Here is a 72089-nt window from a genome sequence, read left to right as displayed (position 1 = left end):
GATCTCCCTCGGACCTGCTCTGCTCTATTTCACTTTGCCAGCAGGGAGAGTAATGTATCGGGGCCATGTACATGTAGGCAAACATATGCATGTGTATTTAAACTTTGGGGTGCACACTCTAATGCAATAGGCTGCGCACACCTATGGGCGGTGTAGGTGGAAGCGGCGGTGGAGGAGGACCAGGGCCGGATTAAGAGCATCATGGGCTTGGTGCTGAGGATTTTGAAGGGCCTTAAGGGCCGTGCCTTGGCATGCACCCAGAGGAGGAAGGGTGCAGCCATGCATGCCTAATTCCACATGGGATGCTGTCTCTGAAGCCCATAAACACATCCATGCATCGGCAACTGTCCCTCCTTGTCCGGCCTTCGTGCTGTGTGGGGAGGTTCTGAGGGAGCTGCCTGGGGAAGCGAGCATAGAAGCCAGACTTCTGTGTTTACAAGTGACAGAAGAGCGGTAAAAGTGAATATGGCCAACCTGGGGCCTATATAAAGGTAGGGGCCTGGAGCTGCAGCTCCAATAGCCCCTACGTTAATCTGGCCTGAGGAGGACGAGGTAGCCAACACTGCTTCTTTTCACAAATTTTAAATGAGGGTACACCCCAAAAGAGTGAGAAAGAGCAAAAATGGAACAATGGCTGGGTAAGGTCGGTATCCATCGCTATTCTGCACAAGGTACGGAAAAGTCCCGTGGGATCCATGCCTGGTTCATTTTAATGAACGTGAGCTTGTCCACATTGTCTCTGGACAGGCGGCTGCGCTTGTCTGTGATAACGCCCCCAGCCGTGCTAAATACCCGTTCAGATAATACACTGGCTGCAGGGCACGCCAGCACCTCCAAGGCGTAAAGGGCAAGCTCAGGCCATGTGCCCAACTTGGAGACCCAGAAGTTGAAGGGGGCAGACCCCTCATTTAGTACGTCTAGGCGTGTGCACACATACTGCTCCACCATGTTGGTGAAATGCTGCCTCCTGCTAAGACGTTCCATATGAGCTGCTGGTGCTGCTGTTTGTTGTGGCGTGCTGACAAAGCTTTTCCACATTTCGGCCATGCTAACCCTGCCTTCTGAGGTGCTGGCGGTGCCCTGGTTGCATTGGCGACCTCTTCCTCCTCCTCCTCCTCTGCCTTGTGCTTCCACTGTGGCCCCGCTGTCAGGTGGGAACGCCAGCAGAATGGCGTCTACCAGCGTGAGCTTGTACTCGCGCATCTTGCGATCGCGCTCCAGTGAGTGAATTAAGGACGGTATGTTGTCCTTGTAATGGGGATCCAGCAGCGTGGCCACCCAGTAATCAGCACAAGTTAGAATGTGGGCAACTCGGCGGTCGTTGTGGAGACACTGCAGCATGTAATCGCTCATGTGTGCCAGGCTGCCCAGAGGCAACGAAAGGCTGTCCTCTGTGGGAGGTGTATCGTCCGTGTCCTCTGTATCCCCCCAGCCACGCACCAGTGATGGCCATGAGCTGGCCTGGGTGCCACCCTGCTGTGAACATGCTTCCATCTCCTCCTCCAGCTCCTCCTCCTCATCCTCCTCATCCTCCAGAACTGTGCCCCTGCTGGACAATTGTGTCCCTGGCGTTTGTGTGTGCAGGAACCCACCCTCGGAGCCCCTTGCGAATGACTGCCCTGAAAGCCTTGGAAATGTTACCTCTTCATCCTCCTCCTCCTCCTCATCTTGTGCCACATCCTCTTCCATCATCGCCCGAATTGATTTTTCAAGGAGGCATAGAAGTGGGATAGTTAAGCTGAGAACGGCGTCATCGGCACTGGCCATGTTGGTGGAGTACTCAAAACAGCGCAACAAGGCACACAGGTCTGGCATGGAGGCCCAGTTATTGGTGGTGAAGTGGTGCTGTTCCGCAGAGCGACTCACGCGTGCGTGCTGCAGCTGAAACTCCACTATGGCCTACTGCTGCTCGCACAGTCTTTGCAGCATGTGCAAGGTGGAGTTCCACCTTGTGGGCACGTCACATATGAGGCGGTGAGCGGGAAGGCCGAAGTTACGCTGCAGCGCTGACAGGCGAGCAGCAGCAGGGTGAGAACGCCGAAAGTGCGCACAGACGGCCCGCACTTTCTGCAGCAGCTCTGACATATCGGGGTAGTTTTTAAGGAACCTCTGCACCACCAAATTCAGCACATGCGCCAGGCAAGGGATGTGCGTCAAACCGGCTGGGCCCTGAGCTGCTATGAGATTTCTCCCGTTATCGCACACCACCAGGCCGGGCTTGAGGCTCGCTGGCAGCAACCACTCATTTGTCTGCTGTTCCATGCTCCTCCACAACTCCTGTGCGGTGTGTGGTTTGTCCCCCAAACAGGCAAGTTTTAAAACTGCCTGCTGTCGTTTACCCCTGGCCGTGCTGAAGTTGGTGGTGAAGGTGTTACGCTGTCCGGATGAGGAGGTGGTAGAGGATGAGGAAGCGGAGTAGGAGGAGTTAGGAACAGGAGGCAAACTGAAGCGCCCTGCAATCCTCGGTGGTGGAAGGACATGCGCCAAATTGCTATCCGCCTCAGGCCCATCCGCCACTGCATTTACCCAGTGTGCCGTTAGGGAGATATAACGCCCCTGACCGTGCTTACTGGTCCACGTATCGGTAGTTAGGTGGACCTTGCCAGAGATGGCGTTACGCAGTGCACACCTGATTTTTTCCCCCACTTGGTTGTGCAGGGAAGGGATGGCTTGCCTGGAAAAGTAGTGGCGGCTGGGCACGACGTACTGTGGGACAGCCACCGACATAAGGTTTTTAAAACTGTGCGTCTCCACCAGACGGAATGACAGCATTTCAAAGGCCAATAATTTTGAAATGCTGGCATTCAGGGCCAGGGATCGTGGGTGGGTAGGGGGGTACTTCCTCTTCCTCTCAAGTGTTTGGGAGATGGAAAGCTGAACGCTTCCACGGGACATTGTGGAGATGGTTGGTGACCCAGGTGGTGGTGTTGCTGATAGATCCTCTGTTTGCAGGGTGGCAGGTGCCGGTATCACTACAGATGTGGCTGGAGCGGCCGAGACTGCAGCAGAAGAGGAAGCAGGATGAGCCAGAGACGTTTCTTGGTTTTGAAGGTGTCTACTCCACTGCAGCTCGTGCTTTGCACTTAGATGCCTGATCATGCAGGTTGTGCTCAGGTTGAGAAGGTTTATGCCTCGCTTCAGGCTCTGATTGCACAGGGTGCAAACCACTCGTGTCCTGTCATCAGCACATTTTCTAAAGAACTTCCACGCTAGAGAACTTCTTTGAGCTGACTTTGGTGCGCTCGTTCCCTTGCTGCATTGGGCAGTAGCGGGCGTAGTGTCTAGGGCACGGCCGCTCCGCTTCTGCACCCTGCTCCCTCTTCTGCTGTGCTGGTGGCTCTGTGCGACCACCGCCTCTTCCTCCAAACTACTCAGGTCACCTGCATGACGTTCATTCCATGTGGGGTCGAGGACCTCATCGTCCTCCACATCATCTTCCACCCAGTCTTCACCCCTGCCCTCCTTGTCGGTCTCCACAATGCTGAACACCGCAGCAGTTGGCACCTGCGTTTCGTCATCATCGGAGACGTGCTGCGATGGTCCTTGCATGTACTCATCTTGAGAAATAAGTGGTTGGGCATCGCTGCACTCAATCTCTTCAACTTCTGGGGCAGGGCTAGGTGGATGGCCCTGGGAAACCCTGCTGACAGAGTTCTCAAAAAGAACAAGAGACTGCTGTATGGATTGGGGCTCAGACTGCTTGCCTGATTTCCAAGGGGGTGAGGTGAAAGACGGTTGGACATTGGCTGCAGGTGCCAACTCTGACCTTTCTGCAGTAGACTGGGTGGGAGACAATGTGAAGGAACTGGAGGCACTGTCAGCAACCCAATCTACTATCGCCTGTACTTCTTCAGGCCTCATCACGTCTAGAGGCGCATTATGCCCTACCAAATACTGCTGCAGGTTCTGTTGCCTACACACACTTGTGGAAGGTGTTTCACTTGTGCGTGTAGCTGGCACAGATCGACCACGTCCTCTCCTTGCAACAGGAGCTCTACCAGCAGCACCACGACCCAGGCCACGGCCCCTATTTGACGGTCTCCTCATATTTCTGTAATTTATGATCTTGCCCTAGAAAGGTGTTTATTGAATAGCGGAACAAAACAACAACAGTATCGCACGGGTGTATCTGACAGTCAAATATGCAAACTATGCCGCAATTTAATGTTTTTTACCCCAAAAGGGTGTATATTGAATAGCGGAATAGGAAAAAGGATAAAAAAACGGTGTATCTCACACGTACAAACACAGACTAGGCCCCGATTAAAATTTTTTGTACCCTAAAGGGAGGATGAGGAAGAGGAGTAGGAGGAGTTGGGAACAGGAGGCAAACTAAAGTGCCCCGGAATCCTTGGCAGTGGAAGGAGATGCGCCAAACAAATTTAAAAGGTGTATCTCACACGTACCGATACAGACTATGCCGTAATTTAATTTTCTTACACTCCAAAAGGGTGTATATTGAATAGCGGAATAGGAAAAATGTTATAATACGGTGTATCTCACACGTACAAACACAAACTAGGCCCTGATTTCAATTTTTTGTACCCTAAAGGCAGGATGAGGAAGAGGAGTAGGAGGAGTTGGGAACAGGGGGCAAACTGAAGCGCCCTGCAATCCTCGGCGGTAGAAGGAGATGCGCCAAACAAATTTAAAAAGGTGTATCTCACATGTACCGATACAGACTATCCCACAATTTAATTTTTTACACTCAAACAGGGTGTATATTGAATAGCGGAATAGGACAAATTTTACAAAACGGTGTATCTCACACGTACAAATACAATCTAGGCCTAAAGGCAGGATGAGGAGTAGGAGGAGTTCGGAACAGGCAGGAGGCAGACTGAAGCACCCTCAAATCCTCGGCAGTATGAGATGCGCCCCAAAAATTGGAAAGGTGTATCTCACACGTACCGACACAGACTATCCCGCAATTTAATTGTTTATACCCAAAGGTTTTGATTAAATAGCGGAATAGAAAATATGATCAAAAAAAGTGTATGTATCTCACACGTACAGAAGCACACTAGGCCCCAATTACTATTGTTTGTACCCCTAAAGGCAGGATGAGGAGTAGGAGGAGTTTGGAACAGGCAGCACCCTCAAATCTTCAGAAGTATGAGATGAACCCCAAAAACTTGGAAAGGTGGATCTCACACGTACCAACACAAACTATCCCGCAATTTAATTGATCCCCAAAGGTTTTTATTGAATAGCAGAATAGGAAATATGATCAAAAAAAAGTGTATGTATCTCACACATACAAAACCACACTAGGCCCCAATTACTATTATTTGTACCCCTAAAAGGCTGAATGAGGAGTAGGAGGAGTATGGAACAGGCAGCACCCTCAAATCTTCAGAAGTATGAGATGAACCCCAAAAACTTGGAAAGGTGGATCTCACAAGTACCAACACAAACTATCCCGCAATTTAATTGATCCCCAAAGGTTTTTATTGAATAGCGGAATAGGAAATATGATCAAAAAAAGTGTATGTATCTCACACGTACAGAAGCACACTAGGCCCCAATTACTATTGTTTGTACCCCTAAAAGGCTGAATGAGGAGTAGGAGGAGTATGGAACAGGCAGCACCCTCAAATCTTCAGAAGTATGAGATGAACCCCAAAAACTTGGAAAGGTGGATCTCACACGTACCAACACAGACTATCCCGCAATTTAATTGATCCCCAAAGGTTTTTATTGAATAGCGGAATAGGAAATATGATCAAAAAAAGTGTATGTATCTCACACGTACAAAACCACACTAGGCCCCAATTACTATTGTTTGTACCCCTAAAAGGCTGAATGAGGAGTAGGAGGAGTATGAAACAGGCAGCACCCTCAAATCTTCAGAAGTATGAGATGAACCCCAACAACTTGGAAAGGTGGATCTCACACGTACCAACACAGGCTATCCCGCAATTTAATTGATCCCCAAAGGTTTTTATTGAATAGCGGAATAGGAAATATGATCAAAAAAAGTGTATGTATCTCACACGTACAGAAGCACACTAGGCCCCAATTACTATTGTTTGTACCCCTAAAGGCAGGATGAGGAGTAGGAGGAGTATGGAACAGGCAGCACCCTCAAATCTTCAGAAGTATGAGATGAACCCCAAAAACTTGGAAAGGTGGATCTCACACATACCAACACAGACTATCCCGCAATTTAATTGATCCCCAAAGGTTTTTATTGAATAGCGGAATAGGAAATATGATCAAAAAAAGTGTATGTATCTCACACGTACAAAACCACACTAGGCCCCAATTACTATTGTTTGTACCCCTAAAAGGCTGAATGAGGAGTAGGAGGAGTATGGAACAGGCAGCCCCCTCTAATCTTCAGAAGTATGAGATGAACCCCAAAAACTTGGAAAGGTGGATCTCACACGTACCAACACAGACTATCCCGCAATTTAATTGATCCCCAAAGGTTTTTATTGAATAGCGGAATAGGAAATATGATCAAAAAAAGTGTATGTATCTCACACGTACAAAACCACACTAGGCCCCAATTACTATTGTTTGTACCCCTAAAAGGCTGAATGAGGAGTAGGAGGAGTATGGAACAGGCAGCACCCTCAAATCTTCAGAAGTATGAGATGAACCCCAAAAACTTGGAAAGGTGGATCTCACACGTACCAACACAGACTATCCCGCAATTTAATTGATCCCCAAAGGTTTTTATCGAATAGCGGAATAGGAAATATGATCAAAAAAAAGTGTATGTATCTCATACGTACAGAAGTACACTAGGCCCCAATTACTATTGTTTGTACCCCTAAAAGGCTGGATGAGGAGTAGGAGGAGTATGGAACAGGCAGCACCCTCAAATCTTCAGAAGTATGAGATGAACCCCAAAAATCCCAAATATCATTCAGCTCTGCTGCAGGCCACAATTTAATTTTTTTTAACCCAAGGCTGTATATTGAATAGTGGAATAGAAAAAGAGTGTATGATTTTTGAAACCACTCAATATTAGCACGTGAACTGAACACAGCAGTGTATGATCAGTCACTCAGCACAGCACAGCTGAAGGAAAAATGCTGCACACAGTGCCTGATAGAAAAATACTTTTCTCCCTCCTCCTCAGTGGGCAAAAAAGATTGTGTTCACTGCACCCCAAAAAGATTGTGTTCACTGCACCCCAAAAAGATTGTGTTCACTGCAACCCACACACAGCAAAATGGATGTGGACTACTGACACCTGCCTATCTCCTATCCCACACCACACAGCAATATCGATTGTAGTTTGTAGAACACACTGTCTGACCCTAAAAATCAGCAGACTCTGTCCCTAAAAGGATTGATAAGATCGTAGATCGGTCACTGCAAACCCCACCCCACACAGCAATATCGATTGTAGTTTGTAGAACACACTGACCCTAAAAATCAGCAGACTCTCTCCCTAAAATGCCTACAACTCGCCCTGCCTAACACACTCCGACCTGTCCCTCAATTCTATCCGGACACAAATGTTTTTTTTTTCCTGTCTGTCCCTAATCAGCAGCCAGCACCCCAAAAAGATTGTGTTCACTGTACCCCAAAAAGATTGTGTTCACTGCACCCCAAAAAGATTGTGTTCACTGCAGCCCACACACAGCAAAATGGATGTGGACCACTGACACCTGCCTATCTCCTATCCCACACCACACAGCAATATCGATTGTAGTTTGTAGAACGCATTGTCTGACCCTAAAAATCAGCAGACTCTGTCCCTAAAAGGATTGCTAAGATCGTAGATCAGTCACTGCAAACCCCACCCCACACAGCAATATCGATTGTAGTTTGTAGAACGCACTGTCTGACCCTAAAAATCAGCAGACTCTGTCCCTAAAAGGATTGCTAAGATCGTAGATCGGTCACTGCAAACCCCACCCCACACAGCAATATCGATTGTAGTTTTTAGAACACACTGACCCTAAAAATCAGCACACTCTCTCCCTAAACTAAAATGCCTACAACTCGCCCTGCCTAACACACTCCGACCTGTCCCTCAATTCTATCCGGACACAAATGTTTTTTTTTTCCTGTCTGTCCCTAATCAGCAGCCAGCACCCCAAAAAGATTGTGTTCACTGTACCCCAAAAAGATTGTGTTCACTGCACCCCAAAAAGATTGTGTTCACTGCAGCCCACACACAGCAAAATGGATGTGGACCACTGACACCTGCCTATCTCCTATCCCACACCACACAGCAATATCGATTGTAGTTTGTAGAACGCATTGTCTGACCCTAAAAATCAGCAGACTCTGTCCCTAAAAGGATTGCTAAGATCGTAGATCAGTCACTGCAAACCCCACCCCACACAGCAATATCGATTGTAGTTTGTAGAACGCACTGTCTGACCCTAAAAATCAGCAGACTCTGTCCCTAAAAGGATTGCTAAGATCGTAGATCGGTCACTGCAAACCCCACCCCACACAGCAATATCGATTGTAGTTTTTAGAACACACTGACCCTAAAAATCAGCACACTCTCTCCCTAAAATGCCTACAACTCGCCCTGCCTAACACACTCCGACCTGTCCCTCAATTCTATAGGGACACAAATGTTTTTTTTTCCTGTCTGTCCCTAATCAGCAGCCAGCACGTTGATGTGTGCTCTCTCCCTGAACTAAACAGCAGAATGACGCCGCAGCGGCGCTGCCTCGAACCTATAAAGACTTGGTCACATGCTTCAGACGGCCAATCACAGCTACTGATACATTTGTAGGCATGGCTGGGATGGCTTAGGCACACCAGTTAAGTGCTTGTTGATTGGCTGTTGAAAGCCCGCCATGAAAAGCGTGCCAAAGCATGCAAAACCCGGAAATAAAACGACCGAACACGGATTTTTACCCGAATATACAGTAAAGTTTTCGGGTCCGTGTTCGGGTAACCAAAATCCAATTATTCGGTACGAACACGAATAATACAGTCCGTGTTCGCTCAACCCTACTCGTTAACCATCAAACCAAGGAAGACCTGTCAAGTTATGAGAGCCAATATATCACCTTGTTTATTGCCTGAAGTCTGCTGAAGCAAAAACTTGCAAGAATGTTTTCATTTTCAACTCTTTTTTACTTTTTATTTCTCTGTTGCATCAATGTCTCTTTGTTTCTTTGTAATACCCTTTTTCTGTAAATATTTTATTTGGCACCATTTTTTACCTTTACATCATTAAACCATAATTTGAAAACTGTTAATATTGTTAATATTGTCTCTAAGGCTCGGATACAAATGAAAAGAATCTCCGTCTCTCGGAGAGCTCTACTGTAGTGTAAATTTCTTAATACGCCGGTCTGTGGTGACAGTGTGTGTTACAGACGTTTATTCCAAAATCATAATTGTAATTGCTAATCTTGTGAAATTTTATGACATTTCAGTAAAAGTAGTTAGTGGCAGTTTAATTGATTAATTACTTAGTTAACTGTACCCAGTGACAATCGCTCTCAGGCTGCTGGACCCTTGATTGTGGTCCCAGAAAATGGAGAATCTTTGTGCAGGGTGAGGCTGAGAGTGTCGCTGTTGCATATCTGTGACAGCATGGTATGAGATCGACCAATCATTTGTCACGAGTTGGTGAGAAGGGCAGTGGTTTGACATCGCATTCGTCATACATGTCCATCAAAAGTGTTACAGTGTTGAGGTCAAACCATTTACCAAAGATAGGAGCGCTCAGCTTTTATTAAATTACATAAAACCCAAAAGGTAAGAAAAATAAATAAATGTTGCTGTAACTGCCTAACAAGTGTTAGCTGTAGTTTAGCTTTATTTGTTAGTCAAGTTCATCTACATTTTCTTTTGCAAACACTACCTAACACTAATATCTCCCCAGACTGAAAATACTGCTGTTCAAAGGTGTCTTAGTGGAGACATCTTAAGACAGGAAATGTGTAACTGGCTACCTGGCCAGATCACAAGGTGAAAATAACGAGAAAAAAGCCTTTTCTGGGGTTAATACTGCTTTAAGAAAAAAATGATAACTTAAAAGGGACGTAACTGTACGTCGCTTCGCAGGACCACTACAGGGGAAGCCAATCAGCAGGTCTGGCGGCCGCAATTGCCACCGGGCACCTGCAATCGCTCCTCGTGGAGACAGAGCGGTGATCTGCCATTGTAAACACGGAGGCTGCTGTTCTGTCCGTTATGAATGTTCCCCTTATTTAGGAACTCTAAAGGTCTTTGTGTTCATGCAGAAAGCCCACCCCCACAGTTAGAAAGCACCCCCTAGGGACACATTTAACCCTTTGATCGCCCCTGGTGTTAATCCCTTCCCTGCCAGTGTCATTAGTACAGTAACAGTGCCTATTTGTAGCACTGATTTCTGTAGTAATGTCACTGGTCCCCCCAAAAGTGTCAAAAACGTCAGTTAGGTGTCCGATCTGTCCGCCGAAATGTTGCAGTCCCGCTAAAAATCTCTGATCTCCGCCATTAAGAGTAAAAAAAAAAATTAAAATGACACAAATCTTTCCCCTAGTTTGTAGATAACTTTTGCACAAACCAATCAATATACACGTATTGGGATTTTGTTTTATACCAAAAATATGTGGCAGAATAATAATTGGCCTAAAAGATGAAAAATATGGTTGAGTTTCTGCACCTTTTTTCTGAGAAAAAAAGCCCTGCCTATACTGTATAACTTTATTTTGATCTGTTATCTGCATCACTTTTAAATGTTTGAATATGGAAGGTCTGAATCTGATTGGGGGTTGTAATAAACTTCTTGGTAATGTATTTTTACAGCAGGCATTCTGTGTGTAAGGATCAACAAGGAGGGTGTTTCGGGCATGTTTTAAGATCATCAAATTATAGACAACATGATGTGCGGTGAACTGGTTAATGTTCAATACCTGCAATACAAATAACGAGCCACATACTAAAGTAGATCAGCTCCAGCTAAGGTTTGTTGCAATGACAGCACACTGCTTACTCCCAGCCAAGCCATGCCCCAAGCATGTGTTACCCACAACAGGATATATTCATAGGGATGGATATCTGATTGAAAACTCAGCTTTTTTGCCTCTTCCTGTGTTTAGGAAATAGGAAATGGTTACAATTAAACTGCTCAGATGTACATTTTACTTGCATATAAGCATCAGAATAAGAAAAACAACTATAAAAAATTGAACATGGAGTAATTGAACAGTAAAGGCTTGAAATCAGTTTAATCCCGTTTGCTTATGATTTGTGCAATATTTTATAAAAAGTACATTTTCTGTACCCATGGTATATAATATTATATAATGATATTATATAATCCCTCATAATGGCACACGGACAAATTTGGAACTTTAGCAATGATATAGGAATGGCCTAGGACTTTGTTGTCATGATGATATTCCTTATTAATGATTAAATTATAATAACACATAACTGACTGTTGTTAATTAGGAAAATTGTGACAATCTGACATGAATGAAGGACATACAGACTATTTCATAGCTATACTACTCTGTAATCCTGACATGCTGCTTTTGTCATGTGCTTGTTGATCATATGGACTGCCTTATCATGAGGTTTCTCCCTCTTTTCTTAGAGAGCTGTAATGGGTGCAATAAGACATCCATGACAATATACATCTAAAAGGTCAGTGTAGAAAATGCATTCCTACCTACATAACTCCAATACATGAGTGGTAGCAGGTAGCAAATGTGTTAAATGTACACTTTAATCTTTATTTCATTTCCAGTTTTCAGAAGGAACCTTGTCTTTATTTACTTCTTAGGAAAAACAATATAATGGCTGAACTTAACAGGAAACAATAACCAGTTATAATCATATGCTAATTGTTCCCCTTAGTCATAAAAACAATAGTTTAGTTGCAAATTTTTTGGTGAGAGACACTTTATTGTTCTTTTATATCCACATAAGCAGAACTTCTACAATTGCAATAATTTTCTTGAAAGTGTTGAAGTTTGTGGCTGTTCTATCTTCTACTAGAACCACATATTATAGCCATGTTTTTAAAGGCATTCTTACTTTTACGAATATACTTGCTAGCTTGCATCTTAGAAAAACTTTGCAAATTATTCTCTTTTATAGCATTTCATCCTCCAATTTATCTGCCACTGTTGTAATATTCGCCAGCCAACTTACTATTTATAATTGTCTACTCCTGCTTTTAAAACACTGACTCCCATTTTCCACCTCTTCTCTCCACATTGTCTCCTGATGAGATACACCAAAGGGACCTGTTGGTTTAGCCACCCACTACTACATCTGCGTGATTCTGATAACAGTCTTCACAATTAAAATGAGGCCTACACTGAAGCACAACTGAATTGCCTATTGTGAAATATGCATTGTGTACATCCATTAACATATTGCATTTTCTACAATGATGAGATGTATTTTCTACAAGGACCAGATTGCCTAAAACCACAGGTGAACATTTTCTAAAGTGCTCCATGATGTAATGCCCAATTAAAGCACAATCGACATGTGTACAACACTTTACTTTTTATCATTTAGAATTAGAAGAACAATATATCATTTAACAAATCCTATAATTTTATTCTGACTTACCTGACCACTCCTCGTTATGCCACTTTTATGCAGTAGCTTTGGCTTTTAATACACAGTCCCGGTGAATTGTCAATTTACACCGAGTGAGAGACGTTGTTGCCAGTGGCTTATTTTACCATAATTTATCCTGTTTTGCCAAATTAGTGAAGGATTAGAAGTCATAGAAGTGTCTTTGGATTTACTGTATTGCTTTCTTATAATTATGAATGCTTTTAGATGGAGGTTTTTGTGCTACAAACAGCAGGGATCCTTTAGGTACAAAACCCACTGCTGGTAAATGGCGTGACAGCTGGCCACACTAGCAGGTGTATTTGTTTAAAACCTGTCAAAGCTGGATGAATGCTATTGATGCATTCACTGGCTCAATGAAGCAGCCTGCAGTTAGGCGTGGGGCTTCCCTGAAAAGGGTCAGACTCTTTCAAGAGTCTTTTATATTATTTATTTGGAATAAAACCAAACTGGAGTCTGAAAATAGAATGTTATTAGGAGCTACTTTCCATAACAGTACATCATTAAATACACTTTTCTCTTGGAGTTACACTGGGTGAAGGGGAATTCCACAACAGTATGCTTTTCACGTTCTCCATTTACTAACACGTTTTCAGTTCCTGTACTTTTCACAATTAATGTCTTCATTGATTAATATACTTGCTTTAGTTAAATTTACACTTATTAGGTGTAAATGCTTTCTTTACCAAACTGTCTAAAATGAGAACTATTTGTGCTGCTCTTGACAATAAAGGTCTACTATTCAACTGTTATTTTTTAGTAAGGGTTTGAACTATTTGGACTTGGGACAAACCAGGCAGTTTGCCATATATATTTTGGTAACTTTCCTGTTGTACTGCAGTAATGAAATAATTGTACATTGGTAAAAATCTATCCAGAACCTAATTCAGTTAGTTTAAAAGCAAATTCATAGAAAGAATCAGCAATTATTTTTTTCTATGCCCCATCTTACCTATTATTAATATTATACAGGATATATAGGGCCAACAGTTTGCACAGCGCTTTACAATACAAGGGAAGACAATACAGTTACAATACAATTCAATAGGGGAGGAATTAGAGGGCCCTGCTCGTTAGAGCTTACAATCTAGAAGCTATAAAACAATTTAGCTGTATTTGCCTCTCTCTCTTCCTTTGGTAACTTTCCTGTTGTACTGCAGTAATGAAATAATTCTACATTGGTAAAAACCTATCCAGAACCTAATTCAGTTTGTTTAAAAGCAAATTAATAGAGAGAATCGGCAATTATTTTTTTTCCATGCCCCATCTTACCTATTATTATTATTATACAGGATTTATTTGCACCAACAGTTTGCACAGCGCTTTACAATATGAGGGAAGACAATACAGTTACAATACAATTCAATACATGAGGGACTAGAGGGCCCTGCTCCTTAGAGCTTACAATCTAGAAGCTATAAAGCAATTAAGCCATATTTGCCTCTCTCTCTTTCCTTGTCTATATATTGTTATATAAACTCTAGAAGTACTTGTACCTAATAGTGATATTAAGGGGTAATTCTTTTTTTTATAACAAACATGTCATACGTACCTGCTCTGTGTAATGGTTTTGCACAGAGTAGCCCCAATTATCCCTTTTCTATGTCTCCCACTTGCTCCTCCCCTCTTCGAGTACCCTTGCTACAAGGGGTACTCGTGCAGGCTTGAATACAAGAAAAAATAATCAGCTCAAACCAAAATTAAACAGAAAGACAATCTCGTGCACAAGGCTGCAAACAATCAGTGCCAAACACAAAAACACCTGTGAAATCTGAAAATAATAATATTGCTGCGCCAAGTGAACATCAATCAATGAAGATAAAAATTGTTCAGTGTTCAAAATAATACCACAATTCAATCCATGTAATAAATATCGAGTGAAAAATAATCAAGTGATATAAATCAATACAAATTGTCCCAATCAGGTGATATATAAATCAATATAAGTAAATAGTCCCCAATCACAAATGAAAAATAGTGTCAAAAATCGTGACTAAAATCTTCATCCATAAACGTGATTAAAAGTGCTGCATGCTTCCAGTGGCGTACCAATGGGGGGGGCGGCCCGCCCCGGGTGCCACTCACTGGGGGGTGTCAGCCGGTGTGTTCAGACAGATCCCGCAGTGTGAAGGCAGCTGCAGTGGCAGCTCCTTCAGTCCGTGCGGAGCCGCGGGGGGAATAAGGGGGCGGAGCCGCGGCGGGAATAAGGGGGCGGAGCCTCGGCGGGAAGAAGGGGCGGAGCCTCGGCTGGAAGAAGGTGAGTGCCCATTGCAATTTGCAAAAGTGTGTGCTGGATAGGGGGATGGGGCTGCTGCATATAGAGGAATTCATTGTTCTCTATTCTTCCTGCAGCTTCCTGCTGAATAACCGATTCTCCTCTCCCTCCTGCAGGAAGAATAGGGAAAGATCAATTCATCTATATGCAGCTGCCCCATCCCCCTCCTATACAACTTCTTTTGCTGGCCCCCCAAAGTTCTTAACCTCCTCCAGTGCTCCTAATCCCTCCCTCAGTGCTTTTAGCCCCACCCCCACTGCACTAGACCCCCCTGTTCTTTAGCCCCCCCCATGCTCTTCAGCTCCCCACAGTGCTTTCTCCCTCCCCCCAAGTGCTCCCTGTCCCCCCCCAGTGCTCTCCACCCCCCTGGTTTTCCCTGCCCGCCCCCAAGTGCTCCCTGTCCCCCACCCAGTGCTCCCTGTCCCCCCCTGTGCTCTCCACCCCCTGGTTTTCCCTGCCCGCCCCCCAAGTGCTCCCTGTCCCCCCCCAGTGCTCTCCACCCCCTGGATTTCCTTGCCCGCCCCCCAAGTGCTCCCTGTCCGCCCCCCAGTGCTCTCCACCCCCCTGGTTTTCCCTGCCTGCCCCCCAAGTGCTCCCTGCCCCCCCAGTGCTCTCCACCCCCCTGGTTTTCCCTGCCCGCCCCCCAAGTGCTCCCTGTCCCCCCCAGTGCTCTCCAACCCCCTGATTTTCCCTGCCCACCCCCCAAGTGCTCCCTGTCCCCCCCAGTGCTCTCCACCCCCCTGATTTTCCCTGCCCACCCCCCTAAGTGCTCCCTGTCCCCCCCAGTGCTCTTCACCCCCCTGATTTTCCCTGCTTGCTCCCCATGTACTCCCTGTCCCCCCCCAGTGCTCTCCACCCCCCGATTTTCCTTGCCCACCCCCCTAAGTGCTCCCTGTCCCCCCCAGTGCTCTCCACCCCCCTGGTTTTCCCTGCTCGCCCCCCAAGTGCTCCCTGTCCCCCCCAGTGCAATTCACCCCTGCACCTTCCAACCCCCCTACAATGCTTTCCAAACCCCCTCTTAATTCTCTCCAGTCCCCCCCCCCCCCACCGTGCCCTTCAGCACCTCCAGTGCTCTCTGCTTCGTCTGTGCTCTCCGGCCCCCCTAGTGCTCTTCTATCTTCTATCATGTCCTCAGTCTCTGAGCATCTCCTGTATCATGTCTGTAGTCTCTGACCATCTACTGTATCATGCCCTCAGTCTCTGACCATCTCCTGTATCATGTCCGCAGTCTCTGAAAATCTCCTGTATCATGCCTGCAGTCTCTGACCATTTACTGTATCATGTCTGCAGTCTCTGACCATCTCCTGTATCATGTCTGCAGTCTCTGAGCATCTCCTGTATCATGTCTGCAGTCTCTGACCATCTCCTGTATCATGTCTGTAGTCTCTGACCATCTACTGTATCATGTCTTCAGTCTCTGATCATCTACTGTTTAATGTCCTCAGTCTCTGACCATCTCCTGTATCATGTCTGCAGTCTCTGAGCATCTCCTGTATCATGTCTGCAGTCTCTGGCCATCTTCTGTATCACGTCTGCAGTCTCTGACCATCTCCTGTATCATGTCTGCAGTCTCTGACCATCTACTGTATCATGACCTCAGTCTCTAACCATCTACTTTATCATGTCTGCAGTCTCTGACCATCTACTGTATCCTGTCTGCAGCCTCTGACCATCTCTTGTATCATGACTGTAGTCTCTGACCATCTCTTGTATCATGACTGTAGTCTCTGACCATCTCCTGTATCATGTCTGCAGTCTCTGACCATCTCCTGTATCACATCTGTAGTCTCTGACCATCTCCTGTATCATGTCTGTAGTCTCTGAATATCTCCTTTAGCAAGTCTACAATCTCTTACTCAAACTTAAACACATTGCTAATATTAGCTATCTATCTATGCTGAAGGTAGGACTGTGCAGGGGAGGCAGAGAGTGCAAAAGGTGGAACTGCGATTAGAGAGACGGAGGGCAGACCGCAAGGGGCACTGTGATGGGGGGCTGTGAAATTTGTGCAAAAAATATTCTTGAAAACATTACATTTTTTTGTGGGTGTTTTTACATTTTAAAGTCAGGGGGTGCCAGATATAGGATCCGCCCCGGGTGCCAAATGCTCTAGGTACGCCACTGCATGCTTCACTCCAAGTGCTCCAAGTGACTAGTGACAGACTAGCAGCTCACCTCAGGGAGAGACTCCTAAGAGTCAAAACACACTCTGGAAAAATCCCAATAGCCTGGTTCACCTTCCAATCACCACCTCCTGCTCTTTTCATAGAGGCCCGGGACTCCTCATGCAGGCTTCATCGCACTGTGTGCGTTTATTGACACACATAGTATGGCTTGGCCCGCTCACCATTTCCTCATCACTGGATTTAAATGACTGCAGTGAGAGCCAATGACAGAATCCAGTAAGGAGATAAGACAGAGCAGCGCTGCTACTTTTGTGGAAAGCGCTGAACTGAGACTGGGAACAGGTAAGTATTTAGGGGGGCTGGGATTGGGAGAGAGGTACCTGAAGGTTTTTTTTTTTTAAACCTAATGCAGGGAATGCCCTTAGCCTTTAGAATCACTTTAACATAAAAAAATATGTTACCACTAGATGTTTACATCCTGTCAACTAATGTGGAAGATTCGGTGGGGGAATGAAGTGCTTGTAAATCTTAAAAATGAACTTATCTTATTTGTTCACTTTTGGTCTGTTAAATCTACCATTGAGAGTCTTATCATTGTCATTGAAATCTAAAAAGCTGATACCTTCTTGTCAGAGGCGTAACTAGAACTTTCAGGGCCCGGTGCAAGAAACATTGAAGGCCCCCCCTTCCCTTGAAGCCTGGGGCTCTTCCCACTGATCTTTGGGCCCTCTACTCTCGTTGCAAGGCCCTTTATTATGGTCCTGCACGGGACCCTTTCACAAGTTCTGCAGTGGGCTCCATTCCTGCCATCTCGGGGCCTCCCCACGGTGGTGGAATGCTAGGGCCCTGTTGCAAGTGTTGAACTTTGCGATCCTGGAAATTCACCCACTGCTGTCAATAGTTTGTATTTTTTGGTATTTAAATTAAATTATTTTTTATCATTTTATTTTATTTTTTTTACAATGTCACTGACTATGACTCTGTCCATTCAGAAAAGGAAGGCGCTGGTAAATTACATATTTACCGACCCCTTCCTGATTCTCTATTGTGACACATCCCCTGCAGCAGCCGGCAGGAGAGGGAAGGGAGCACAGTGGGGGGGGGGGGCAGCACAGTAGCGGGGGGACCAGGGGAGCACACAGGGGCCCAGAGACAGCAGAACACAAGTGAACTGGATAGGAGGAGTGGTGGAGGCAGCATACAGAGGAACCAATCTCCTCCATTTTCCTCCTGCAGCTACAGGAGGAAAAAGGAGGACAGTGATTTCTTTGCATGCTGCCCCCGCTGCCGTTTCTATCCAGGTGTACAGGAGAGCTGCACGGGCCCCCTGGAGCATGGGGCCCGGTTGCAATTGCAACCCCTGCAACCCCTCTAGTTACGCCCCTGCTTCTTATACTCTTTGCTTCTGATACACATATCAGCTAGCATTGTTCCCAGCTCCTGGTATTGGGATGAGGTGACAAGGAGGTGTTCTGTTGTCCTAGATCAACAATGCTTCATAGATACAATACACTGAGGGAGCTCTGTTACTGTAGGACAGAGAGCATGTTACTGGCAAAATAGGAGATGACAAATGAAAATTAAAATATATGCATTGCAGCCAAGGACTGATAGGATGCAATATAATACTTTTTTGCTCTTGGAGTTAGATACAATTAAAGCAGAATTTGAGAATATAACTAACTAATCCTAAAACTGCCTCCACCCCCCTCTACGAACTGCCTTGAGGAAGAAAAATACATATATTTACCTATTCTCAGGCTACTCTTTTCCAGTCACATGATCTTCCCTATGTCAGTCAGCTACAGGGGAGAGGAGAGAATGCTCCAACAACAGATGGAATGCCTGGGCTGTGACATTACCACCCATAGATTTACTATGGCTCGTCCATTGTCGGCACATGAAGCCACTGGTAGCTGACAGAGGGGAACCGATCACATGACCAGGACTGGAGCAGCTTGAAAATAGTTAACTATATGCAGGGCTTTTTTCAGCAGGAATGCAGTTCTGGCACCTCCAGCACTGAATGTATGTAATAGTAGGAAGTGATGGGTTTTGTTGGAGGGTCTATTAATGCTGGGTGCTGGGAGATCTATTGTTGCTGGAGAGGATTCTATTTTTGTGTGGGTGGTTTATTGTGGCTGAGAAGGTCTATTGTTGCTGGCGGGGATCTATTGTTTCTATTGGGTCAATTGTTGCTGGAAGAGATCTACTGTTGAGGAAGGGAGTCTATTTTTGCTGGCTGCTGGAAAGTCTATTGATGCCGGCTGCTGGGAGATCGGTTGTTGCTGCTGGTGTGGTATTTTGTTGTAGGAGTTCATTGTTGCTGGGGGGGGGGGGTGTCTATTGTTTCTGGGAAAATCTATTGTTGCTGTTGGGGATCTATTTTACTATTTTTCTTGTTTATTTACAAATTCCATTCAAATTATTTAGCACCACAAAATGACACTTGGCTCTGTATTCTCTAAAAAGGCACTACTGGGAGGTGGGTGGGGGATGGAACAAAGTAACGGTGGGCAGGGGCGGAGACATGAGGTGACACAGAAGGGGGGAGTTCCTGCACCTATTCTCTGAGAAAAAAAATCCCTGAGTATATGCATCTTTCTTTCCCAGCGTAGTTAGTATAGGTGTTAAGACGGGGAAGGGAGCAGTTTTAGGATTAGTTAGTTGTATCCTGGAAATCTACTTTAAGCTAAAGTTCTTCTTCATGTCCACATTTTACACAGAAAATCTGATTTAATAAATTGCTTCCAAATCTGTTGCAAGGTGTATAATGAAAGAATTAAATATAACAGTGAGTTATGAAGTTTAATTTGATTGATTTTTCAAAGTGCTACCAAGGGAGCAATGACATGCAAAATACAAGTTACAAGAGGACAAACACATTAACTTACACCTAAATGACAGAAGCAGTTATAGATGCAGTTAGCTGCACATTAATTAAGAATCCTTCATGTACCTCCACAATCATCAGTTCCACCTTTGGTGCAATGATCATAAATGTTGTCATTTCACTTTTCTGAAGTTCAACACGAGACCACTGAGCAGCACAATAGAATGTACACACGTAATATTTCATTGAAATGAAATTCGTTTTTGTTGTTTTTATTGGAAACGAAATTGGTTCTGTAAAGTGTGCCTTTAACTATGTTTGGTGAGAGGCAAGGTGTGAAATCAGATTAGTTCTACAAATCATTTAAATTCAGATATGTGTAAGCTTTTTTTTTTTTTTAAAATAAATAGTTTCTGATCGGTTCTGTTTTTTTTTTGGAAACTCTATATCCTTACTGAACTATAGGTAAGCTTCAGCTGTTGTTTTTCTTTGGTGTCTACTTTGATATGGTGCATGGATTTGTAGACATACTGAGGACAGGCGTTACCTCTAGGTGTGTTTTAATGCAGCTTATACTGAATTGTAATCCATATAATGGCAAGCCTTTCTGAATGGCAGGGGGAACTTGTCTATCTATTCAGCAATTGGATAGATACATTACTTCAACAGTGGCCCTCCTAAGCCTCTGCTGGAAATTTCTTTAGGCATAGCCTTCCAGTATGCTGGTCCCTATCATTAGAAACCACAGTAGTCCCATCATAGTGATGATAGTCATTTATGGAGAAGAAACTGCAATAATATATTTAAAAAATACCAGCGCTTGGATTCAACCCTCCAAACTAGAAACACATAGCAGCTAGCACAAAGGCGGACCACAAATCTCCCTCCCCAAATCCCCCTCTTTCAACACCCCAACAAATTTCCCCTCCTGGCACAAATATTCCTCAGTCATCTCTACTAGCATAAATCCTCCACCTCAATTCTTTGTTTTTAACACAAATCCCCTCTCCTAAATCATCCCTTCTAGCACAACCCCAAATCCACCCTTCAAGCACAAATTCTCTTCCCCATCCTCCGTCCCAGAGCAAATCCCCTAAATCACCCTTCCTAGCACATTCCAAATTACCCTAGCACAAATCCTCTCCCCACGCAAATTTCCCCTTCTAGAACAAATCTTACCCCAGCCACTCCCCTAATTCCCCCTTCATCACAAATCTCCCCACATCTTACCTTACACCACAAGTCACCCCCAGTCCCATCTCCTAGCGCAAACCTATCCCCTCAAATCCTCCACCCTATCCTCCTTCCTAGCACAAATCCCCCATATCACCCCTCCTAGCACTTCCTCTACAAATCACCCCCAGCACCAGTGGCGTACCAACAGGGGGGGTGGCCCGCCCCGGGTGCCACGCACTGGGGGGTGTCAGCCGGTGTCCTGACCGGCCTGTTCTGACAGATCCCGTATCGCAGTGTGAAGGCAGCTGCAGTGGCAGCTCCTTCAGTGCGCGCTGCTAGCGGGGGGGGGGGGGCTTAGCCACGGCGGGAATAAGAGGGTGGAGCCACGGCGGAAAGAAGGGGGTGGAGCCTCGGCGGGAAGAAGGGACGGAGCCTCGGCGGGAAGAAGGTGGGTTCCCAAGTGTGTGTACTGGATAGGAGAGGGATGGGGCAGCTGCATATAGAGGAATTTATCTTTCCCTATTCTTCCTGCAGCTGCTGAATAACTGATTCTCCTCCTCTCCCTCCTGCAGGAAGAATATGGAAAGATCAATTCATCTATATGCAGCTGCCCCATCCCCCTCCTATACAACTTCTTTTGCTATCTCCCCAGTGCTCTTAACCCCCCCCCTCAGTGCACTGGACCCCCCCCTGTTCTTTAGCCCCCCCGGTGCTCTTCAGCTCCCCACAGTGCTTTTCATCTCCCTCCCCCTATGCTCCCTGTCCCCCCCCAGCGCTTTCCACCCCCTGGTTTTCCCTGCCCGCCCCCCCAAGTGCTCCCTGTCCCCCCCAGTGCTCTCCACCCCCTGCGCCTTCCAACCAGCTCCTCCAGTGCTCTCTGCTTTGCCTGTGCTCTCCGGCCCCCCTAGTGCTCTTCTATCTTCTATCATGTCTTAATTCTCTGACCATCTCCTGTATCATGTCTGCAGTCTCTGACCATCTCCTGTATCCTGTCCTCGGTCTCTGACCATCTCTTGTATCATGTCTTCAGTCTCTGACCATCTCTTGTATCATGTCTGCAGTCTCTGACCATCTCCTGTATCATGTCCTCAGTCTCTGACCATCTCCTGTATCATGTCCTCAGTCTCTGACCATCTCTTGTATCATGTCTGCAATCTCTGACTATCTCTTGTATCATGTCCTCAGTCTCTGACCATCTCTTGTATCATGTCTGCAGTCTCTGACCATCTCCTGTATCACGAGGTTGACCTCGGAATGATCAGCACGCCACTTATACCGCGGTTTCCTCTTTATGATATGCTCTTAACATGCGTAAGTTTGTGAGTATTATTCTTTTATTCAATAAAACGCCAATCTATGCAGTCTGCACTATTGTCCTCCTTCTTTTCATCGAGGTATATTGGAGTTGCATCTGAGATGTTATGAATAGTTTTGGAGGCATATCCTTTCCTGGTTAAAGTATTTGAGTATACATCGCCCTCTATTTGATCACCATCTGGTAAGCAGTTAGTGTGTACATCACGGCTGGGTGTTGGCTCCATCTATACTTCACCATTGGGAATTGGGATCTTGCTCCTACTTTTCCTCCTCTTTTATTGGACATTTTGGACTTGATATTGGACGTTTTTCAATCAGTGTTTGGCGCTACTTTTATTCTTTTTTATCTCTTGTATCATGTCTGCAGTCTCTGACCATCTCCTGTATCATGTCCTCAGTCTCTGACCATCTCCTGTATCATGTTCTCAGTCTCTGACCATCTCTTGTATCATGTCTGCAATCTCTGACTATCTCTTGTATCATGTCCTGAGTCTCTAAACATCTCTTGTATCGTGTCCTCAGTCTCTGACCATCTCTTCTATCATGTCTGCAATCTCTGACTACCTCTTGTATCATGTCCTCAGTCTCGACCATCTCTTGTATCGTGTCCTCAGTCTCTGACCATCTCTTGTATCATGTTCTCAGTCTCTGACCATCTCCTGTATCATGTCCTCAGTCTCTGACCATCTTCTGTATCATGTCCTCAGTATCTGACCATCTCTTGTATCATGTCTGTAGTCTCTAACCATCTCCTGTATCAAGTCCGTAGTCTCTGACCATCTCCTGTACCATGTCTGCAGTCTCTGACCATCTCCTGTCCCATGTCCGCAGTCTCTGACTATCTCCTTTAGCAAGTCTCCAATCTCTTACTCAAACTTAAACACATTGCTAATAATATTAGCTATCTATTTATGCTGAAGGTAGGACTGTGCAGCGGAGGCAGAGAGTGCAAAAGGGGGAACTGTGATTAGAGAGACGGAGGGCAGATTACAAGGGGCACTGTGATGGGGGGCTGTGAAATTTGTGCAATAAATATTCTTGAAAACAATACAAATTTTTGTGGGTGTTTTTACATTTTAAAGTTGGGGGGTGCCAGATATAGGATCCGCCCCGGGTGCCAAATGCTCTAGGTACGCCACTGCCCAGCACAAATCCTCTTACTTTCCCCAAATTTCCCCTCCTAAAACAAATGGTGCCCCCCTTGCTGACCCCCGCCCAAGTCCTCCTTCCAGTATAAATCCTCTTCCTAAATCCCATCTCCTAGCATGTATTTCCCCTCTTCCCCTTTTCCAGCGCAAATCCCTCCTGTCCCCTCTTCTAGCACATATCCCCCCAAAACCCCTCCTCTTATCACTAATCCACTTCTCCCTCTGCCTCCTATTACAAATACTCTCATCCCCAGCACAAATAATTGCTACTCTGTCCCCCTCCCCTCCCTTTTCCAGTTGTGTTCCCAGCACAATTCCCCCCTCCCTCATACATAGACATTGGCACATGTTCCTGGGCACACATACAGTACGGCAGATGTCTGTGGCATATTCTTCCTCCCAGGCTCCTCCTTCTCATCTTGACACCTCACAGTTGAGGAAAAACCTAGGGGAAGCTGCTTTGCATAGTTGTGACAGGCAACTGGCAGGGAAAGGTGTGGGGATATGGGATCATGGCCGTGGGGACACGAACTACAGATGTGACTGGCTGTCAGATGGGGACTGAGCAGGGTTTATTACCCGCCCCTACCAAATTTGTTGAGAGGAAATGGGGGCAGGCAAGCAAACCATGTTCAGTCACAAACTGACTTTCCCAATCATGGAGCATAGCAGTGACAGGAGGAAGAACCTGGAGAGGACAGACAACACAGCCTGAACCTCTTCCTAGCTCTCTCCTTCTCGCCAGCTCAATGCTGATAGTAGTAGTAATGCTGTTGTCAATACTTTAATCTGATTGTAGCTCCAGGAAGACTCCACGATGCACTCCCCACCTCACATAATACCACTGCACACGCCTAGTCCTGGCCCAGACCATAAGCATGTTTGAGCTGTCAGCAATGTCAGCCTAGGTCTTGATGGATGAATCTGTAGCTGAGTTACAGATTAGGGCAAAACTCTGTTGCACGAATGTAGAATTAAAGTCTTTGGAACTCTCAGCAAGATTCCCTACATCAAGGGACATTATTTTTTGCAGTTGTCAAGTGAAGTTTTATCAGTAACAGAACTATCCTGAGGTTTCAGCTGGTCTGTGAGCAACCCTGTATGAGATGTAGAAATCTAGAGCAAAATAGAGTGTTTACTGTCACCAGTTTTACAGTCTATAAAGTGATAAATATCAGCATTGTTGTGCAGGTAGTAGATTCCTTGTTTTCTTCTTAAAGTTCAGTGTTGCTGTTGCTGCTATTTAGATGATTTTCGCACGTAGACTTGATCATTTACTAGAAGTGTCATTGTCAGAGTTAGTATCTCATTTATTTTCTTATAGCATGAGTTTTAGGAGGTAAAAGGGTTGTCTTGAATTAATTTAGCAATAGTTTTACAAGTACACTGTTTGAACTTTGGTTCTTACTGGAGTGAGGAGCACTGAAACAACCCAACTTAAGTTTATACTTTGAGTGTAAGGCAGCCTATAGATGGATCATTTTTTTTTTTCATTCAACCATGGTGTTGAAAGAAAAAAAAAAAATGGACCCAATTCCCCCATCCCCACACCCAATGTGGATGGGGGAATCTTCCCTGCTGTGACATTGTATTCAGACATTGGGGAGACTTTTCTGCTGTCAGAATAAACTGATCATAGTTGCAGGCTATACAGCCTGCAGTGCTAATTGAGTGGGGAAAATCCAACAGGGTGGTTTACAGAAGTTGATCGATTGCTGCTGAACTGGACAAATTTCGATCCATGCATGGCCAGCCTAAGGACCATTACTGTAATGAAACTCCAGACCCACACTCTGTTTGTGGTCTTCCGTCAGTATACGGCTTCCTCCAGTCTTGAACATAGATAGAGATTCCAGATGCCCTACATACAAAAACTAGCCTGAACTTGTATGAGTCTGAAAGCAACTCACTCTTTATTGAACAAGGCACAAACAGATATACACTGTGGGACAACCCCCCTCCCCCTTAGCAGCCAATCCACATACACATATACATCCCATAATAAGTTGATCTTAAGGCAGACAGAACAACAATAGAACAAAAGAATGCAGGTACTTAACAATAATAAACCCCACCCCGCCTCACTAGCAAGGGTCTCCTGCAAAAATCTGAAAAGTCAAATTGTTCATCTTCATATATTTCCTGAGGGATATTGTCCAGAAATATTATTATCCCAAGTGAAAGAGCCCCTCACTCTTTCAACACAAACCACACCTATAGAACCCAGGATAACCAGAGTAACACCAAATGCTGAGTCCGGTGTGGTTGTACAGCGAGTCTGATTAGTGCAGACCAGACTGGGGTTCTTGGTCACCATGTGCCCCCAATAGACACAGGATGACTTACACATAAGAGGGTCTGGGGAAGCTGAACAAGGAGTTACCTGACCTCTCCAAAGTAATCTGGGTTCCACAAGCCCCCCAACCAAAGTGACTCCCGTCACAATTACAAAGATCACTTATCTGCTGTTCTTGTACGATGTAGAATCGGGAGACTTCTCTTCCTAGTAGAAGCCTGATTTTAGCAATAAATGTCAAGTGGTGGAAAGTAATTCAAATCAGTGATCTTCTTTGCCATTAGGTATTTGTTTGCACTTAATACGTGCAGGAAGATATATCCCTCCTGTAACTTTGATGCTTGAAATTACAAACTAGTGGTCTGAAGCAAGTCCTGCTACAGTTTCTACTGAACCAGAGCTTCTTTGCAATGAGTAGACTAGTACTTCTCTCTTTACCTTAAACATATTAAAGTACTCTGAAGTAGTAGTTGAATGCCTGTTTTAGTTATTTAAAATAACATAAATCCTCAGAGCTTTCTGTGGTTGTCTCAGGAGCTTTCTGTGGTTGTCTCAGGGGACTAGACACATTTTAAAATTATTCTTGGGGATGACTGTTCATGGCTCTCCCCACCATGATGTGGGAATAAGATCTTCAGGGGATGAAGGTCCTGTTTTAAGTGACTGTAAAGGCATTTTTAAAAAATAACAAACAAGCAGCTCTAAATAGGGGCACTTGTGCGGGCTCGCTCCTGAGCCCTGCTGTCTGCATCTATAGATACAGGAATGTATTAAAGTAAAAAATGTTTAAGCTTTTTAACTACTTTGAAGGGACTTCAGTGTATCATTATCACAATCAAAACATTTAACTGTAGTTTTGCAGTCTCTGGCAAACTGGCCTGTAAATGTGCAACATCTGAAGCAAATGGCCAGGTTTCTTTGAAATGTCTTACATTCTTAAAAGTGCTTTCACTTGAACACCACAGTTTCTAAGAGGATGTGGTTTGTTGTGAATAAGACAGTACGAGTTTTGGTCTTTCTATATTTTTACTAAATAAATCTAGTATGCTAATCTCAACAACCCCCCAAGTACACAATGTGCTTCGTAGCCGGGGAATAGTACCAGTGAGTTAGGATCTTGTAGTTGGATTCCTGAATGCGTGTGCATATAGAGGATTTGAGGGAGAATCTAATGATGTTGCGTCTATGAGGCTCGGAGAACGTCCTGTGAAGTTCCCCTTCCCACTTAAGAATACCCAGCAGGGTGAAGTCTTTGGGTGGTAGAGAGAGGAGAGCGTATAATTGAGAAAGAGTGTAAACGTAAGGGGCCCTGGGCGACCAAGAGATGTTCGAAAAGCGTCAAGTCTCTCACAAATAGTGAGGAGGGGCCCAGTTCTTGCAAAAAGTGGATGAGCTGCAGTGCCTGCCATCGGGACAGACGGAACTTGCCTGTTGGTGCGGTCAAGTGAGATAGGGACGGCCAGTCGTTACTCGTAATAAAATGTGACACATGGAATGATCCCTCTCGCAGAAGATCACCAAATCTATCCCTTGCACAGGGAATTTCGGGTTTCCCAGAATTGGGAACAGCGGAGATTGTCCATCTGAGAGCCCCTTACTGGTGACGACCGATGAGCATGATAGAACCGTCGGGCCGACAGTAGGGTGCAGCTTAACTGCGGTAGGGATGTCCCGAGGTATCAAAGGTGCTCTGGGTAGGTATAGCGGGGACAAGGACAGCTCTAAGTTCACCCACTGCTTCAGGTTGGCGTGAAGGGCCCAATCGATCGACCTCGTCAGCATGGCTGCCTGATAGTAACGACGAGGGTCTGGCAATGCCACGCCCCCATACACCTTAGGCATGACAAGTAATCGGCAAGCCATCTGGGGTCATCTCCCAGTCCAAACAAAGTTTGTGAAGGTGGATTCGACCTTCTTAAAGAAAGTCGCCGGGATGGAGACGGGTAGTGTTTTGGAACAAAAATAAAAGCTTTGGCAGGATCGACATCTTCAGAATGTTGCAGCGTCCTAACCAGGAGTGAAGCCCCGATGACCATTTATCAAGTAGAGTGCAGATCCCCGCCAGAAGGAGCGGGAAGTTTAGGCGAAACAAGTCCGCAGGATTTGGAGAAAGCAAGGTGCCCAGGTATCGTAGGCCTACTGTTGCCCACTTAAAGGGAAAGTTTTGGGCCAGTAGATCTCGCAATGCCAGTTTCAGCACCACCCCCACCCCCATGATCTCTGACTTAGAGAAGTTGATCTTCAGGTTGGACAGTACGCCAAATAGCTCAAATTCCTTCAGGAGACAGGGCAGGGATATCAGGGATTGTGAGAGGGAGAAGAGAAGATCATTGGCGTATGCCGAGATCTTATATGTGGCAGCCCCCACGGATATCCCAGAAATGTCTGGGTTTGAACGGACTTTAGTCAAGAAGGGTTCCAGAGAAAGCGCAAATAGCAGCGGTGAAAGGGGGCAACCCTGATGTGTGCCATTGGAGATACGAATCGGGCCTGAAAGGACCCCATTCGCTTTCACTCTTGCTCCGGGGTTGGTATAGACGCTCAAAATCCAGTTCATCATCTGCTGGCCAAGTCCAAAGCGGCGCAGCACTTTGAACATATACGGCCAGCTGACCCTATCGAACACCTTCTCTGCGTCAGTGCTCAGGAAGACTGTTGGTGTGTCGGAGCGTCTGGCAAGATGGATCAGGTTGATGACCTTAGTTGTGTTGTCTCTGGCTTCTTGCGTGGGGACGAAGCCCACCTGATCCAAATGTACCAGGTCAGGGAGGTGGGATTGGAGATGGAGGGCTAGAAGTTTGGTGAAGAACTTAAGATCTGCATTGAGCAGCAATATCGGACGGTAGCTACTGCACACTGAGGGGTCCTTTCCTTCCTTGGGAATAACGGAAATGTGGGCACTTAAGGTTTCTTCTTGGAACAAAGAGGTAAGGCCCACCGCATTAAAGAGCTGTAACATAGGAGGCACCAGAAGGGTGTGGAACGTTTGGTAGTATAAAACCGTGAAGCCATCTGGCCTGGGTGCCTTACCCTTCTTCGCCGAGGCGATTACCGTGGAAAGCTCTTCTTGGGTAAAGGGAGATTCTAGTTCTTCCTGGTCCGGGGACAAGAGTCACGGTAGGTTAATAGAATCGAGATAAGATGATAGAAACGTCATGGGGGACTGTTGTTGAGGCAGACCGTAAAGGCGGGAGTAAAAGGCACCGAAGCATCGCAAAATGTCTTTGGGGAGGTGTATTTTGGAACCTCTGGTTTCCACTAGGTATGGGACATACGAAGAGGCTTGCTGATCCCGGAGGGATCGGGCCAGAACCTTCCCACATTTATCTCCGGATTCGTAGGTGATCTTCTTACAACGCTGAAGTGCCGCCTTGGCTCGGTAGCGTAGCAGGTCTGCGATCTGGTCTCTAAGACGAGCCAGTGTGGACCCATCCGCAGGATCCAGTCCCTGTTTATGATGGCCCTCCAAGGTCGCTACCTCTGCCAGCAGCTTATTCAATCACGCTTCCCTCTCTCTTTTAATGTGTGCCCCGTGACTGATGAGGATCCCTCTAATCACAGACTTGTGGGCCTCCCAGATCACTCCTGGGTCACTATCCTGGATGGCATTGAGTTGAAAGTACGTCTGTAGATGTTGGGTAACATCCACCAACACCCAGGAGACTCTCATTCAGCTTCCAATGCCAATCAGAGTCCCTGCACGTGCCACTGAGGTTAACTGTCAGCGTTACCGGGGCATGATCCGACCACGTTATAGAGCCGATTTCCACCTCCACTGTGGAAGGGAGGAGGAGGTTGGGGACCAGGAACAGGTTAATGCGGGAATAAGCCTGGTGTGGGTTAGAGAAGAACGTGTAGTCCCACTCACCCTCATGCAGTATACGCCACGCATCCACAAGTTGAAGCTCGTGGAGTGGGGCCTGAACTTGTCGACGCGTGCCTCAGGGCACCGACGAGGTGCCTGTGGAGGTGTCCAGATGTGGGTCAAGCAGGAGGTTGCAATCACCGCCCAGTAGAAGTTTGCCTTCCGCGAAGTCTAGCAGTAAGGTCAAGGATTTTTGGAGAAAGACCTCCTGGTGAACATTAGGGGCATAAACTGTGGCAAGGGTAAATTTAACATCTCCTAAACGGCCTTTTAGAAATAGATATCTGCCCTTCGGAACCTCCCGGCTATCCAGGAGGGTCCAGGGAAGACGATTCGAAATCAGGATAGACACTCCTCTAGATTTGGTCTCAGAGTTGGCAGCATGGTACAGAATCTGTTCTGAAGGAGTGGAAGACCCCCCCACTCTAAAGTGGGTTTCCTGGATGAAGGCGATATCCGTATGAAGACGCCTCAACTCACCCAACAGCATATGTCTTTTCTCTGGTACATTTAGCCCCCTGGCGTTGAGCGAAGTCACCTGCACGGGATCCATGAGACGTAGAAATAGGGGAACAGCGCGGGGCAAGAGAAAGGAAGAGGTAGAGGAGACAAATAAAGGAGGAGAGGGGCTCTATACTCTTCTTAGCAAAAACCAATAAGTGCTCTTGAATAATGCTCTGCCACCTTAATGTGAAAGGGTCTCTCACCAGATAGCTACGGGCCACCAGGCCCCAAAAGTTTAAAATCAAATACATAAAACTCACATTTGCCTGTACCTTAGAGTGGCACCTACTTAAAAAGCTTGGACTGTTGGAAACTCTTTGGTTCCATCTGCGTTCCACCGGGTCGGACGTGAGGAAATCGGAAGTGATGTTGCTGTACTGGACCTCAACGCATTTCGCGATAACGCATCATCAGGAAGTGGTGAGTCCTATGTATTTGATTTTAAACTTTTTATATATAAAACGTTACTGCACGATCATTCTGCTTTACATTTTGTATTCTGGGAAAACCTCTGGCATATTTTACCCTGCTGTGGATGTGAGGTCCCAACCTCCTGTTAATAAGCCCAGGGAGCTGATGTAATGGTTTTGGCAGATATAGATTGGAAGATCCTTTTAACTGGTCTTGGAATACTAGGAAACCTAATCAAGGCGATTTGGGTCCTGGTGGCCCGTAGCTATCTGGTGAGTGACCCATTCATATTAAGGTGGTGGAGCACTATTCAAGAACACCTATTGGTTTTTGCTAAGAAGATTATAGAGCACCTAATTCATGTGGTGATTGGAAGAATACAAGAAATATGGACATTTTATCAATTTAATTTGTGTACAATATATGGTATATTATTGTTTGTAATAGCGACTTACATTTAATACACCCAGTACCCTGGAAACGGTAAGATCAGAAGGTGCATTTATCACATTAACTTAGTCAAAACAAAGCTTGTTAGTAATGGTGATATTTAGTGGATGTGCAGTTTTTTGTTATTTGGAAATTCTGATGTATCAGATGTATAATAGAATAGAAGAAAAAAAGAAATATATACGTTACTTCCCAACCAATGAAACCACAAAGCTCCTAATTCACTCCCTGGTTATCTCTCACCAAGACTACTGCAACTCCCTCTCATTGGTTTACATTTATATAGGCTATACCCCCTTCAGTCCATCATGAATGCTGCTGCCAGACTCATCCACCTTACCAACCGCTCAGTGTTTGCTATCCCTCTCTGTCAATCTCTCCATTGGCTGCCACTCACCTAACGAATTTAATTCAAAATACTAACTGACAAAGTCATCCACAACTCGGCCCCCAGCTACATCACTAGCCTAGTCTTAAAATACCAAACAAATCATCTTCTTCGTTCCTCCCAAGACCTCATGCTCTCTAGCTCCGTCGTCACCTCCTCCCATAATCGCCTCCAACACTTCTCCTGAGCCTCTCCCATTCTATGGAATTCCCTACCCTAATATGTCCAACTATCTACTACCCTGTTCACTTTTAGACGATCCCTGAAAAATTCAGAGAAGCCTATTCTGCCTCTACCTAACAACTGTACTTTCATTTTCTTCATCAGCTCATCCCCCACAGTTATTACTTTTGTATCACTTGACCCTCCCTTCTAGATTGTAAGCTCTAATGAGCAGGGCCCTCTGATTCCTGTCACAACTTACCAACCAGCCAGCGACCAACCTAATTGACCTGTCTAACAGTATCCCATTAAATGCATGTTCTCTCATTGTAGAGACTCTTTAAATTGTAGAGTTAGGGACTGCAGATCACAGGGTGCCTTGTCGGGGCCTGCAGCTTACGCATGTATTTGCAAATGTGTGCAACCAAACCCCTGTTTTTAACGCATACTGTTAGACAGGTCAATTTGGTTGGTCGCTGGCTGGTTGGTAAGTTGTGACTGGAAATCTCTTCGTTTTTTTTGATCTGCGTCCGCCCTTCCAGTGCTCCTTACCACTAAGACCAGTTATAGGTGGAGGCGGTGACCACTTAGTGCCCTCTGATTCCTCCTGTATTGATTTGTATTGTAACAGTACTGTTTGCCCTAATGTTGTAAAGCGTTGCGCAAACTAAATATATATATATATATATATATATATATATATATATATATATAAATCCTATATAATAATACTAATAATACTAATAATAATAATAAAATATAATGAAATAGCAAAAGAATAGAGTAAAACAGAATAGAACAGAATAGAATAGAAACGAATATAATAAAACAGAACAGAACAGACTAGAATAGAAAATAAAAGAATAGAACAGAATAGAATAGAAAATGAAAAGAATAGAACAGAATAGAAAAAAATAGAATAGAAAATAAAAAAATAGAATAGAAAAAATAGAGTAAAACAGAACAAAATAGAGTAGAAAATAAAAGCATAGAATAAAACAGAATATACATAAAGGAATAAAATAAAATAGAAAAGAATAGAAAAGAAAAGAATAGAAAAGAACAGACTAGAATAGAAAAAAACAATAGAATAGAATTAAATAGAAAGAATATAACCTTCTTCCGAAATTCGAATTTCAAATAGAATGACTTTGAATTTGAATAGAATAGTTTAAAACAGTTTAGAATAGAATAGAATATAATAAACAATAGAATATAAAAAATAGAAAGGATTTCAAATAGAATAAATTAGAATAGAATAGATAAAAATAGAATAGAAAAGAAAAATAAGAGAATACTGTAGAATGCAAGAGAAAATAATTGAATATAAAAAAACAATGGAATAGAATAGAATAAAATATTATTTTAGAATCTTATTATTCTAGAATATAACCATATTTTGAATTTCAATTAGAATAAATTAGAATCTGAATGGCAATTCCAATTTGGATGCCAAATTTGAATCATATTCAATTTGAAAACAAATAAATAAAAAAATAAATAAAAAAATGAATTAACCAAATTTAACAAATTTAATTAAACAATATTATTCAAATACAAATTAAAACTTAACTAAACTATTTTTTTCGTTCTGCACATGTCTAACATTAAGGTGACCTTAAAAAGACTGTTTTTTTATTTTTGCCTGGAGGTACTCTTAAAAGGGTCAGGACTGCTGTAATTTTGCATCTTAAGAAAGAGATAAAAAATGGCAGCTTTTATATTTCTTTCAGAACAGGTCTCCTTTGATATATTGTTGTGAGTCAGTTGTACTTATTTGTAGCTTGGTAAATTATGAAACAACTTAGACTTATTCAGCAAAGTAAAGTAAAACGTTCAGGGACTATTAGAAACATTATTAAATAGTAGGAAAAAGCATTGTAATTTCTATAAAGAGAAATGTCATCTGCTTTTATTCTGTTGTACAGTTATTACAGAAAAGCGTCAAAACAGAATATAAATAAAAACACATGTGCTTAGACAAATGCATGTCCTATCTTTTTTTTAAATGCAGGCTATGCATTGGAGTAGTGTTTTATCTGCTGTCTCTGATGTTTGATCTGCTTTTGCCTGTTATTGACCACTTGACCTCTGGAAGATTTATCCCCCTTCATGACCAGGCCATTTTTGCTATGCAGCACTGTGTTATTTTATCTGACAATTGCGCGGTCATACAACTCTGTACATAAATGAAATTGATTCCCCCCCCCCCCCCACAAATATATCTTTATTTTGGTAGTATTTGATCACCTCTGCATTTTTTGAGCTATAAACAAAAAAATGCCAGCAATTAAAAAAAAAAAAAAAAAAAACGAACAATATTTTTCACTTTCTGCTATAAAACATTTCCAATACAAAAAATGTAAAAAAATCTAATTTCATCATAAATGTATGGCCACAATGTCTTCTGATACATATTTTCCCAATAAGTGTATATTGATTGGTTTGCGCAAAAGTTATAGCGTCTACAAACTATGGTATATATACCAGAGTTTTTATTGACACCAATACAATGATCAGGGCTAAAAATATGCACTGTCACTGTACCAATAACACTGGCTGAGAAGGGTTAACATCTAGGGAGATCAAAGGGTTAACTATGTGCCTAGCCAGTATTTTTTTGTTTACTATGTGGTACTTTCACTCAGGGATGTACTGGATTTTTTCTCCTGCTTGCAGGGAAACAAAATCCAGCACATCTCTGCTGACAGGAACAAGTTCTGCTTTGTTTAGATATGCAGTGCTCTGTCCAGCCTGTCTCCTCGTAAATCAGTGGGTGCTGGCAGACATCCATTGGTCGGCACCAACTGATCGGCTTCTGCTGAGACTAAACACAGCAGAAGCAGCGTTCCCAGGTGTGGTCAGGCTTTCCATGTGAGTGGACGTGGCCAGCTCTGCTCCTGCTGACTACCAGCTTGATATCAGCTAGTGGACATGCATTGGTCAGCACCCACTGATTGGCTTCTGCTGAGATTAATCACAGCAGAAGCAGTGCTCCTGGGTGTTGCCAGGCTTCCCATGTGTGTGGACGTGGCCAGCTCTGCTCCTGCTGACTACCAGATTAATATCAGCTGAGGATGTCTCCCGGGACATGGGATCCGCCTGACCCTGTGTGAGATCGCTCCTGGAGCTTGTGCTGAGTCCCAGAGCATGCTCAGGAGCCATCGTCCTCTGTAGACCAGCGCAGCCAGCAGATTATCACTGGGGTGTACACTGTAGCCTGGCCAGTTATCAGAGCAATGATGAGTTGGAACAAGGGGGACAGAACAACCTTAGGCTCTGAAGATGGAGCCAGCCCACCTCCTCTATGCTCCCAATTGAAGTATAGAGGTGCGATGGAGAAGCTTCAGAGATTTGTTTGGAACTTGACCTAAGATCCCTCTGCACCACGCCATACACCTGTACATACCGAGAAGGAGCCGTATATTCCTGTGCAGATTTTGGACATAGAGGAGCACGTACGACTTATATCAGAGCAAGGTCACTTATCAAAAGAAACAACTGTTCTGTCCCCCTTAAAATACCTTCTATTTCTAGTAATGACCAAAAATTATCTTGAGGCCCCCCTAATGTTAGAGGAGCTAATCAAGGCAGCCTCGGAATCTCCTAATAGGAAGCAGTGGCGGCCGCTCTATAGGCGGCGCAGGGGCGCCGCCCCCCCAATCTGTTGGCAAATAAAAAAAAGGAAAAAAAATATCATCTTTAGCCCACTAGGGGCGCCGGACTTACTGGTGGCTATGGGGGGGGTGGGTTTTGCACCCCACGTGAGTGCAGCAGAGGTGCTGATTGGCGGCCTTCTGGGGGTCATTGGGGCGCAGAGCAATGCGCCCTGACACTCCCCTCTTTAGTGAAGTCCTGGCTGTGATTGGTCCAGACTCCATAGTGACACCTTTTAAATATCTTGGTATATGGGTCTCCCCTAAAATAGAGGAATACTTGAACTACAACTTGATTCCTGTATTATATAAGTTTAAGATGAAGAGCAGGGTATGGACCAAACTCCCTTAATCCATGGCAGGGCCCCACAGCTACTTTATGTTCTACATAATTCACCACTGTGGATACTTCTCAAGTGGTTTAAAAAAATTGATTCTTTATTTGTTTTATTATGGAAAGGGAAGAATCCTAGAATTAAACTTTCACTACTACAGCTCCCTAAAGAAATAGGGAGAAGGGTTTGCCAGTGCCTAATGCCAAATTGTATTTTTTAGTAGCTCAACTCCAGCAGCTTGCAGGATGGGGGCTGATAGACTGGAGAGATCCTGTTCAGTCTTTACTCGTGAGTAGATCTTCCTGCTATCATTTAACCCTCCTCTTATGTTAGAATTCCATTACTATCCATGATGTTTAGGGTCGGTTTTGACCCGTGTTTTAAATCAGCCATAAAATACCCTCTGAATAATTATTTATCATCAAATTTGTTTCTTACCTCTTGGTTACCTTGTTAGGCTTCTTTATCCTTGAAAAGATTGGTTTTAATATTTTTGGTGTGACCCCTTAGACCTTTCTTTTGATAGCATACCTCTCATTTTCAAATTTAAAAAATGGTAAAATAAAGTCAGCAACTCTGAAATGTATTTGTCCTATGTTTCTTTACTTTATTTAGAGAAGCAGACAAGCAGGAAAAGAGATAGGCCCCTCCCTAACTACAGCTCACAGGGTTGAGAGGGGATTGGTTGTCAGTGTTACTAAGCAGAGAGAGTGTTTATGATTTCAGTTTTCGCACTTATTAGTGTCCTAAAATCCTATATTATAACTGGGTCAGAATTGACCCTAACACCATGAACGTCTTAATTTTCACCACAGTATTTTATAATTTAGTGAAAAGGATTATTTTTCTATTACATTGTTTAAATAGAGGTTCCTGACAAAGTAAAAAAATCTTGATGCAATAAACAAATTTATGTGATACTTATAGACATTCAAAACCTGAAAACGGGTCGGTTCTGACCCTAACATAAGAGGAGGGTTAATAGCTCAACTAGAGTCAGGATCCTTTGCGCATGCTCCCCAAAGTCCCACCTTAGTACTGAATAGATTGTGGCAGGAAATGAAATGCATAATGCAATATGAGAATATATCATTTTTTTCACCAATATGGGGAAATATAAATTACATGTAAACTGGAGGTGTTTGCCTGTTTGGGTCTTGGAGTGAATTGGAATCCAATATATCGCACAGTTATTTACTGATAACCTTTTAAAAACATTTCAAGAATTACAGACAAAATACTTATTGCCTTCTCATACATTTTATCAGGATTTACAATTGCGACATGCCCTACAGGTTCAGTTTAAAGATAATAAATTAAAGATACAGACTATGCCACTTGAAGAATCCTTTGTAAGGATACAGGTTAAGAAGGGTCTAATTTCCCCTATATATAGCTGTATGATTTGATAATATCAGAAGGCGGCTATCTGTCCAGCCAGAAAGGGATGGGAAAAAGATCTGGGAGTCCTGTCAGATGAAATATGGCAGAATATTCTGGAACATATGCCTTCTGTATCACCCCAGCAACGTTTAACCCAAGTATTTATAATTCATAGCGCATACAGGAATCCAGCTAAGATGTATCAATGGTGTAGGTGGGATACATCAGAATATCCAACGTGTTCAAGATCACCTGAAGACTTATTACATATGCTATGGAAATGCCCCAAATTCTTTAGGTACTGGCAAAACCTGGTAGATACTATTAATCGTGCCTACCAAACTCATGCGATTAAACCCTAAGGTATGTCGATTTAGTTATTTGGAAAAAGAAATATATACACCAGCAGTTAGTACCTATTAATAGGATGCTATTTATAGCACAAAAAATGATCGCATTAAAGTGGATATCCTCTGGAACTCCCACACATGAGGAATGGCGGACACAGGTTAATGATGTTCTATTAAAAGAATGGCAAGTGTACCAGGACAGGGGACTAATAAATAAATTCCAAAAAATGTGGGAACCATAGATGGTGGCACCTGGCCTGGTCCCTTACATCCTAACATCTGATGGAACTCTAAGCGTTAACAGATCTTTAAAAAAACAGTATCTCTCCTGCACTTGAGTGGTGTGCAGAAAGGTAAATGAGTGGCAACTTTGGCTCTGAGGAAGAGGGTCCGCCCTGGAAACGTGTAGGCCATACAAGGTTGTGAGGATGCCATCACGCTATCCAGCAGTAGAGAAGTGTCCTGGAAGCAAGCAGTCCCTATTTCCTATATGCTTGTACATATCCTATGTTTGTGAGTATATTGTACGCTATCTTCTTTAAATGTAATAAACTTATTTAGTGGTAATGCACAAGGTCGGTGCGCCCTTCTCTTGTCATTTTCTGTTAATAGATATTTTACTAGATACAGAGTGGTCAAGGAATGATAACTTGGGGAGGAACATAAGACAATATAAGTGTAGGTATGTGTACTATCTGCGGTAACAGAGGGTAGCATATGGACAGCTTTAAAAGGAGGGGGAAGGAAGCAGAAAAAAAGAAAAGAAAAAAAGGAAAACATATCTGGTACTCACGATATTTCATGTAATAATAACTGTGGATTGTTAATATGTAAATATTTGTGAAATTTATAGGAAGATAAAATGGATCAATATGTTAGGCTCACCCTGTGTTTTTTTTTTTGTAATTAAATGTAAAATTTTGAAGTCAATTGATAATAATGATATTACACTGCCTTCTGCAGCAGTGTCACGATTACTGGGTCAGGCTCAGAGTCCAGTCGCAGGAAGCAGCAGCACAACCGTGGTCAACAAGCAGGGTCTGGTACACAAGAGATCAGCCGGAGTGAGGGAGCAAGCAGAAGAGTAGTCGTAGTCTTTAGCCGAAGGTCGGTACACAAGCAGCGAAGGGCAAAATGGCAGCAGGCAGAGGCGTAGTCCTGGAACGTAGCTGGAGGTCGGTACACAAGTGGAAGATTCAGGAGGATGAAGCACACAAAGCTAGATCTTGGCAAAGCACAATAATCTGGCATCAGGAAGTTTCCAGATCAGGCTTAAATAGGAAGTACAAAAGAGTGGCCAAAGGTTCAGAGTTCACAGGAGGCTGGGCAAGGAACTAGGCAGGAAACTGGACAAGGTCTAGATCACCACATAGATCTAGTATGCATAGGTATCAGCTGCTGGATAGCTCAGCAAGAAGAAGCACTGTCAAAAGCAACTGAGGACCTGGGTTCAAATCTGGGCCCTGACAAGCAGATGGATCCTTGGATTTTTTTTTCTGTAATTGAATGTGAGTGTATTTTGTTTTTTACTATCTGTAATTGAAAAATGTTGTTAATAAACAGATGAATTGAATAAGGGGCGCTCCAGTGGCGCATGTGCACACCCTCCACCCAGAAGTGCAGAATCACTTATATGTACATGATTCTGCATAGAACGGCCATCCTGTAGCAGTAAATCTACTATAGGGCAGTCGGCAAACAGTTGAGGAAGCTTTGAAGAGATAGAAATTAATCTGAATAGGACTTTCAAAGAAAAACAAATGCATGCTCGAAATGATAACCTAAAATTTACAAATAAAAACAGATAGCAGGCTTTAAGAACTAATCAAACCGTAATATTTTCCTGCCATGTTTCTGCTAAATTTTAACTAAACAAAGAGACACAAAGTCATTATTACATAAACAATAATTTCCTTGAATATTATCTTCTGCATTAGGGTAGACTGACTTAAATAGAGGTTGTAACAGGCCAGTAGTTAAAGCTGCTGCTGATCTGTTACTTGTTGTTCCACAGACTAGCACGCAGGCTGTTACTTGTAGTCCCACAGATAAACAGTTAAGTGAATATGTTATTAGTAATTTCACAGTTCCAACATGCAAGCAGTCCAGGTTCTTGTAGCTCCATGCAAGCTGTTCTGATTCTTGTGGCTTCACAAATTTGCCCTGTTCTTACTTTGTTCCTGCACAGACTGAGTGCTTTAGGTGTCGGCAGGTCCTACCTGCTGAATTACATAATCAGCTACATGGCTAGTCCCTGCCCAGCCTGGCTATCTGTCTCTCAGTCCTGCTGCAGTCAATCAGATCAACATCCTTTGTTCTGCCTCTCCAGTCTAAGCATTGAAAGTGTGATCTCCGTAACCTACAGTTGTGATGAGATAGCGACAACCCTCAATCTTAGCTGAATTAACAGACAGTGACTGAATACAGACGACACCTTGAAGATCTTGTGAAGTTTAATCCAAGACAATAAGCATACCAGAAAAATATTATTAATCCTCAACGTATTAATCAAAATCACATAAATATATTTTCGATCACTCAATCGCACATTCTCGGTATATGCATGTATATTATATCTTAGTATTCAAAGGGAATAAATATAAAATTCTAGCCAATTGTAAATATAAGTGTTTAATGAGGGAAAAAAAGAAAAAGAAAAAAGGAGGGGAATGGGGGAGGGAGAACAAAGGGGGAGAGAAGGAAAAAGTAGTGAGAGAGTGAAACATTATGTTGTCACAAGGGGGAGAGAGAGACAAAAGCCTCTGGTGTTATTATACACCTTAATAATATTTTTCTGGTATGCTTATTGTCTTGTATTGTCTGTGTGTCCTAACTATTATATTGTTTGTCTTCAGATTTGTTATATTTATATAATCCTACTGTGAAATAAAACTTGCTGGACCCTAATGAAGCATCCACAGCAAAACGCATAGTTCCAGCAGTGTATTTACTCACGCAATGCCCTTTTGGGATTACTGTATTTCAGTGATCATTATGATTATATATATGTTTGTAATATGTATGATGTAATTTTTATGATATATACTCAATACATTTTGATACTTTTTTCATTTACATAATGTTTCTTTAAATAACTTTTAAGAGGCACATTTAAATCCCCTTCTCCCAGGTCTGCCTTTCCGGCAGGTCTGGACCCATTGTTCCAAAGATTACAATGTGATCCATTCCATGAGACATGAGGCTGAGAGGCATTACTGGAAAAAATGAACAAAGGGATGCAGCTATCTATACAGAATAAACTGAGCTAAGGGGATGGGAGAAACCAGGGACAGGAGAATACATATAACATTTAAAGGCATACCACAAATCATGTGAAACATGACAGCCTTCTCTTCTGCTACCTGAACTGAATCTTGGCTTTATTCCTGACTTTCCAAGTCTGCAGTCTGCCATGACCATTGGCTTAGTTTCTGGCTATCCGAGTCTGCTATTGAACCTGACTTCTTACCTGTACCTTCCCTACTGTGTCTGCAACAAGCTACTTCTGGACTATCACTACAGTATACCTTGCTCCTCCAGACCAACTTCCTGTTACTTTTTTGTCTATAAATCCTCCCTTTTGAGTAGGGAAGAGCGCAACCTGGGGTCAGCACATAGTGATGACCATCTCCACCATCTGGAGGTCTGGAGTATAATGACTGGCCCTTATAGTCTTCTCCCTGGGAGATCATGCATTACTGTCCATCTGCCTTTTTTTGGAGTCCTGATCCTACTACCAGGTGTGATCTGCCTTGTGGTGCCCTGCTTCACTCTGAGCTGGCTATTTGCCTACACTTACACCCTAGGATCTAGGGCAGGGATCCTCAAACTACGGCCCTCCAGCTGTTGCAGAACTACACATCCCATGAGGCATTGTAAAACTCTGACATTCACAGACATGACAAGGCTTGATGGGAATTGTAGTTCCTGAACAACTGGAGGGCCGTAGTTTGAAGACCCCTGATCTAGGGTCTTCCCGGGTGTATAGAAATTAATTTGACAATAAACACAGGTACTTGCAGGAATCATAAACAGTATTGTAATTTAGACATTTTTTAGGAACTAAAAGGTTCACTTTAGGGTAAAACTGAGACCTTTAACAATGTAATAGACGTTATTTTGACCATGCAACATATGCAAACATAAATGGCAGATATGACTAGAGATAAGTCTAATCATTACTACTATATGATGACCTAATGGAAAGGTTTATGTGCAGGTCACTTAACTGGCTAAGTAAAGTGTACTGACAGAGAGCTCATGAACAGCTAAACATAATTAGCGTAATTATGTTGGATGGAGAAAAAGACTATACAAAGATTCAAGCAAGCCTTACTTGCAATGGTGCTCAAACTAAATTATTTAATAACCTATTATTCTCTACCTATTACAGTTAAGTATCGGGTCTTTAAGGTTTATTGAGTCCTTTGCTTGTTAAAGTGCCCATTGATGAACAGTGAAAGGCCATTTATTTTACTTGGAGGCCAGAGAATGAAGGCCTTGGCTTTTGAAACCCTGTTCTCAAAACTTCTTGGAACACCGCAAACATTCTCTGACAATATGTATGCAATTTTTTTATACTTTCCTTTACTCCTACTTCTTAATTTATGAAGACACAATATCAGCTTCCAAGCAGTCTTTACACTCCCTATATGGATAGATGACAAAGAAAACAAGGGACTTCTTAGTCTTTCAGTTTTGTGCTGATGCCCATGTTTTTGTAAGAAGCTTTTGCACCTGCTGTGCTTTCTTAACAAGACTTCTGAATTTAAGGAATACTTTTTAAAGAGTGCCAGCACTTAAAAACAAAGAGATTTCTACATGCTCACAATTTGCTTAAACATCCACTGTATCGAGTATATTTCCTGTTCCAAAATTCTGGGCTTCACATTGACAAAGGAACACTTCATTTCATTGCATATTGCATCCTGGAGCCAGGAGATGAATATCTTCAAACATCAGTAACTTCAAAACAACAAATTTTTCTGGATACCATTGCAAAGATATTAGGGATGTGTTTCTATATCTGCAAATATGTAAATGTCAATTAAGTTTTAAACAGAATGGATAAAAACGTTTGTTCTCTTGTATTGTATATTAAGGTAAACGTGCCACCCATTCTGCATATCTGAAACGAAAGATCCTGTCTTTGAGCAGGTGTCAAACGTTTGCTGGGCACTCTCATTTCTTAAAGGGATTGTAAAGGCATAAGGTTTTTTTATCCTAATGCATTTTATGCATTAAGGTGAAAAAAACATTCAGTGTGCAGCAGCCCCCTCAGCCCCCTAATACTTACCTGAGCCCATCTTTATTTAGCAATGTTGCAGGATTTTCTCAGCTGCCTGGGACTCTCCTTCTCAATGGCTAAGACAGCAGCGCAGCATGATTAGCTCCCACTGCTGTCAAATTAGGTCAGCCAGCCAATCAGGAGAGAGAGGGGGTGGGGCTGTGTCACGGCTTAGTGTCTGAATGGACACAGGGAGCTGTGACTTGGCTCGGGTGCTGCTTGCTGTGGGGGTACTAAACAGGAGTAAGGGGCCAGGAGCACAGAAGAGGGACCCGAGAAGAGGAGGATCCAGGCCACTCTGTGCAAAACCAACTGCCAACAAAGTCAAAAGTTGGGCATGGGTTTGCATCAGCTGCTTAGGTGAAAGTTTGAGGAAATTGAAACTTAATTAGTAAACTAAACACAAACCCAGATGAAGCACTAAAGAAAGTTTTCTGGATAAGAAAGTAATACATTTTGGGCCCAAGAAAGGAAAAAAACTCACTTCGTCAAATTGCCCACTAGCTGCCACCAAAAATAGAGTTGGGAACTCTGAAGTGAGGAAATATTATAGAAATGTGGTTCCTGCGCTATCAAGGATTTTCTACCAACCACCCTAATGCTGCGTCACATAGACTGATACTTTAAAACAGTTACAAATATATACGCTATAGGGGAGTGTGATGCGCTTCAGGGTTATTGTGAATATTATATAATGTGCTTCTGTGTAATTATCCACCTATTGAGCAATTATATAAAAAATTGTTAATCTAAAGTGCTAATACATATGTTTCATTCCAAAATAAATACATAAATACATCGCTAGTACATATAAATATAAAGTGCTGGTGTTGATATCCCATTCAAATATTGTTATTACCAGAAAGTGAATAAGTGCTTCTTTTAAACATAAAAGTGCTCTGTGCATTCAGTGCTGATATAAATATCACATCAATAGTGAAAAAATATATGAAAAAATATATACTGCATATGTGCAAATCCAATAAATATAACAATCAGTGTCCAATCCAGATGATACGCCAGACAATTCCAAATTTATCTGGTTGCAAATCAGAAAGTTTTATATACAGATAAATAAGTAATAGTGATTTGTTTGTGCAATTTCTTTTCCTCCACCTTTAGTCTCCTTGGTGTGAACCTTGTTCAGTGATTTCACTTCTAGGTGTGCTATATTCTCACCTTAAAAAAGACTAATACGCCTGTATTAATAAACTATGGTTGGTGGTTGTTCCCCTCCTTCCTCTATTCCAGCGTGGTTTCTGAGAACCACAATCTCCTCCCAGGGATCCGTACTTCCTTCCCGATGTTGTGGTGTCTATGGGGACCTTTATTAGCCTCCTTTGCAATGCGACCTCTTTAGTTGTATCTCTCCTCCTTGGGGCTCATTGAAGCAATGGGGCCATCATTGTGTAGAATTTTAGCATTTATTAAAAAAAATATATAGCAGACTTACATTTAAAACAAGTTTCTCCTGTATGAAATAAGCCGCCGTGGGAGCACTGTCCCGTACCGCACGTCACTCCCAGGTTCCGGGTTCCTACGCGTTGCTTCACAGTATCACGTGACTTCCTCAGGGAACAAAAGGCGTAGGCAGTGTAGGTGCCTAGGCAGCTTGGTGAGTGGGGTTTACCATAGATAGTGGTGAAGTACCAGTGTAGGGCATCTTGAATAAGAGGGTTCAGTATATAAACTGTACTCTGGTGGGAGTCAACCAAGGACCAAGGCATGCAAAATGCTATCTTTAAGGTCCTAGCTTCTGGGGTCATACCTTTAGGGGGAAGCAAGGAAGGAGAGGTGCAAGACTTACGGGACTACTCGCATTCCTTTTGTATGGGATGTCGAATTCTGACAAACACCTAAGAGTATGGGCTGCCTTCAACTTGACTCTCATCTCTACTATTTCTTTATCATACATCATGGGACACAAAGCAGGTAATATTGACTATCTGGGTTATACGCTACCTTTATCCCACACTTTAGAAAACTTGTGGGGGCAGGGGTACTTTAAAAAAAACAACTTTTTATTAAAAATATATTTTTACACGGTCCTTTTAATTTTATTTATTTTTTTTGGATCACTTTTTTCCTATCACAAGAAATGTAAAAATCTCTAGTGATAGAAATAAAGCAGGACAGGTCCTCTTTATAGATACATCTGGGGTCTATAAAACCCCAGATATCTCCTCTACCCTTGAAAACATGAGATAAAAAACCCCATTGATCTCATGCATTCCAAAAAAAAAAAATGGCAGTGCTTACATCTACTCTAACCGGAAGTGACAAAAATGCTCATCGCTTCTGGTCTCCTAGACCATAGCAGTGATGGGAGATGATCCCGTCTCTGATCATTTTTATTGTAAGCTTGTCCAACTGCCAGATTGGATGCCCAGCTCCCCACTGGGACGGTAAAGCCTGGAGAGGCATGGGAGGTCAGGGGGAGGTAGGGAACCCTCAGCCTGTAAAAAACAATCCAGCCACAAGAATTGCTTTTGATTATTAGACCATTGCTGGCTCTAAAGACAATACTGAGATTATGCCTGACAGCTGCAGCCATAACGCCAGTATAACCACTTGCCGTCAATCACATGCATGTATGTGATTTGGCTGCAAGAGAATAACATTGTGTGCATGAACTACCTATCAATCCACCCAGTGTTTACCACAGTATTTTTAAAGAGGACCCATAGCAATATCTTTTTAGAGCTCCCAGTTCTCCAGTCTTAATCGTGAAGGTAATTAATTAATTGCCTTTAAAGCAGGATTTTAACTTCTTCCATAGCAAACATATACGGATCCGGACTTCACTCATTTGCCAGTTGCTTTGGCTGCCTGAATCATGAAAAATTACATAAACAGTAAGTTGCCAATTACTGCAGTCTTCTCCTTCATTTTAGTCCTCAGATTTTTGAATCACATCATAGTGTGAGGTCTTTGAAAGCTACCTTATGCTTCAGTAATTCACCACATTACACTCACCGGCCACTTTATTAGGTACATCTGTTTAATTGCTTTGTAACACAAATTTCTAATCAGCCAATAACATGGCAGCAACTCAATGCAGGGTTTAGGCATCTAGAAGTGGCAAAGACAACTTGCTGAAGTTCAAGCCGAGCATCAGAATGGGGAAGAAAGGGGATTTAAGGGACTTTGAACATGGCATGGTTGTTGGTGTCAGACAGGCTGGTCTGAGCATTTCAAAAAGTGCTGCTCTACTGGGATTTTCACACACAACCATCTCTAGGGTTTACAGAGAATGGTCCAAAAAAAGGGAAAATGTCCAGTGAGCGGCAGTTGTGTGGATGAAAATACCATTGTTGATGTCATAGGTCAGCGGAGAATGGGCAGACTGGTTTGAGATGATAGAAAGGCAACAGTAACTCAAATAACCACTCGCTACAGACAAGGTATGCAGAATACCATCTCTGAATGCACAACATATCGAACCTTGAAGAAGATGAGCTACAGCAGCAGAAGACCACACCAGGTGCCACTCCTGTCAGCTAGGAACAGGAAACTAAGGCTATAATTTGCTCAGGCTCACCAAAATTGGACAATAGAAGATTAGAAAAACGTTTCCCGGTCTGGTGAATCTCAATTTCAGCTGCGACATTCAGATGGTAGGGTCAGAATTTGGTGTAAACAACATGAAAGCATGGATCCATCCTGCCTTGTATCAATGGTTCAGGCTACTGGTGGTGGTGTAATGGTGTGGGGGATATTTTCTTGGCACACTTTGAGCCCCATAGTACCAATTGAGCATTGTTTAAATACCACAGCCTACCTGAATATTGTTGCTGACGTCCATACCTTTATGGCTACAGTGTACCCATCTTCTGATGGCTACTTCTAGCAGGATAATGTACCAACCATGTCACAAAGCTCAAATCATCTCAAACTGGTTTCTTAAACATGACAATGAGTTCACTGTACTCCAATGGACCCCACAGTCACCAGATCTCAATCCAATAGAGCACCTTTGGCATGTGGCGGAATGGGAGATTACCATCATGGATGTGCAGTCGACAAATCTGCAACAATTGCGTAATGCTACCATGTCAATATGGACCAAAATCCCTGAGGAATGTTTTTAACACCTTGTTGAATCTATTCCATAAAGAAATAAGGCAGTTCTGAAGGCAAAATTGGATCCAACTCAGTACTAGTAAGGTGTACTTAATAAAGTGGCCGATAAGTGTATATTAGGACCTGTTCCTAAGTGTCTTGCATTTAGGCAGTCCATTAATTTGAATGGGCTCCCAATACACCATAAAATAACACCTGCACTATTTTTTTAGACTCAGCTCACCACAATACAAGGTAGTGCGTTATTGTGTGTGGCAGTGTACTGCATTGCAGGGCATTTGGTTTAGTATTTTGTGATGCTGTTTAAATGAGTGCCATGCACTGTGGTACATACATTGTAGTAATCTAAATTAAAACGTACATGTTACCACACTGCAACAAACAGAATAGGCCCTTAAACTTTTGGCAGGAGATTCATGTTCTTTTAACCTCTTTCATTTGCGCTATAGCCGAAAGACGGCTACAGCATGGACCTTAATTGCCGGGAGGGCGTCCATGTGTGTCCTCCCATACATGAGCTGCCTGCACGCTCCCTGCCGAGCGCGCTCGGCTCGCTCTGTGATCAACGAGTCCATGAGTCTCGGCTGATCACAGATCAGAGTAAGGGGCTGGTCCTGGCCCCTTACCACGTGATCAGCTGTCAGCCAATGACAGCTTATCATGTGATGTAAACAGCAGCAGGCGATCAGCTTCCCCCCCCCCATGCTGTCAGGGTGAGGAGAAAAAAAGCAGATCGCTGCTCCTGTCAGAGGGACATTGGTCACGAAGAGGAGAGGAACATCTGTGTCCACCAGTGCCACCTACCAGTGCCCACCGGTGCCTACCAGTGCCACCCATCAGTGTCCACCAGTGCAACCTATCAGTGCCCACCAGTGCCACCTATCAGTGCCAATCAGTGCCCTATCATCAATGCTGCCCATCAGTGTCACCTACCAGTGCCTATCATTGCCCATCAGTGCCACTCATCAGTGTCACCTACCAGTGCTCATCAGTGCCACCTATTAGTGCCTATCAGTGCCATCTACCAGTGCCACCTATTAGTGCCCTTTAGTGCCACCTACTAGTGCCCTTCAGTGCTGCCCATCGGTGCCACCCATCTGTGCCACACATCAGTGCCACCTATCAGTGCCCACCAGTGCTGCCTTATCAGTGCCACCTTATCAGTGCCCATCAGTGTCACCTTATCAGTGCCCATCAGTGTCGCCTATCAGTGCCAATCAGTGCAGCCTATCAGTGCCCATCAGTGCAGCCTATCAGTGCCTATCAGGGCCCATCAGTGCGGCCTCATCAGCGCACATCAATGAAGGAGAAAAATTACCTGTCTGCAAAATTTTATAACAAACTATAAAAACTGTTTTGGTTTTGTTTTTCAAAATTTTCGGACTTTTTTGTTTGTTTAGCAAAAAATAAAAACCCCAGTAGTGATTAAATCCCACCAAAAGAAAGCTCTATTTGTTTGAAAAAATGATAAAAATTTAATTTGGGTACAGTGTAGCATGACCACACAATTGTCATTCAAATTGCGACAGCGCTGAAAGCTGAAAATTGGCCTGGGCAGGAAAGGGCTTTAAGTGCCCACTAGGCAAGTGGTCAATGCACAGAAGCAGACGTTTGTTTCTCTTCGACCTTTTAAAAGTTCTCAGGAAGATCAAGTGCACTTCTGTTAGTGTATATATTTATCCATTGTAAACAAAAGATCTCATTGATAAGACTACCTACATTAAACTGATCGCATTCATATATATATTAAAACAAAATCTATAAAAATAAAATGTCACTGCACAGTGAAAGCATACTGTTCATTGCAATGCCACCATTGTGCTTAAAATAATAATGCCATTAATGAAGACAGAAGCCTTGCATAAAAAACAACTGGCTTTCAGAGGCTTACAATGCCCATCAGTACCACAATATGCTTGAGAGAGAGCTGTGATGGCCAAAGAATGCTTTTGCATCTCAACACTGTTGTGCTTACCATGACTATCCTTTCACCCTTCTCTTGTATCTCATAGAAAGAGTCAAATTAATTGAATTATTAGTATAATACTCAAAACGTAGCATTGTACAAGCTTTTGGGAAGAAAATAAGAGGTCCTTGACACAGCGTTGCACCTGCTCGTTCAAGTTCTGAAAACATGCTGTCATACCAAATGGCCTAGTGAGGCTGTTACCAGTATGAGCCAATACGGTTCTTGTGTCACGGGTGGTCGATTCTGTGTGGCTAAGAACAGATGTGTTACCATTAACTTGCAATGCATTTGTTAAATGACTCTGAACTTGGTCTCAGATTCGGATTACTGATCATGTTCTATTTTGCTCTTATACAGTAGAGCCTTCCTCAGAACTGGCAGGCTGCCCCGATACTCTCTTATGGTTTGCAAAGATATAAAATATATATTTATAATGCTCTACAAAACTTGGCACTGATTTAACTGTGCAAATATTGCTGCTTATAACCGTATAAAAATAGTTTAAGGATTTTAGTGGATATAATAAAATGATATATGAAGCATGTTAGGTGTTGATATGAAGCCCATATATAAAAAGGGAGAAGAAATAAATAACTTTATATAGAAGTTATTGAAGTTAATACTGAATTTGACCCACTGCAGAAATGACAGTGTGAATACAACTAAATAGCACTCTTAATGTAAGAAATGTTGTTGGTATGCTATCTTACTTTAAATAAATACCAGATTATTTTTCAAATAATTTAATTTATAAAAGGTCTCTAGCACAGTCATCTGGTGAAAAGTCCACAGGGGGACAAGGGGGAATTGGGACTATGTGATACTAAATAAAGAAATATGTAATAGAGAGAAGAAATGTAAATATTGGAAATTAATATTCTAAAAAATATTTTTTTTTATACAAAATGCAGTAAAATACATTAATGAAAAATCATTGTTGGGTAAGATAAAAAACCATAAAAGCATACAAGAGGACATTAATGTATTTATACGGGAAGGCCCATGATATCAATACAAATACAGATGTCGAAAGTAGTGGATATGTTTCAACCTGAAGTCTTCTTCTGGGGGTAGATGTTCACTTTACACAGTTATCTACAACAATTATATCAAAACAGATAATAACCATACAAACATTTAAATAGAAAATAAAGCAAAAATGATAAAGCAAAATACGACATCTTATCAAACACTACTTACATTGAATAGATCAACATATAAAAAGAAATCTGTCTATATGGTCAAGAAACCAACTGTATGTCAGAGACTCCAATGTGATGATAGCTAGGGTTCCCAAAAGTGCACAAGGAATCAAGCAGCAAAAAGGAGTCAGGGTCTCGAATTCTGGAAACCTAAACGTAAAAATTACACAAAAAAATATATATATTTTAGTGTTTGAAGGAGGCACCAAAGGTGTTCCAAATAAAAGTGTCCCAAATATGAACCAAAACCTCTGTGAAAAAAGAAAACAAAAAGCACCAAAGGTATCCCATATAGAAGCCAAAACCTCTATAAGGAGAAAAATAAATAAATAATTATATATTGTAGTGCACAAAGGAGGCACCAAAGATGTCACAAATAAAGGTGTCCCAAATATGAACCAACACTTCTATGAAAAAGTAAAATGCACCAAAGGTGTCCCAAATAGAAGCCAAAACCTCTATAAGGAAAAAAAAATAAGTAAATAAATAAAAGAGAGAGGTTAACTCGTTTTATATATACCTTTCATTAGACCACACAGCAGAAGTGAGTCTTCCCCTAGTAGGGAAAGAATGTGACTGAAAGTTTCAGAACTGGTATATAAGGATACACTGAAGTGTCACATGGAAAAAGAAAGCCAATCTGATCATGAGAATGTCAAAACCACATACCTGTAGTGTGGTAGCCTGATTGCCCAATCATGGAGACAGGCTTGTCTTCAAGTATCCTTTGCCGACTTCTACACGTCCCAGCGTCTGTAGCAACCCACATTGCGTCCAGAATCCAGATCAGTGTGGGCAAAAACGAGGCTTGGTTAGGTGACTGCCAACAGGAAATACACAAACCACCATGATGGAAAAAGGTAGGAGGTAGAGAGCGGCACCGACATGAATAGCCTGTGAAAAACATTGATCAAAGTCTCTAGCACAGTCATCTGTTGATAAATTTAGCTCACCTAATCACATACACAAAATCCATATTTGTACTTATGGATTTGGTCTTGAGCTATATAGAAGAAAGATAAAACCTGCCATGATTAAATCACAGATAAAAGCAGAAGATCTGTGTTTCACTCCAACCACTGGAGTTTAGGCATGGGGATGAGTAATCTCCAGTGGGTGGAGTAAAACGCGCTATCTGTCATTGCCTGGAGTATGGGCGCGCTCCTTCCCAGCCAGCACTCATAGCAGCAGGCACAGGACTACATTTCCTAGCAGCCTGAGCAGCTCACACACATACAGAGATTAAACCACATTATATATGCCATCTGAAAGTTGTACGATACAAACATATAGATGATTATGTAATAATCCTAGATACATTTCTTGGTTGGGTACCATACAGTTTTCTTATGTAAGCTATTTAGCTTTGTATTATTTTTGCTGTGATCTGTTTCAAACGTGTTAGCACTTTTAAACTTAAAGCTGAAATTCCTGTAGGCTTTGTTAATGTCCTCCTCCATATGGTTCTGTTAAAGTATAAGTTCAAATTTGAGCCAGCCATAGACGGATCAAAATTTGTCCGGTTCAGCAGGAACCGGCCGAATTTTGAGCTATATATTGGCAGGCTTGTTGATCGATTTAAGTACGTCCAGCCTATTGGATTTTTTTTATGAGATCACTGTTGGTGGCTATAGCTGCAAGCAGCTATCATTGTATTCTGATGGAGATGAAACTTCCTGCTGTAAGAATACAATAGCTCCGTGAGAGGGATTCCACCATCAAGACGGAATGCGTTGATGGGAAATCAAACAATTTTCTTTCTCTCAACCCTTGGTGGAAGGAAAGAAAATTTGTTAACGAATGGCCTTCCTTTATTTATTGTTTCTTTCTTGCCACCCCCACCCTTGACAGTGACTATTTTAAGAAAACCAAAAGCTTCCGGTACTTCTTGCTTCACTCCACTTTTGCGTCATTTGACAGGCAAAGTTTTCAGATAATGCTGAAATTTCTTCACCTTTCTGCCTCTTGCACATTACTATTGACCAGTAAGGCAGCCAGCCTATGATGGTGATGGGCCAATAGGAAAGGGAAGGAGCAAGAAGGACCCAGAAAGCTCTGACACAAGCTGTTTTGCCTGTTAAACTGTCTGGGATTCTGGAAAAAGAGGAGAAATTAGAAAGTTCTGCACCTCTAGATGCCTGCACTGCAGCAGCTTTTGTGTTTTTAAGTGTGAGTAGCACAGTAGTTAAGTGGTTTGCACTTCTACCCAGCAGCATTAGGGTTGTTGGTTTGAAACCAACCACGGCACAACCTGCCTGGAGTTTGCATGTTCTCCATGTGCCTGCATGGGTTTCCTCTGGTTACTTCAGTTTCCTCCCACTCTAAAAACATGGTAGTATGTTAATTGGCTCCTGTCTAAATTGGCCTTAGGATTGTATGTATGAATGTGGGTTAAGGATCTTGGACTGCAAGCCCCTTGAGGGCTGATGTTAATGTACAATATATATACTATATTTATATATATAAGGGAATTTTCCCCAGAGCTTACTTACTGTGATGCAATTTCACTTTGCAAAGAATACCCTATCACCTCCAAGAAAAAAAAACATGTTTTTCTTGCACATGATTGGATTATGGAAGCCAACATGATTGGATGATGGAAGTGAACTTCACCTCATCCACTAAGCTCTGGAAATAATTCCTTTGCAAAGTGCAATTTCCCTTGTCAAGTGACAAACCTATTTGCGTTTAGTAAATCAACCCTATAGTCTCTTAAGCATATACTTACTTCAGCTGCAAAGCTTTGGTGATCTTCAGTGTACACCCTGCCCAGCAATGCACAACCTCCTCTTTAAAAAGTTCCCAACTGATAAATTAAGTGGTTTCTTGTATTTGCTTTGAGACCAGCTTTACAAAAAGAGAAGAACGAATAACATTACAAATGCAACAATGTTTATTGAAAGCACAGGTGTCGTTTTAGAAGCTACAGTATACAAAGACAGTAGTTATAATGTGTCTAGATATGAACATTTAGAAATATAACAAATTTTTATAATCTAGAAGTACATAATGAAATTTTATTAGAAATATATAAATACAGATAATAAATTAAATAATACATTGATTATAAGATAAATATATTTTTCTTTTTTAACTGACTATAATGACACATTTATAATCCTAATTATAAATTAAAGAGGAAGTAAAATCTGCTATTTTTTTTTTTTTTACCTGCAAAGTAAAGGAAAAGCTAGCACATTATGTGACACTTCCTCACTGGAGGCCTCATCCATCTTCGCCTTCCTTCCTTCCTTCTTCACTACCAGAACTTCCTTCTGGTAGTGAACAAGCACTTAGTAGTCGTGTGAAATGCATCTACTGTCCTACCCTGCTGTACCTTGTGCCACTTATGTGAAAAAATAATTTTTCTTCATTGGATTCCGTGGTGGTGTGTGACCATTTTCTTCTTTCACGCTTCTCCTGGTGGTGAGCCGAGGTTCAGCACCCACCTTGAATCATGGACTTTGACTAGCCTGAGCGGTGTTATCTCTCTTCATTGTTCCTTCTGGGTCCGTTGACTTAGGCTGTGCTACTGGCCGGAGCCGCATGATGTTACTGTTGCAACTGGCAGGGAGCCGCCGTTCACAGCACAGGGCTCTGAAGAAACTGCACGTACGGCTGTTTCTTCAGAGCACATGCACCAATGATGTAATCTGCGCAGTATACAGTAAATATCTTATAAACGGTGCAAGATTAGGAGATATTTACAGTGCCAATAGGTAAGCCTTATTATAGGCTTACCTATAGGTACAATCAGTAGAGGTAGGTTTACAACCACTTTAAACTATTTAACGTTAAAATTGCATGAAGGTATTGTTAATGTCATTTTATTCAGTTCCAAATCCCCAATTACTTCTTATTGTTAAATAAGGGGATATATGCTCATAAAAAACATTACAACAATGGGAATGTGTGCTTAATTTGAATGGAGCTGTGTGCGCATAGTACCTAGCCAGATATATGTAACGCATTTCACATACATCAGCATGCACACTGTTTTGATGTTTTGAATTTATTAATGTTTACAAATTAGATATGGCTTATGCAGTTTTATTTATTTATTTATTTATTTAACTTAAAGCATTTTGAATTAATGTTTTATGTATTTTTAAAATGTTTTTGTATGAGGTGCAAGGTGCACCCATGGCAGCAGTGTGGGTTTTACTTTCAGACTGTCTCTTTCTAATTGAAAGCCTTTGCAGAATTTGACTAAACAGGGATGATTCACTCTTCTAATTTATTTAACTTTGTGTGAAGTTTGAGTTTCAGCTATTGAGATCTGTAAGCAACATGCTTACCTTATCAAGCCTGGAAAACATTCTGATTTGGTTCAGAGATGTATGTTATACTGCATGTCCAAGTGGTAAACCTCACTTTTCCCTACTAACGATAAAAAGCATGACACGTTCCTGCCTATAGTCTGCTGGCTGGCCAATAATGGAGCACCAACACATTGCTGAAGTAATCACTGTTCTTTCTTCTTCTGTAAGTAAACTGCTAGTGTAATGTTGACAACACTGTACTATGTTATGTGGTTTACAGCTCTGACCTTCCCCCTTACATTCTTAATTTTGTTGTGCAGGAAATTAATTAAAGCGGAGTTCCACCTTAAAAAAAAAAAAAACATAAAAATACCCCCAGGACAGTCAGGGCTAGTGCATTCCACAATGGATAGCCTCTGAACTGTCCTGGGTGGCACTTACCTGCATGAAGAAATACTTACCTTGAAAATGTCTTCTCCAGCGCTGCCATCTCAGGTGTGGGCAGCTTGAAGCCAGCACGATTCTCTTCTGCGTCCTCTTCCATCCTCTTCGGTCCCACGATGCACTGCGCCGGCCCCGCCGTCACTTTCGGGGCTGCAGCGTCATACCTGACAGCTTCTGGGCATGCCCAGAAGCTGTTTAGCAAGGTATGACGGCGCCTGCACCGGAACTGACGTCGGGGCCGGTGCAGGCGCATTGATTCCTGGGAGCGATGACGTTCAGCTCCCAGGAAGCATTGCAAGCCAGAAAGTGACGACTCGCCGTGGCTGCCGAGGGGAGGAAGAGCTAGTAAGGTAAGTATATTATCTTCTAAACAAGGTAAGTAAAAAAAAAAAATTGCGATTGTTCATTTGTTTTTCAGGTGACCCGGAGCAAGAAGATGGACGTAACTTTCATTTTAGGGTGGAACTCCGCTTTAAAGCTAACATAATTACAAAAGCAGGTACATAAACTTCCTGTATACATTTATGATGAATATTAAAGAATATTAATAGATTTAAAGTGTAACTTTTATATGTTAATAAAAATAGGTCTTTAGACTTTTTCTGATAGCATTAATGTGTAACATTTTACGAGAATATTGTCATGCACACCAATCTGTACATATACACAAAGGTGCTCTCTGTATAGTTCCTAGATAATACAATTCATCAACCAAGTGCTCTGCTTTTGAAATGTATTGTTTTAAAGCCTGGAAAGCAGGCAATGTTGGGTTCAGATGGGTTGGTCAATATGGTATGAATGCGATATGTCACCTAATAAATGTGTCCAGTGCTAGCGAAATCATTTTTTAGGCATTTGTGAAGAGAGAGAGAATAATGCAATTGTCCCAGTTCTAAATGGTCTTTAGCAAAAATTCTAAGGTCATTGTCGGATCTACTGTAATTCATATTGAACGTTTTTTTTTTTTTTTTTCATCACCCGCTGCATTGACCAAGGATATTTCCCAATTTGATCAATCCTTATCACATTCAAACTCTTCTGCATTTTCAGCTTACCCATCTACTTGGGAATCAGAATTGCAAACCCAGCTAACAGAAGACCAGGAAACCCCAATTCTGCATCTATCACACAGAGACCTTAAAAATGGATGAAGAAAACAACAAATTTCTCTCTCATTGGTACTACACCCCTGCCAAGCTTCACTGCGTGTTTCCTGTAGTAAGGCCTTCTTGCTAGGTGGGGGGGGGGGGGGGTTGTAGTATGGTCGCCACGCATACACATAACTGGTGGGAGTGCCCTCTAGTGCGCTCCTACTGGGCTACTATTCTACAGTTTATCCATACAATTCAGATTCAAAGCTGTAGCATACCTAATGACCTAGGCCTATTGGAAACAAACAAAACATTCTGCCATAAACACTGGTTTCAAGCCCTAGATCATATCTATCTCATGGAAGAACATGAAGTACATAACACAAACGCTAGCATTACCAAAATATGGGTCTGCTGCTTTGCTTTAAACATGCTTTTTCTTACCTAGATATTATGGCTATTGATACCCACTAATACGGTTCCTCTTAAAAAATGTCAGCCATGTGTCTGATAATCATAAGATTACTACTCACATTTCAGACCAGGCCCTCTCCCTTTTCTCTTCTACCTCTTATTTTTACCAATTACACTTTACTACGGGATTGCGTTAGTCAACCCCCAAGCAGATTCCTATCATAACTGATATGATGATGCCAAGCATACACTTAATGGTATGATGTTATGTCAATCTTATGAAATACACTGAAGTGATTGTAACATTGTCCACATATCTTTGTGTTATTACGTTACTGTATACACCATTCCTCCATGTAATTGTTTGTGTCATTTACATTGAAGAACATTCCTTAATAAGCAATTATTAAACAAATAAGAGCGCAAGAGAATAGGTCAAGGGAGAAAGCATGAAAATAAGTGAATAAAAAAAAAAAAATGGGTAATTCTAAGTTAGATGAGGTTCTTAAAATAAACAAGGAAACTATCTGAAGATGACCAGGATGTCCACAATTTAGAATAGATTTGATGTTTTGGATCTTGTGCCCTGTGCAGATGCCGGATGTTTTTTTCTTGCACTTATTTTAAAAGTCTGCTGGTGAAGTTGAGACTGTCTTTTTTTCAAGGTGGCAATGACCTTAGCACCCACCATTCCATAATGTTGTTGCCATATTATGAGCTATCAGGGAGACTAACTGGACAACCATACCATTTTTCTTACAGTAAACACCAATAAAGATTCAGTAGTGAATTCAGCAGAGGAATATAATGATCAAGTTCCCGTTTTAACTAGGCAAACCTGACACTTCTAGGATTATTGACAGAGATCAGTGTCCTCTTTAAAATGCAATGATTTGCAGACACAACTTTTTACAGCATGGATTATTATTTCTGGAAAATGTGTCAACGACCAAAATGGGACTGATTCATTAAAAGGGAAGAAAATAAAAAGATAACAAAATGAAATTGTCTATGTTAATCATTTAAGGTTTAAAATTTCTTTCAAAATAAAGTTGAACAAAAAGTGATAATTTTTTAGGGTTGCAACAGCTCCAATTTTGTTGTTATTTTCTTCTCTCTGTTTCTACATGACTGTATAATGCAGGATTATAGGGTACATTGTTCTATTTCCTAATTCCAGAACAACAGTCCTTAACCCCTGGGGCATGTTATTCCATCAAATGATAAACCAATGCCTCTTTGGCACACTAGCTGGAGCACAACAGTTTTGTAAGCCAGGGGTCCACAGCCTAATTAAAATAAGCACTCCTTTATGAATGTTTACAAATGTTCCCCAAGTAACCCCTTGAAGCATTGTAGCATTTAATTAGCCATATAAAGCACTTGGTGCCATTTACCCATTGGTTAAGTACAATTTGAAAGTATAATAATGATGGTGAGATAGAAATATATAACTCCACGCTATAGACAAATTTGTTTGCAAAAACGTATTTGCTGTGTTAAATAGGTATTAACTTCACTACTGCCACCATAAATAAATTAATATAATCAAAAATAAATTATTATAATCAAAAATAAAAAAATAGACAGATGTTGTCAATTCTTCATTGTGACTATGCGCCTCTTGTTTATGACCTTTTGCTTTCTTTAAATACCCAAATAAAAATACAATTATAAAAATTAAAAAAATAGACAGACCCCCTGTGATGAAGTCGAAAGTGATGAAATGCGTTGGAGCGTGGTTACATGGCGACCTAAGGAGACACCGGGATGTGCAGCTAGCATCGAACGGTGGTGAGATAAGGACTCGTTTTAAAGTCACCTTGTGAAACGCTTATGTTTATTTTAAGAGTGTGAACAGACCTTTTATTTGCTTTTAATACATTTTGAACTGGTTGGTTATTGTACCATTGGAAGTTTCCTCTTTTGTTTTCTCGCATGACAATTTATCCATTAGGATGAGGTGAGCAAAAGCTCAGTTATCTGCCCTGCAGTTGTTTTATATACAAGCGGGTGTGCCGATCATGAGAATGGAAGGCAACAATAGTTTGTGAGTGTGTCTTCTGTTTGGAGTGGGATCACTTACTACACATGAGGTGGCGTTTTGGAAGTGGAATCTTGGAGCAAGGAGGAAAAGTCACGAATACAAACATTTATAGCTTTCATATACTTTTAACACACAGATCAGGACTGCGTGTTTATTTATTTATGTTTTTTTCATTTATGTCTTTGTAGCACATAATATAAATATTGTGTGTTTTGTCTAACAGCGCTACCTTGTAAGTGTTACACTGTTACTTTTTATTTTTTAATGATGGTGATATGATAATTTATGAGTTCTATGTACTGATCTGTATTATATTACATACACTGTGTGTTTTAATTTCAGCAGGTGACAGTTTAGTTCTCTGGTATAGAGACAGATCATGTACCACAATTGTTATGAAGCTAGCATTTAATTACAGTATTTAATCAAATCTGTTACAGTACCTACTGAATTAGATAAGCTTCTGACCTTTTTCTAAAAAGTCTGACATATAATCATTACACTCAGCATAGGATGTATCTCTGTGAAATAAAACAAAAATCCGGCCGTATCATTTGCATTTTGTGCAATCATTTTTAGATTATTTTTAAAATAAAGGAAGTCGATGTCTTGTGATAGATGTGAAAGTTTAGAAATAAACCATGAAAAAATAACCTTGCAAATGGTAAATACAAAACATGTTAATCTTTATGAATACAATATTCCTTTATGAAAAGTATGATACTTGTAGCAACCAATCCTATGTTTCTTTGAGTCTGCATTCTGTGGAGAAGGTATTATAAATCAAAAACAGCCAAACCAAAAAAAAAAAAAAAATAACGATTTCTCAAAGTCAAACTTGTGGTTACATTTATCACCCTGGAGGTTAAAAATGAAAAATCAGTTCTCTCTGCACACTCACCTCCTCTCTGGAACTGCCCCCTGCAGTAATCCATTTCCACCACTAGATGTCCTCAGGAAAAACAGTGAGTGCAAAAAAATAGACCAAACCCCCCCCCACCTTAGCAGGCGTCAACACTGTGCCCTACACCCTTAGTGTAATGATGCAACATTTTTGAGGAATGCCCAGTGCTTTAGAAAAGGCAAAAAGGAATGGGATTATACATGTCTGAAAAGTGGCTTGAAAAAGGTATGTATTCAATACAATGCAAACTATATTGGGGGTCTGAATGATAACTGGAACAGGACTTTAACTGCTCTGTTTACTGTAAAAGAAAATATGATTGGTTGTTGTAGCTTACTGCAATTTTCTATTGCTGTTTCCTTTGCTTTATTTAATTAACAATTTTCAGATTTTGTTTTTTAAGTTAGGGCAAAGTGCAATGACTGCAAAATCACTAGTGTAGTCACTCTTGGATTCAAATAGATTTGAACATTTCCTTCATGTGACTATGCTAAGCTAAAAATCATTTGCTTTCCACATACAGCCTGCACCTGCAGTGTTGTAGTATGCATTATGGGGGGAATTCAATAAAGCTGCTGCAACACTTTTCTGACGTTAATCACTCTTGTTAACCATTTGTTTACTGGACACTTTTACCCCCTTCCTGCCCAGGCCAATTTTCAGTCTTTCACACAAATAGAGCTTTCTTTTGGTGGTATTTAATCACCGCTAGGTTTTTCGTTTTTTGCTAAATAAACGAATTAAGACTGAAAATTTTGAAAAAAAAAAAACACTTTTTCATAGTTTGTTATACAATTTTGCTAACAAGTAATTTTTCTCCTTCACTGATGTGCACTGATGAGGCTGCACTGATGGGCACTGATGAGGCGGCACTGATGGTCACTGATAGGTTGCAGTAATGGGCACTGATGAGGCAGCACTGGTAGGTGGCACCGATAGTTGACACTGATGAGGAGGCACTGATGGGCACTGATTGGCTATAGCGTGGTCGGCAAGTGGTTAATGTATTGTGCCAAATTCATAAAAAATATTTGTAACACTTAGTTTAAATAGGACGCCTATTGTGTTCTCCAGAGTGGTGATGTTTCACAGTGGTGGATTTGAAGCACTGAAGGATCTTTATTCACATAGAGCACTGAGTACTTTATATAGTGGAATTTTTTTTATATACGGACACTTTCAATAACTTTTGTGTGGACACATTTATTTGGATATATTATTTTGATATATTTTTATACGATTTTATAAGTCATTTATGGTTGAATAATTGGGGTTTGTTATATAAATGCACTGTAGCACTTTCTATGTAAAAAGAGAGCGATTTTTTTTGTTTGACATGTATACATTGTAGCATATACAGTATATATGCAAAGCGGAGTAATTTATACAACATGTGAGCAACATACACACGTGGCATAGGTATTTGTAGTTGATTGTTGTAAAAATAAGTCGCGCTATAATATGATCAATGGAGATATAAAGTCCAACACAGTCCAAACATAAAGTGAAGATGTAATCCAGGACCAGGAACCCCAAAGGGTATATGCTTACCAGATTGAGGTAAGGTAAAGGCAGATTCTTTGGATAGAACTTGTCACCTTGATAGTAGATCCAGGTCCACGTGAACGGTTAGCTCAATGGTCATTGGATCATGGAAGTAAAGGTAAAAGCGCAATAGCGTAAAACCTTACAAACTATATTAATTGGACACCACAGTGTTCTTGAAAAATAAGTTCAATTGTGTGAATGAATGAACACTGCTGCACCATATCACTAATTAAATGGAATTAAACATTTAGCGCTGTAGACTAAGGTTTATTAGTATCACAGATTACATCGATTTTTTAATCAGATTATACTCACAAAGGGAGACATAGACAGCCATTACAGCAAAAACATGGCACCTCCACTGAGTGCCAAGCGTACGCAATGACGTCAGGTAAGAGACGCCTAGACTCTACTCCCACCCCCTCAAAAAAAAATACATACTAAACCCTTAAGGGGCACTTTTTTCTTTCTAAAATGTTACTTTTGTTTTGGTTTTGGTACAGCCTACAGCATGAATGACAGAAAAAAAATTCATGGGGCCAGTACCCTAATCCTTAATGGGGGTCTGTTATGGTTTGATGAGGCTTATCAGAATCTGGAAGCCCCCTTAAAAAATAAGATACTGCCCCCCCCCCCAAATTGAATAAAGTGAGAGTTACAGAGTATCACTACCTCTTTCCCAAAAAGATTCAAACAGTAAATAAACACAATATACAGTTTAAGAGTACTAGGTCTTGGAAGGTCCTATGATGTAAATCTATCATCAATCACCTAGTTTAGTGTATCAGATCCTCGTCAATTATTAGGAATGATAACAGCTGGTTTGTAAACAAAGGGGTAGGGATGTTAGTTGATGTCATTGACCAAATATGGACATGGTCATTGACCAAATATTGTCAGTCACCACCCGACCCCTTTGTTCACATCCAGCTGCCAGCTGGTAACCCCTGGTTGATAGCTAAATGGGCTGGGGGAGGATTGGTCACTGGTTGCTAGTAAGCTGGCAACTACTAGCTTCCTAACAACCAGCCTGAGTGTTCAATTAGTCTCTTACAATATAGAAAATCTGATTTGTCTACCCCCAAAAAGCTTTTTGACACTAAGGGTAAAGTCCTTCCCAGCATGGCTACTTACTGCACTTCAAAAACCCACATAAAGTGTTGCATCTAATCCCCCCATAACACCATGCTGCAAGTAGAAGATATGAGACTTTTCTAAATGCAGTGCAGTGCTTACATAAAAGGGTTGTGAGCTTTTCAAGTGGGACCCTGAAATGAGAATGCCTTGTTCCCAGGCTGTTAGAATTACTTACAGTGGTAGCTTGCAGAAAGACAACTCAGTCCTTCGGTGGAATCCATAGCGGAGAAAGATCTGGGTGTTCTGGTAGTGCAATGCCAAGCTGCGGTTTCCAAAGCAAGCAAAGTTCTTTCTTGTTTTAACAGAGACATGGACTCCAGAGAGAGAGAGAGATATAATTTTGCCCCCGTACAAATCATTAGTAAGACCTCATCTGGAATATGCAATACAGTTTTGGGCACCACTTCTCAAAAAAGATATCAGGGAACTGGAGAAAGTGCAGAGAAAGGCAACCAAACTGATAAGAAGCATGGAGTAGCTCAGCTATGAGGAAAGATTAGAGGAACTGGATGTATTCTCTCTTGAGAAAAGGAGATTAAATAGGGAAATGATCAACATGTATAAATACATAAGGGGTCCATATAGTGAACTTGGTGTGTTGAGTTATTCACTTTAAGATCATCACAGAAGACAAGGAAAACTCTTTATGTCTACAGGAAAAAAGATTTTGATTCCAAAAACGGAAAGGTTGTGGAATAGACTCCCTCCAGAGGTGGTTCTCAACTGCTCATTAGATTGCTTTAAAAAAGACCTGGATTCTTTCTTAGGTGTACATAATATAACTGGGTACTAATATTTATAGGTAAAGTTGATCCAGGGAATATCAGATTGCCTCTCGGGGGATCAGGAAGGATTTTTTTTCCCCTGCTGTAGCAAATTGGATCATGTTTTGCTAGGGTTTTTCGCCTTCCCCTGGATCAACTGTGGGTAAAGGATTGTGTAAATGGGATGTATGGTTGTGTTTTCTTTGTTTTTTTATTGGTTGAGCCCGATGGACTTGCATCTTTTTTCAACCTGACTACCTATGTAACTATGTCTTTTAAAGGCATTTTCGCAGAACTCATAATGAAAAAAATGGAATAGCCAAAAAGCTTGGCTCCTATAGCTTCTTGTGTCATCGTTGTACTAGGATTTTGATTGTAGCTAGAACAATGGAGGTTCTAGTGTGTGCTCCATTGTCCCCTCACTCTTCTGTCCTGCACAGAAAAAGCTTGGTTGAAGTCCTCCTGAATACAAAGATTATTAAAACACTCATCCCACCAAAGGGACAGTAAGCACAAGCACAAGCACAAGAAAAAGGCCCTTCCAGAACAATGCTCATCATGTTTTTTTTTTTACATTTTAGCCCAGCCCATTGATGATAAACTCATGAGGGATTGGCTAGTCAACAAATAGATAGCATTACTCATGTAAAATCTCTGACACAGCACCCTGGAGCCTACTTAGTGTGGAAGATAATATAACAGGGGGAATTCCTGAGCACAGGAATCTGAGAGAGACTTTTGTTAAAATTCAAAAAGTCTTAAAGCAGGACTTAGGCAACAAATGCCCTAAATGAAAAGTGAGCTGTATATTTGTATGTATGAGGAGAAGGCATATAACAGTGGTCTCCAAACTGTGGCCCAGGGGCCAGATGCTGGCCTTTGCTTGCCTTTATTCGGCCCTTGGGGCACTATTCCTCCCACTGACATTAACAATAGGGCACAAATCCTGCCAATGACACCAGTAGGGCACTATTGCTCCCACTGACACCACGATGGGGAACTATTCCTCCCACTGACACCAACGTTGGGACACTATTCCTCCCACTGACACCAACGTTGGTACACTATTCCTCCCACTGACACCAACAATGGGACACTATTCCTCCCACTGACATCAACGAAAGGATACTATTCCTCCTACTGACTGCAATAATGGGGTATTATTCTTCCCATGTACAACAATGAAGGAGCATTGTTATAATTTGTATGGAAAGTTTGAAGACCTTGGCATATACTATTAGCAAGCTGAAAAAAAAACACAGGTAATATTGTGGTACTTTTCCATTCAGAAGATTAAATTGCATTGCAACAGTCTTAATTCTGGAGGGAAATCGTTATCTTTTTATTTTCGATCTTTGAGGGATGAAAAGTGAAGCAGAATATATTAGATGAATCACATACACTCTGTGGGAGTGTTACATCCCATTATTCCAAATTTACTGGCTCTGGTTAGTCATGCTCCTAAAAAAGATGTTCAAATTAAAACACCAGTTACTTTTATTCGAGAGCATTTTGCAAAATAAATTAAATCTGATGAAGTTAATTGTCTATAATAGTTTTGGTGGAATGATCAGAGACTATGGGACAGAGGATTTAACTTGACTCTGACAGTCCATGAATGATAATTCAATAATAAAGCAAACTTTACAACATAGGGGCTTCACTACTGCCTTGCAATGCATATATTTCTTAATCAAAATCAAAATTTTACAACACATACCCACATATGTCTTCAGACAGTTAAGTAGCAATCGCGGATGAAAACATTTACAGTTGTGATAACTAGGTTTATATTCCAAAGGATTTCAGTCACTGACATATACTGTGTGTTTAAACAAGGTTTGGACTGGCAAATTGAGAAACGACCATTGTAGGAGATATCTAAACTTCCATGTTTTACGTATTTTTTAAATTGCCAGCCCAAGGCATATGCAATAGACATACAGTATGTCTTCCATTACAGCATGAGTTGTTTGCTCTAACTTAACTCCTTTGCACCTAAGGGTAAAACAAATCTTAATGCCTAAGTCCAATTTTGCAACTTTGACGTGTTAGTAAAACTGTACATATCATCACAATTATTTTGTGCATCTAGGTAGATTATACCTTGTTTTTTTTCAAGACAAATTGGGCTTTCTTTGGTGGTAAATGGTAATGATTTTTTTTTATCTTTGGAAAACTGGCCCAAATTAGTAAAAAAAAATAAAAACATTTTTTTAAATTTACACATATATTTTTATTCATTTGATATAGATACTTTGTATCTACCATTCATTACCATTTTTCCTATCCAACCTCTCTTTTTCTATCTACAGCATATAAGTCATACAATAGTACATTATATATACATACTTATCTTTTATTGTTACTTTATTGATATAGTACACATATACATATAATTTGCAACATTTACTACTACTTATTTGATATAGATATGTTATTACCAATATCCATACAATTCCCTCTACTCATTTGCCCTTGTGTGTGGCGTTTCTTGCCTACACTGGTGACCTTATGCACCCTCAGCTCCCATGGGAGGCACCTGGGTTCATGCCTTCACTTCCATTACCAGTTTGCGCCAGAATCACCATGTAAGTTTTTGGAACTGTGGGGATAATCCTCCCTCTTCCTTCCTCTTTCAGCTTCCATCAACCACCAGTTCATGCAATGTTCTTATACGCATTTTCTATTATAGATATGGATCATACATCGACTCTTGAAGAAGTGGCATATGTAGTCCACGAAACGCGTCAGTCTATGGATGTTATGATTACACCCTATTACTCATTATGATTGTTCATTTTGCCATGCTGGTTTGTTTGAAGCTGTCTTGGGAATCAATCTCTTTTTTTGCTAACTCAGTCCTTTTAATACCACACATCATGTCTTACCATGTATATCATGTTTGTATTTTTTTTGCAATAGCATTAAATATGATCTTTCAACTGTGCAAGCCTTGTCACTGCCATGTCTCTCATCTAAAGTCCCAACCTTCTCTTTTTTGCAATTTTTTTAAATTTAACTGTATGATTCTTGCTACTACCATAACCTACCACCAAAGAACAACCCTAAATAAATTCTAATGCTTCAGACAATTGTAGTGATACCACATATGTGTATGTTAGTTGTTTCTTTATCCTACCTAAAACACTCTGACACTGACACTAACTTATACTAATTTTAAAAAAATCCTGTCCAAAAAATACTGACCTTGACCTTTGATCCTGACCTTGATCTTTGACCTTGACCTTGACCCAAACACTAACCCTGGGGCTGACCTAGATCAAACCTTAATCTAAGTTTTTTTTTTTAACTATTATTTTTTTTTTCTACACACATTTTTTTGTTCTATCTCTGCAAGGACAAAGAAAGATACAATGTATCTGTCATGTCCATTCACAGAGACAGAAGACACAGGGGTGGGCTTGATTGATCACTGTAATAGCTAATCAGAGGCTTTCACAACGATCAGGTGACCCAGAATTTGGAGTTCTGGGTCCCGACCGTTACAACGGGACCTGGGGCTCTTGTTGAGACCCCAGTCTCTGTGTCGGGAGCGCGTCATGTGGCGAGCCCCCAGCGCAAAAGGAGATACACAAATATGTGGCCCCAAGCAAAGAAGCCCAGTCCAGTGGGGCCGCATATTTGCATATGGTTGCATGAAGGGGGTAAACTGTAGGTTGAAACAGCTGAGTCTTAAAATTATGAAAATTCAGCTTTAATACTTTTAGCTACCGACCCTTTATACAGGGAAGTCTTAAGAGCATCATGGGTCCCTGGGCAAAGTCATGAACTGGGGCCCTCACCGGGGAGATAGAGGCCTATAGTGCACATTGCATTCCATTGCAATAAGTGGGTGTGGCTAAATGATGTTAAATATTGTACGTGGCTGATGAGAAACAACAAGTAAACACAACCAGGAAATTATCCCAAATTCAATTTGCCCCCTGTATACACTGTTCTGCCCTCTCTACACACTGCCCCTCTGTATACACTGACCCTCTTTTCCCCTATTCACACTGCTCCCACTTCTTTTTCACATTATCCCCCTCCCTGTACACACTGTCCATGCTATAAATGCCTCTCCCAGCCTGTCAGCTGCCTGTATTTATGTATGTCTATACATTACTGTTAGGTCTTGTTCACACTGCATACTTAAGCGTACACCTGGGTGAGAGCCATGTTTGCCCGCATGGGCATGAGAGTGCACGGGTGTTTAGTGCATCCTCATGCATGCAGCCCCATTCATGCCAGTTAGGATGCATGGCTGCATGGACACAGACTCTGCTTCCAGTTGGACATCCATGTGGGTACAGGTCCCAAATCCACAATGTCTGAGTTTAGGAACCTACACCCACATGGACGTCAAATTGGGAGCAGTGGCTCTGTCCATGTTGCACTATTCTGACTCCAACTGTTGTAATAGTGACTTATCCCTTGCTGAGACCTATACCTGGCCTGTACTGTTAGGCCTAACAGTAATGTACTGACATACAGTGCATCTGTGAAGTTTTCACAGCGGTTCACTTTTTCCACACTTTGTTATGTTACAGCCTTATTCCAAAATAGATTAAATGAAATATCTCCCTCAAAACTCTACAAACAATACCACATAATGACAACGTGAAAGAAGTTTGTTTGAAATCTTTGTAAATTTATTAAAAATAAAAAAATAAAAAAATACCATGTACATAAGTATTCACACTTTTGCTCAATACTTTTTTGAAGCACCTTTGGCACTAATTACAGCCTCAAGTCTTTTTGAGTATGATGCTAAAAGCTTGGGCAGTTTTTCCCATTATTCTTTGCAGGACCTCTCAACCTCCATCAAGTTGGATGGGGAGTGTCAATGCACAGCTATTTTCAGATCTCTCCAGAGATGTTCAATTGTGTTCAAGTCTGGACTCTTGCTGGGTCACTCGAGGAAATTCACAGAGTTGTTCCATAGCCACTCCTTTGTTATCCTGGGTGTGTGCTTAGTGTTGTTGCCCTGTTGGAAGATGAACCTTCGCCCCAGTCTGAGGTCCAGAGCACTCTGGAGCAGGTTTTCATCAAGGATGCCTCTGTATATTGCTGTATTCATCTTTCCCTCGACCCTGACTAGTCTCCCAGTTCCTGCCACTGAAAAACAATGCAGCAGCAGGATGCTTTCACCACCATGCTTCACTGAAGGGATGGTATTGGCCAGGTGATGAGCGGTGCCTGGTTTCCTTCAGACATAACGATTACCATTCAGGCCAATGAGTTCAATCTCTGTTTCATCAGACCAGAGAATTTTGTTTTTCATGGTCTGAGAGTCCTTCAGGTGCCTTTTGGCAAAGTCCAGGTGAGCTGTCATGTGCCTTTTACAAAGAAGTGGCTTCTGTCTGGCCATTCTACCATACAGGCCTGATTGGTGGAGTGCTGCAGAGATGGTTGTTCTTCTGAAAGGTTGTCCTCTCCCCACAAAGAAACACTGGACCTCTGTCAGAGTGACCATTGGATTCTTGGTCACCTCCCTGACTAAGGCCCTTCTCTTCCAACCACTCATTTGGCCCAGACGGCTTGCTCTAGGAAGAGTCCTGGTGGTTCCAAACTTCTTCAATTTATGGAGGATGGAGACCACTGTGCTCATTTGAGACCGTCAATGCTGCAAAAATTATTCTGTACCCCTCCCAAGATCTTTGCCTAAATACAATCCTGTCTCAGAGGTCAATAGACAATTCCTTGGACTTCATGGCTTGGTTTGTGCTCTGAGATGCACTTTTAACTGTGGGACCTGATATAGACAGGTGTGTGCCTTTCCAAATCATGTCCAATCAACTGAATTCACCACAGGTGGACTCCAATCAAGTTGTAGAAACATTTTAAAGATGATCAGTGGAAACAGGATGCACCTGAGCTTACTTTTGAGTGTCATGGCAAAGGCTGCGAATACTTATGTACATGTGATTTTTTCATTTTTTTATTTTTAATAAATTTGCAAAAAAATTAAACAAATATCTTTTACACTGTCATTATGGGGTAGTGTTTGTAGAATTTTGAGGACAATAATTAATTTAATCCATATTTGAATAAGGCTGTAACATAACAAAATGTGGAAATATTGAAGCACTGTGAATACTTTCCGGATGCACTGTACAGTACTGTGCAAAGGGTTTAGGCAGGGGTGAAGAAATTATGTAAAATTAGAATGCTTTCAAAAATATATATTTTATTTGTTTGTTTTTTATCAATTTACAAAAGTGAGCAAATCAAATCAATATTTGGTGTGACTACTCTTTGGCTTTAAACCAGCATCAGTTCTTACATGCTAATGATCATAAATTTCATATGGAGGTTGAAACACAGTAATAACTGAAAATTAACAGTTGTGTAGAAGGCTTAAAACTGGGTGAGGAACAGACAAACTATGCTACTCAGGTGAGGTTTTGGAAGACAGTTTCGTGTCACAGGTCAAACACCATAGCAAGACACACCAACTCACAGCAACAAGCCACAAAGTAGTTATAATGCATCAGCATGATATCTCCCAGACAAATACAGGGGTTTTAAGATGTGCTGTTCAAGCTCTTTTGAAGAAGCACAAAGAGACTGGCAATGTGGAGGACTGTAGATGCAGTGATTGGCTTAGGAAACTAAATAAAGCAGACGAAAGGCACATCATTCTTACTTCCCCCTGATATGGAAAGATGTCTAGCAGTAGAAATGGGCTGAATACCCCCCTTGAACCCGAACTCAGAGGAAAAGTTTTCCCCCAAACAACGAACTTCATTGAAGTCTATGGGAGCCGAACATGAGAAATCAAAAGCTTAAAGTGCAACTATAGGAATAATAAAATCCTTTAAATATAGTGCCTGGGGGGTCCCTTTAGTCTGCCTATAAAGTGGAGCATCTGTACCATGCTTCAGCAAAAAATTGACTTGTGGTTGCAATTGCCGACACCCGGCTATTAAAAAAAGAAAAAAAAGGAAAAAGTGGCTTGGAGTCCCCCCAAAATCCATACCAGACCCTTATCCGAGCATGCAGCCTGGCAGGTCAAGAAAGGGAGGGGTAAGCTATCACCCCCCCTTCTGAACCATACGAGGCCATATGCCCTCAACATGGGGAGATGCTGCACCTTGTCCCTATGTTGATGGCAACAAGGGTCTCTTCCCCACAACCCTGGGCGGTAGTTGTGGGGGTCTTTAATTCAGCCGACAGCGGGGAAGCTCATTGACAGCTGTTGACTCATCGGTTGTTAAGGATGGAGTTCTCTTCTGTTCATTTACTTTCCATTTTATTTATTAAAAATAAACTATTAATACTTCTATTTCTGAAAGCATTCTTAATTTTCAGCATTTTTTACACCTGCCTAAAACTTTTGTACACAGTAGTGTACATACATACACACACATGCATATAAATATACGTATACACATGCATACATATACAAACACTCATACATAAACTTACACACATACATACATACTTACACACTCACATGCATGTATACAGTAAGGGAAAAAAGTATTTGATCCCCTGCTGATTTTGTATGTTGCCCACTGACAAAGAAATGATCAGTCTATAATTTTAATGGTACATTTATTTTATTAGTGAGAGAAAGAATAACAACAAAAAAATCCAGAAAAACATATTTTAAAACAGTTATCAATTGATTTGCATTTTAATAAGTGAAAAAAGTATTTGATCCCCTATCAATCAGCAAGATTTCTGGCTTCCATGCATTTTCTATACAGGTAATAAGCTGAGTTTAGGAGCACTCAATTTAAAGGGAGTTCTCCTAATCTCAGCTTGTTACCTGTATAAAAGACACCTGTCCACAGAAGCAATCAATCAATCAATCCGATTCCAATCTCTCCACCATGGTCAAGTCCAAAGAGTTGTCCAAGGATGTCAGGACAAGATTCTAGACCTACACAAGGCTGGAATGGGCTACAAGACCATCGCCAAGCAGCTTAGTAAGAGGGTGAGAACAGTTGGTGCAATTATTCGCAAATGGAAGAAACACAAAATAACTGTCAATCTCCTTCAGTCTGGGGCTGCATGCAAGATCTCACCTCATGGAGTTTCAGTGATCATGAGAATGGTGAGGAATCAGCCCAGAACAACACAGGAGAATCTTGTCAATGATCTCAGGGCAGCTGGGAACATAGTCACCAAGAAAACAATTGGTAACACACTACACCGTAAAGGACTGAAACCTGCAGCGGCCGCAAGGTCTCCCTCCTTGAGAAAGCACATGTACAGGCCCATCTGAAGTTTGCTAATGAACATCTGAATGATCCAGAGGAGAACTGGGTGAAAGTGTGGTCAGAAGAGACTAAAATTGAGCTCTTGTTTGGAGGAGTAGGAATGCTGCCTATGACCCCAAGAACACCATCCCTACTGGCATTCATGGTGGTGGAAACATTATGCTTTGAGATGTTTTTCTGCTAAGGAGACAGGACAACTTAACTGCATCAAAGGGACAATGGACAGGTCATGTACTGTCAAATCTTGGGTGAAAACCTCCTTCCCTTAGCCAGGGCATTGAAAGTGGGCTGTGCATGGGTATTTCAGCATGGCAATGACCCAAAAACACATGACCAAGGCAACAAAAACGAGTGGCTCAAGAAGAAGCACATTAAGGTCCTAGAGTGGCCTAGCCAGTCTCCAAACCTTAATACCATAGAAAATATGTGGAGGGAGTTAATGGTTTGCGTTACCAAACGTCAGCCTCGAAATCTTCATGACTTGGAGAGGATCTGCAAAGAAAAGTGGGACAAAATCCCTCCTGAGATGTGTGCAAACCTGGTGGCCAACTACAAGAAAATTTTGACCTCTGTCATTGTCAACAAGGGTTTTGTGAAGGGGTTAAATACTTATTTAATTTATTAAAATACAAATCAATTTATAACTTTCTTGAAACGTGTTTTTCTGGATTTTTTGTTGTTATTCTGTCTCTCACTGTTAAAATAAATCTACCATTAAAAAAATTAGACTTATCATTTCTTTGTCAGTGGGCAAACATACAAAATCAGCACGGGGAATAAATACTTTTTCCCTCACTGTACATAAACTTTTGAAAAGAACACAGCTTACTGTACCTGGTTGACCAACATTGACACCTGCACCACTGAGTAAGATGCCTGTGTATACAGAACTGCATGGAAGGGAGGTGGGGCAAGAGACTCAGAAAGCAGCTTTCCCAATGCACAGCTCTGCCCATTACTGCCTCATCCTGCCCTATCCAGCTTTGCAGTGTTTAAAAACAGTTAGCTGTCCAGGTTGTACTAGAATAGAAAAATACTAGAATAGTAAAAATATGACCCACTGCCATTGGTCAATATTGTATATTTAGCTCACCAGAAAAGCACAACATATTTTTTGTAACCACCCTCCTAGATAGGTGCTAGGATTAGTTAAATATAGTTGGGCTTGTATGTAGCAGATACCAGCCTTGGACAGGTGTGGTCATTGCAGGAAATGATACTGAAACTACTATAAATCCTGCAGTCTGCTTGTAAACTGGGAGACAGATTACATTATGGAGGTGCTGAATCTGGAAGTCTGGGTGGTCACCCAGACCACAATCTGCCAAACAAGAGAGACCCTCATATCCACCACAAGGGGGATAAAGCCAGGAGGAGAGAAGCCTGCAACCAGTAAAATTACCAGGGCAGGGGACCAGTTGACTGTGATGAAGACATCCGAGGTCAGCAGGACCTAGAGGCTGGACTACCAGTTCATCGGGTAATGAGAAGCCTAGAACCGCAGTTAAC

This window comes from Pelophylax lessonae, assembly GCF_965119305.1.
Source record: "Pelophylax lessonae genome assembly, chromosome: 5".
In the NCBI taxonomy this organism is placed as follows: Eukaryota; Metazoa; Chordata; class Amphibia; order Anura; family Ranidae; genus Pelophylax; species Pelophylax lessonae.
The sequence above is the reverse complement of the archived record's forward strand: the minus strand, read 5'-3'. Positions refer to the sequence as shown.